This window comes from Rhinolophus hipposideros, assembly GCF_964194185.1.
Source record: "Rhinolophus hipposideros genome assembly, chromosome: 7".
In the NCBI taxonomy this organism is placed as follows: Eukaryota; Metazoa; Chordata; class Mammalia; order Chiroptera; family Rhinolophidae; genus Rhinolophus; species Rhinolophus hipposideros.
Window position 1 is genome coordinate 76,008,691 of NC_138053.1, and position 72,089 is coordinate 76,080,779.

The window sequence follows — 72,089 nt, forward strand, 5'->3', positions numbered from 1 at the left end:
GGTTTGGGAAGCAGATATAGGTGTTGCTTTGTAACAAAAAGATTTTTGTTTTGTTTAATTATACAATTTTTCAAAAGTTTCATTTGCCATGAAATAGGCATTCTCATGTATTACTTTTGGTAACAAAGTTGGTCAGGTCTTTCTGGAACATTATTTGTTGTGTGTACAAAGAATATTTTAAAAGTCCATTACCTTTTGACTCTGTATTTCTACATCTAGAAATTAATCCTAAAGAAAGGAGAAATGCAGATATTCATAGAAAAGAATACTTTCTATATCATTATTAATGCTTCAAACTATGAGGAACATAACTGTCCAATGAAACGGGATTGCTCAAACAAATTCTGCTACATCCATACTCTAGAATATCATGTCACCATTAGATGAAAGGGCTCAGCAGGTGGGTGTGTTAATATATGGACTACTATGTCGACATTAGGAATCATAATTATGGGGGTTATCTAGAAATATGGAAATAGTTACATGAAGTAATGATAACAGGACAAAATAGAACTCTTAATAATATACACATTAAAATGATATATGAAATAAATCAGGACTACATTACATTCAGAAGGGACATGGGCATACACATGATGTTTGAAGGGTTTGGATTTTGCTGGTGATTTCAAAGTTGTGTTCAGATGTTTTGTGCAACTCTTATTCAGTTGCTCATAAAAGAAAAACAAGGAGGAAGAGGAGAAAAAGGATAAAGAGGAGAAGAAAAGGAGAGGAAGCAGAAAGAAGGGGAGAAAGTAGAAATAGAAGTAGAAAGGGCAGAAGAGGAAAAGGAAGATGATTTAGAAAGTTCCTTGCAGTTACCATCTGTTCTCTCCATTCCTGACAAAACCCTCTACGAGCTACACAAAGACAATGTGATTTTAGTCCAGTAAAAAGGTCAATTTTTGCTGTTCTTTAAATACACAGAAAGTGTAGAAGAGACCTCCCCTACCTCTCCATCCCCCTCACAGACATTTGCCACGTCAGCACCAGGAGCTTTGGCATTTAGGCAGTGTGGCCACCTGGAAGGTTCACCAAGTTCTTGTGAACCAACTGGATGTTTCTGGGGGATGGGGTGCTTGCTCTGGCCAATTCTCAGTTGGTACTGTAGATGAGCAAGGCTGGGTGACAAATCTGGGCCTGGGTTTAGTCACACTTTTTGTGCTCTAGGTGAGACAGAGGACCTAGAAGCTACTGTTAGAAGTTTTCAAACAAGCAAGAAACTTTTATCAACTCAGTAAGCTGCCAACAAGATATCATCACACATCCACCGGAATGGATACAATTAAAGACTGACAATATCAAGTGTGAGTGACAATGTGGAGCAACTGAAACTCTCACATGTTGCTAGGTAAAGTGTAAAATGGTGCAACTACTTTGGAAAACTGTTTGGCCACTTTTAATGTAATTCCACTCCTAGGTATCTGTTTAAAAGAAATAAATGCATATGCGCACAAAAAGATTCATACAAGAATATTCCTGGTGACATATATAAACAAATTCTGATTATAGTTCAGATTTGTTCCATCTGTCTCCTATCCCTGCAATAACTGAATGCCCAGGACATAGCTTTCTCATGGTCGAGTCCAGGAGCACAAGAGAACAGAGGGAACTACAGTAGCCCAGGCTCACAAACTCCCTCCTGGAACTGACACATAGTCACTTCTATCCTTTCTGTTGGCCAAAGACATGTGGCAAAGCATTTACTGAGCATTACTAGAGTCAGTCAGCACTACAAGACTGACTCTTCTCATGCATTTGAATCTTCACAACAGTGCCATGAGGTAGTTAGAATTATTATCCCCTTTTATAGGTGAGGAAACTGAGGTTTAGGGAAGTTAAAGAATTTTTCCAATGTCACAAGGCTAGTAAATAGCAAGGATTTGAGTGCAGTGTCAGACATCAAAGTCTCTCACACTGAACCAGGAGTCAGATGATCCTAGATCCTAGATCCAGCTTGTGTGCTGCTTGCACAGCCATCACAAAAGCCTGTGGAGTCATGTGAGGCATAAGTGTTTAAGTGGCTTGAAAAAAATCACTTAACCCATCTGTCTTTTGATTTCTTCTTGTGTGAGGTGGGAGTTATATTGGATCGCTAAGCTCATTCCAGGTATAAATTGAAGGCCAAGATTCTGTGAACTAGGTGGAACACTTACCATCAACTTGACAACTATAAATAGAAATTTGCTAACCATTGAAAGCCAGCTCACATCACCTCTGATGTACAAGCAACCATATTCTTGGAGGTCACAATGAGATGGTGAAATCTCTTTGTGTAGAATAGATATCAATTTAATTCCCGTTTTTTAAATATTGAATTTTGCTTTTCGGTTGATACTAAAAGCACTAGAAAAAACGTAACTCACTCTAAAATTAGATAAATTCCCCTGTTAATGCAGGATTTTGCTTCAATTTTTAACTGCAAATTGCAGTTCCCATGGAAGCAGTGTTAGGCTGCTGGCATATGGGTCTTATCCTCTGTACTCTGCACCTTCTCCATGGGAAAAAAGCAATGAGGTTGATACCTGGGAAAGCTGCCTCTGGGTGTTCACTCAGGCAAATCCCACTCCAATAAGACCAAGAGTAAGGGCTGAAATTGCCTCATGTCCAGTATTACTTAAAATAACCTTCTAACATTTTCTGAAGATTTTTTAAACATGTACATCTCTGATCTCACAAATGGACTTGTAGACTTCGAAAACAGAGATGATTTCTACTTGTTTGCAACTCTATCTATGGTCACTTCGTACTATACTGTTTTGTAAAACAGGATGGATGGATGGATGGATGGATGGACGGACGGACAGATGAACACACTATACCTTTGTTAGGAATGCTCTTTCCATCCCACTCTACCTTTCTCACTAATTAACTCTACCCACACATTAGTTCTCAGATCAAGCATTGCTTCCTCAAAGAAGTCTTCCATGATCCCCAGTCAAGTTCATGTTCCTTCGTTGTCCTTTTACAATGCAGTGTGCCTTTCTTCAGAGCACTAATCTGTATGTACTTATGCATTCATCAGTATAATCAGATAGAGGTTTATGTTGATCTCCTCATTCTAGGATGTAAACTCCATAACAGCAGGGACCATGTCTTAGCGAGGGGGGGGGGGGATGAACAAATAAATGAATGCACAGGTGAATGTACGAATAGTGGGTTATGAGCTTAGAACCTGGTTACAGACATTTCTACCATAATCATAGAATTGCAGTATTTAAGAAAAGAAGTGACCTTGACGGTCAAATTATACTCACAAAATGAAAGATTCTTCGAGTGTTAAGGGACCTTTGATTCAAACTTTCACACAGTGTAGCACTCTCTGCATTGTCATGACATTTGGCTTGTATACAGAGTGTATAATTTGTGTAAAACTTTGTTTTTGAAGTAGGTATTTAAGTCCTTGGAAAATGTCATTTACCCTGGTACCCTGAAACCCTAAGATGTTTAATTGAGTGCACATCAGTGACAATTTTATTCTACGAGATTATTGTATTCATTCTTTTTAAATCAATTTATAGGTCTACATGGCTCAATGCAATGCAATCGGTGTGTGTAGGGTGTGCGTGTGCGTGTGCGTGTGTGTGCGTGTGCGTGTGTGTGTGCGTGTGCGTGTGTACATATTTTACACAGAATGATAAATTAACACATATTTTACATGGGATGATAAATTATTGATTAGAAACTGAGATTTAAAAGAATTAATCTTGTATTGAAAAAAAAAAAAAAGAAGAACCAAAACTAAAATTGATTCAAGACTTTTTGCCAACGGTTAGCAAACTGTGGTCCATGGGCCAAATATACAGACAGCAATTGAAAACCACATAAAGTATGTGGAAATCATATTTTCATCAGTAAAATCATTTAAAGTGGACCAAAGTATTTCACTATTTAAAGGGATTATAAAATAAATTCTTCTATAAAATGAAGTATATTTTAAACTTTAGGTTAACTCCTAATTTGTGTTTTTGGGTCCATATTTTTTATCTGAGCTTTTTGAAAATGAGACACACCTACAAAGGTACTTCCAGTACTGGACTATACAGGACTAAAGAAATTCCTCAGAAAAAAAAGATTGTGGAGCATTTTATCATAATAAAGTATAATAGATGGAGGTCGAACTGGTTCTTTCTAGTATGTTCCAGAAGCCGTATGGAGATGACCTTCAAATTCTTCCCTTATTTTGCTTCCTTCTCAGGTTAATGCAAGTTGATGTGGAAATTCTGTACTCATGCAGTCTCAGCTCCTCGCCAGACTCTGCCAGCTCACTACAATGGTTTTTGTCTGTATGTACATGTGGGAACAGCTTGTATGGCACCTGAAGGATTCATCTTTGAGCATTCTTAGAGAATTAGCTCACCAGCTACACCCCCAGCGACACCCCCAACTTGACAGTCACACAACTCATAATAGGGGTAAAAAATAGTGTGGCAGACACCATTAGGTGCCCCTCATTTCCTTGCTAGCAGAACCCTGAATGTCCAAGAAGCACTGTACCCAATTCCAGAAGTTGATTCATGGTTGGTCTATGAGCTGAGCATATCAATTTCCCTTTGCCAGTCACTGGGCTAGAAGAGGCAAGTGAATCGCTTCTGATCAATGAGATATGAAGAGAAGCTTGCTGGGGGAGGACCAGGAAGGATTTTCCTCTTTCTAGAAGGAGAGAAGGCTGGAAGAAGATTTCTTCTTCCTTCTTGTTTGGGACACTGTCAAGTGAGAACATGACTTGTAGAGTTATGACATCATCTTGGACTGTGAAAGTAGGTCTCTCCAACACACGGATTTTAGCAAAATGTAGAGAGCAAACATCAGGTCTTGAGTGACATTATGGTAGAGCCTCTGCAGCAATCCCGGGACCTTGTACGTCCAGGTAAGTGAACAATAAATGTCTTCATGGGTTTAAGCCACTGTTAAGCCACTTCTCAGCTACCTGTAACCAAACACATTCCTGATGCAAATCATAACATAGTCAATACCTTATCTCAGCATGGCACTTCACATTGTTCAAAATACTTTCACATCCATTGTATCATTTAATCCTGCCAACAATTCTGGGAAGAGAGAGTGCAACTACTATTACCCCTTATTTTACAAATATAAAAACTAAGATTTAAAAAAGAATCAGTCTTGTATATAAAAAACAAAAAGAACCAGGACTAAAACTCATTTAAGACTCTGCCAAAGGTTGGCAAACTATGGTCCGTGGGCGAAATAATACAGCTGGCAAACTAAGAATTTTTTTACCTCTTTAAATGGCTGGACAAAAATCAAAAGAACAATAATATTTGGTGACACATAAAAATTATGTGAAATTTAAATTTTAGTGTCCATAAGTAAAGTCTTATTGGAATACAACCATGCTTATTCATTGACATACGGTCTACAAGTCCTTTAGTGATACAATTGCCAAGCTGAGTCGTTGTGATAGGGCTTTATGGCCCACAAAGCCTATAATATTTACTACCTGGCCCGTTACAGAAAAAGAATGATGACCCCGTGTTAGTCCTATCATGCACACTCCAAAAGACTCATGTTTCAATAAAAACCATGTAGTGTGGTTAGAACACCATATTTTACATGCTAGTATAGTGATCTGAGGTTTGGTTTGCTGTCATTTTTTTCATCATCTGAATATAACCTACTGACAGCTTCATAATCCCCAGACTTCCAGATAGGAGTATGGAAACGTCTTGACTAACTGCTAATTAATCAGTCTGGCTTAAATTCTCCTCTCAGTAAACACCAGGACACATCTGTTTGAAACAATGTTTTGATGAAACAGTCCCTCCATCGTAAAGAAAAAGCTAATATCTCATGCATGCCATTCTGCAGCAGGTTTTCATCTGAGTGGCCATCAGATGAATGCAAATGAATCATCCGAATCTGGTGTAAAGTGTACAGAAGACTCCCTCTATAAAGATATTATGGGTAACCATGTCATGCAAACCAAGATTCCACAAACCATAAAAGGCAGCTATGAAACAAATACATCATTTTATTTTCTATTTGTTTTGTTTGTTTGTTTTGATATTTTTAACATCATATTTAATGAACAATTATATTTCACTGGATGAGAAAATATACATACAAACATTTAAAACAGTACCTAGCCCATATTTTGTGCTCAAAAATTAATTGGGTCTGAAATTCCATGAATCATGAGGAGAAATATTTTTAAACCATTTAATTGTTAAAATAGTTTTTTTTTTAAAGTATGCATCTTTAGCACATAAATGCTAAGAGTCGGCAGTCTACTAAAATTCATCTGAAAATAAATTTTTTTGTCATTTTTGTGGCTTTGGTTTAAACCACTTCATAGAACCCCTAAAGCACGCTTTAAAAGTTACAATGCCAGCTCTATTCCAGTCAACATGGTTATGCCAACATGATTTTGCCACAGTTTACAAATCTTTGCATTGTTATAAAGCAGAAGCAACATATTAGTTTGTAAGGATTCCTTTAAGAGTTTTAAATTAAAATTATACTCACCCCACTATCATCAAAGGGGCATGGGTTCTCCATGATAAAAGGTTCCTTTTAGGGCTTCAGAACTCCTGGCTCTTTGTCACCCACAGAACTCAACGTTTTGAGGTTATCTGCTCGCTCCGCTTCCTGGTTCCATGGTAATTACCAGGCCCCTGGGCTGACATCTCATGTGATAGAAGCAAACAAGCAAAAAAGTAAACACAAACAGCTGCGTTAATTCCAGCAATGTTCAAACCTTAACACTAGCTGAGGAAAAGTTGCTGAATCAAAAAGGAACAAACTCAAGGTAAACAGCTCTCCAAACATTCTAGAAAAGAACCTAAGGCTACGTCCAAAAGTCCCAACCATGCAACAAAAAAGGGGGGCGGGAATGTAAAATGTGCAGACTTTTATAATATAATAGTTGGAAATGTTCTTTCTTTCCTAGACAAAAGCTTTATTTTAATGACTGTAAATTGTCTGGAAGAATTAGTAAGAATTTAGTAATTGTGTTACCAGGGAAATAGAAGACTTGAAGATGGCATGAGAGAAAGAATCACTTATCACGGAAAATGCCTTTGCATTTTTTGAAAGGTGTGACACGTGCATGCATAATCTAGTCAAGTAATTGCATTAATTAATTAAGTTTTTAAGATTATATATTACACACCAAACACGTTATGAACAAACCAAAGCTACTAAAAGCACACAATGCAAGTTATGACTTCTAATGAAATTCTTCAGTTTTCCTCACTTAACAAATACCATTCATGTGTTAGATGCCAAGGATGCAAAAAGAAAAGCGGTCCCTGCCCTTGCAGAACATTTGGTATGCATCAAGCAAATCCCATACAATGAGTGCAAAGTACAGTAGGAACAGAGAATGGATGCCCAATAAACACTGGGCAAATGTATGTACATCCCAAATGTATGTTACAGCCTCCTAGCAGTCACCAGGAGACACCACGTATTCCAGGAACATTGTTCTTGTTCAGCATTGGGAGTTCTTCTAGAATCAGTTTATAAGCTGTATCAGTTATCTACTGCCATAACTGTGCTGTGGAACAACCACAAAAAGCCAGGACCGTACAACAAGAAGTATATATTGCTCATCTATCTCGAGTGTTCAGAAAGGCAACTCTGCTTATCTTTACTAGGCTCACCTACATGTCTGGAGTGGAAGAGTCAACTGACTGCCAGCTGATTTAAGCTGATCTTGGCTGTGACAATCAGACTGACGCTACTCTTATCCTTGGTGGGCTAGCCCAAGCATGTTTTCATGGTAATGGCAGTGGTTTGCGAGAGTAAGCAAAAGCATGTTAGCCTCTTGGGTCATAGGCTCAAAAGTGGCCCATCCTCACTACCACTGCTTTCCACTGGCCAAAAAAAGGCACAGTGCCAATTCATATTCAAGGGATGGGGGAACGGACACCATTTCTTTAGTAAAAAGATCTGCAAAATCATATGGCAAAGAACATGAATAGAAAGAAGAGAGAAGAACTGAGCCCATCATTGCAGTTTGCCAGCAAGCCATACCAGAAGAACAGTTTTAATTACTTTCTCACTTTCTCAAGAGGTGGGTTATAACCCACCTCTTTCACTAGAATTTACTTTAGATGATTTGGCCTTTGCCCCAGATTAAACCCATCCAGACAATTGTCACTACTGAATATAGGGATGCTGTCTCATACCTTTTTATATCCTTTGATAACTGCCAACACAGGACCTTAGGAAGGGACATGCCTAAATGATACTTGTTGAATGAATGAACAAATCCATTCACACATCATAAAAGTGTTTTGAGCAACAGTTGCATATTAGGATATGCAGATAGTCTCCTCAGGTGATGACCATTTTGATATATTTTGATATGTAAGTGTTCCTGTGCCTATATAAAAATTGACCCATTATATTGTCATAACCCTACTGTTCAACATTGTAAAGCAGATAAACTTTATTATAATACATTTACCTTTCAGCTACATTTACTTTCAGCTTTTGTGTGTGTGTTTTTTTTTTCGCTCAGATTTCTAAAATGCACTTCCCAATCTTTCATCCATTATTTCTCAAATAATGAAGTCATCTTCCAAATATGTTATTCCCTAACCTCATGTTGGGTATATTATTCACTGATCTTTCATTGGGTAAAGGATGACTCTGGAAAGGATACTAATGACCCACCTTACAGAATTGTTCTGGGGAAACGTACATGATGGATTCCTTGAAAAATGGCCTATAAATGTGCCTTTTGTAATATTAATTCCTTACATTTCTAGAGCCGACTTTCTTTCAAAGAACTCCGAGCACTTCACATATGGTCAGCCAGGTCCTCACAGAATGTAAATTATGCCCCAGGAGTAAGTGAATTGCTTAGAGGGAGGCGTTAACTCTTTGGGGTCACTAGGGTTCCACTTAAAGCACTGCAGGAGGGCAGTAATTTACTGAATAGTACCCCAGTGGCCAGAAAGTATACGTGTGGTATAAATTATTCCCAGGGAGTAATTTATGAACTCAGAAAATCTGGTTTATTATCTCATCTATTCACACAGTATCCCAGTGAAGGAGAGAGAGAGCACAAAGAGAAAAATAGGTGAGGCTGGGGACGTTAGAAGTTTCCCAAGCTCGCACAGCTTGTCAGGGGCAGAGGTTCAATTTGTGTTGCCTGATCATGGGCGTGACTTCCTCCTAATTAGTGGCTTCCGGATTTGGGGCTCTGGGCTTGAAGTTTCTGCTAATCTGGATGAGGACTATAGTGAAGTGAGTACACTGCAAAAGTAAAAGCCTCAGCTGTCTCCCCTAGTCTCAGCCTGCTGCTAATTTAAATGAGGGATAGTTGGGTAGTTGCTTGAAACTACTAAGGGACCACAGAATTCACACTTGCATTGACTACTTGATTCTATTAAACCCACAAATATTGACGAGGATTCATTAGTTGATTAATTGGTTTTCCCTCACTGAGAAATAGTAGAGAAGAGAGACTGTCATACGGTTTTGTTGTCAGAGTTGAAAATGGTCAAATAGTTCATCTATTTTAAAGAAGAGAAGAGTCTAGATTGAAGTTTGTATTGTGTAATTAATACATGGCAATGAAGTCCCTTGGAATATTCTTGCTTGAAGGTCAAATGCTGAGCCCGTGTCCGGGATTCAGCTCCCCTCTGTGGCAGTAGCTTTCCTATGGCCTGTGAATTTCAATTCTTTAGGAAGTTTCCAAAAGCTTTGCAACAGGTACTAAATGGTCTACAAACAAAACAAGATACAAGTATCTTGATTCCCCACTCAAATTCTCTCTCTCTCTCTCTCTCTCTTTCTCTCTCTCTCTCTCTCTCTCTCTCTCTCTCTCTCTCTCTCTCTCTCTCTCATGTCTTTGTGCCCTTGTGATGAGATCCTGTATATCTGCTGCCTAAAAACCAATCACAGAAATGTAATGGCCTTTAAAGGAGGGAAAAATAATCTATTTAGTGCTCTACCCTGCCTGGGAGCTCTGCTATGCTCTAAAACGCAGCGATCAACTTCTTTTCAAAATTCTGTTCCCCATTCAACCTGATATCAGCCTCTCCCACCAGTAAAGATTCCAGTTGATTTATCTGTATTTTGATACACTTCTTACCTCAACAAAATATATTAAATCACAATGTGAAAGATGATACAACACAACTCCCACATACTCCATTGCCACCACACACACACACACACACACACACACACACACCAGTAAAGTAATTTGATCCCACACTTTCTTGTACAGTAGGGATGTGTCACTCATTCAAAGAGTAACTTTGGATAAGGCACTTAACCACTCTCTGCCTCAGTTTTCTCTCCGGGTAAAATGAGGAGATTGGATTAGAAGCATCAAGTCTCTTTCAGGTCTGGAATTTCATAATTCTAGAACTGATATATCCTCTTTAAGTTACAATTTTAACCTAATCTGGAGTAGGCAAACTACAGCCAAATTCTGCCTATTGCCTACTTTTGTATGGTTTACAAGCTACAAGTGGGTTTTACATTTTTTACTATTTGGGGGGGGGAGGAATCAATGATGTGAAAATTATAGAAAATTCAAATTTCAGTGTTCCTAAATAAAGCTTTAAGGGAACACAGCCGTGCCCATTCCTTTACATATTATCAATACATTTATACTATACAATGCAAGGATAGAGTTGAGTGGCTGCGACAGAGACTGCATGGCGTGCAAAGCCTAAAATATTTACTATCTGTTCAGAAAATGTTTGCCCTTTACAGAAAAAGTTTGCCAACCCCAGATCTAAGCCATTCGAACCATCTGCATACTAACAAAGTCTAATGTAACCCTCTTACCTGATTGATGTCTTTTTTTCTGGAAAAGGTGAGTCTCATAAAGTTACTTTGAGAACCAAAAATCAACATTAATGGATAATTAAACAATCTGCTCCTTATAAAAGAAACTCCCGGAAATCATTGACAAATCTACCATGTCCATGTCAGAAGTGATATCTTATGAGGAAACAATTTACTCCCAAGAATTTGTTTCTTACTACTGCTTTGCAAAGAGGCCATTATAGTTCATTTTCCTCTCTTTCTTTTCTCTTTTTTTAAGTGCTCTGAAAGATAGCAAATTTATCTTTCCTTTATGACTAATAGTATCATTGGTGAAAATGACTGTTAAAGAAATAAATCCCTGCCCAATAAAGCAGTGACTTTGAAAAGGAAATTGCTCTGTTCAAGTGATGGATTCGGTTTCAGCCGTCATGACCCATGTTATGAGGGAGTCCAGGGGCCCAGGTCCTGGCTCTTGCAGGCAAAGCAGCTGCAGAGCCGCACTGGGAGCTCGCTGAGGGCACTGTGTGAATGGCCAAGGGCTGACCCACAGCCCCACCGCCCCTACAGACTGCAGCATTCAGCATAGAGCCTCCAGAGACTCACCTAGCCTGGAACGACCCCCAAGTCACTCTCTGCTTACCTAAACAAGGCCTTATTTGAGTTCCAAATATGGTAATACTTACTCAAGGCTCATAGCCCATGGCCTGTATTATTTTTTTATCATGTTATGTTTGTATTTTCTCTTCCCCAGACCTGTAAGATCCCTGAGCACAGACAGCACCCATCATTTACACAGCCATCAGTTAGAGATCCACAATAAATTCTTATGAAGATGATGATAATGGCGAAATGGGAAATTAGTAGGGTTTTGAACCTTTTCTCTCAAAAAGGAGATGAGATGCTTGAACAATACTTGCTTCTCTCTTTCTGATTCTCAGGCAGGGTTTTCCAGATGACAGGCTGAGATCCAGGGACAATGTGAGAAGTCTTAGCAGTGTGTTGTTGTTACTTTATAAGCACAATCTACCTATTCAGAGCAAAAATGGCGCTGCAAATTGTTCTCTTCTGGACTTTGCTGAAGAACACCTTCAAACCAAACAATCTTTGTTTTCTCAAGAAAAAAGAAGATGGAGCCATGGAATTATGGCGGACCCTACTTTCAGCATTTGGGACCTTTGAGATTGTGAGTATCAAGCCATCCTTTTGTCCCCAAAGCATCAAATGCTTGCTTCTTGTCAGTCACTGGAGGAAACTTTGTTTTCCTTGTCTATAAAGGTGAGCCTGAGGAGATGTTTTTCAATATCAATTATAGTTCATTTAAATGTTGGGCTTTGAAGTAGGAGATCTTGAAAATTTTTAGAACTTTTCACCTTTTCTGCAGTCATCTGAATGTTGTAATCATGCAAATAAATGTTCTTTCAAAACTAGAAGTATTTGCTTTAACTCTAAATTAAATTTTACATTTTCCTTTACATTACTATTTCAAGATAATTAATAGTATTTCAAAAGGAATTTAATATTTTGGAAGAGTCTTCGTCCTAGAACCTATCAAAATAGATGAGTCTCTTAGTTTTGCTCTCAAAAAAAAGAATCATAAAGTGATTATAACCATTGGGGGGAAAATCAAGCTAATTGATACCTCAACTCTGACTGCACTTAGAACAATCCGGGAAACATTTAAAAAATACCAACACCTGGACTCCACTACCCAAGAGATTCTTATTTAATTGCCCAAGGATAGGGCTTAGGCATGGGTATGTTTTGTAATCTTCCAAGGGTTTCACTGGCCATGTGAAGATCACATATGAGTCCCTCGTATATCCTCTATTTGAGCGTTTATCACTTTATCCTGTGATTACTTGTGCATGTCTTCCTCTCCTTACAGATGGTAAGCAAGCTTAGGAGAGCCAGGAGTTGATCTTATTCATCCTTGGATCTTGTAGTGGACAGAGGTTTGTTAAGCTCCAAATGCCTGCCATAGAGGCACAAATCCTGTGGCGGGAAGTCAAGGAAGAACCCTAGGAAGTTTCTTAAGTAAAGTTGGCCAGGCTCTATGCCCTATGACCCAACGACATGGACATGGCTGATTAGCCCAAGAATAAGCACCTGACCAAGGTCTGCTGAGCTACAGGGTGTCCAGTAACCCATAGGAGGCCTGACACAGAAGCTCAGTCCAACTCTAGCACCTGGTTAGTGCCCAACAGGGCCAATTAGATCCTTTCACTAATGAAGTTTAAATGTGAGATCAACAGAGAGCTGAGCAGTTGGTAGTAGGAGCAGAAGCCAAGAGACACCCAGAGAAAAAGAGTAAGAGAGAAGAGCTAAATCACTGTGGCGGTTAAGCCTGTGAGTAGGGCTCGCAGGCAGGTGCCTGCTGTTCAGGGGGCAGCTAGATAACCCAGTCACAGAGCTGCATCCTGAATGACCTTCCAGTTCCTGAACTTCAATCCAGTTTTCGTGATGTCTGGCTGGGTGGTTTTTCCGGAAGGCTTTTCGGAGACACGTGGCTCAGTGGTGGAGATTCCGGTCAGCCTTGGTCAGCCTTCCTTCCACAGTAAACTCCCATTACTAAGGGTAAACTCAGTGGTATCTGTTCTTTGTATCCCCCAAAGCCCAGGCAACACAATTCCCAGGGTCTAGCACTTTGCCTGGCACATAACAAGTGCTAAATCATTGCAGGTGCTTGGATATCATGACCATACCCGGTAAAAAGCCTTCTGAAAATGGAGAAATCATTCATGGTGAAGAACATCGCCTAAAGTCACCTTCAAATTCCAAAAACAATGCTAAAGTAGGATAGATAGATTAAGCTTATGCCACCCTCTTATTTCCAAAGCCATCTACATTTCTACCATAAATCTGTCAAAGGACATGTCACATTCCGCAGAACTACAGCGAGCATCCTCATTTCAGCTAAAGTATGTTGGGATGACTTGATTTTTCACTCTGCTAAATCTTAAATCACAGTCATGTTAATAAGAACAATTTTCCTCCCACACTAGCTTTACTGACAAACCTCCAAAGTAGCTGATCTTTGACTCTGAAGAAGTTTAATAATATGTGATGTTCCCCCGACATTGCCACACATTTCCCCTGTCTATTGTCTGTATCAGCTACTTAAAGAACACATACTCCCCAACAACCAGATGAGTCATAAAATAAGAGGTGCATGGATGTAAACTGAGCCTGTTTATGCTTTCCCTGGCCCCAGCTAATAAAATAAAAGAGGTCCCACTGAATTCAGGGCCAATGGCTTCTGGAAAGCAGGTTTCTGCTTAGCAAAGACGTACCTTATTTAGTACATTATTTTAAAGGTAGAGCTCATTTCATGACCTGTGTGAATGAAACATATTTATGGGGAGAGTCATGTGCAGGGTGTGTAAGGACTTGCCCTCCTCATGTCCTCTACAAAAGAAGGCTCTGGCTGTGTCTGGTGGTAACTAACCAACAAAGGGAATGCCCAAAAGGTCTCACAGAGATCAGGAATGGGAGCTGGGCCCCTGTTCACTGGCAACTCAGCACACAAGGGAGCGCTCTCTTAAGTTTTCCCAACTGCATTTTCGAAAAATCTAGATAAATGCAAGTTTAGTCCAACCTCCCCCCGACCTGTTCCTGATAAAAGTGATCTTACGCCTCTGGAATTGGGATTTTAAATGTATGTGCCTACCCCATGTCGGGTATTATATTACAACAGCATGAAAATGGAGCCTAGGACTGAGGAGCCGGCCAGCCTCAGAAGCCTTCTTCATTGCCTGCCATGTAATACATGATATGCAAGCCTCTGACTTCAGCCAGCAGATATTTGGAGACTGTGTTGGCCCAGCATGGGGACTAAACTAATGTGTGTTTAGGTCAGAAAGCGAATCAGAAAAGCCACTGGAGGGCACGTCACGCAGCGAGAGCCCTATAAATTCACCCCCACTCTCAGCGTCCCCTGGCAAACCCTCGGCTTCCCTCACTGGCTGCTCCACACCTCTCCTTCGTAGTGCTAGGAGAACTCCCGCCAGCCGCTCTTCTCCTGGCCACTGCCCTCTGCCCTGCAGAAAAGCGAGAGGGCTAGACACCGAGGAGAAAGGAAAGCCTCCGACAGCCTCGAGGCACGCCCAGTGTACCCTCCACCTGACAAAGCGCCCTCCTTCCGAGAGCAGGGCGACGGGACGAACCCAGGCGCGCACTCCGCGGTCAAGTTCATATTGCCCCCTTCGACTGGACTGCACCGAGCTCCGCACGTTTCTCCGGATCTACCCTGCGAGGAGGAGGCGCGAGCCGGGCAGCGTCTCCACGCGCTGAGCGCTCTCCCTGCACCCCGGGGAGGGGCGCCCCGCGTCACCCACTCGCACCCCCGTCCCCCGCCTCGGGAGCTCGGGCGCCTCCTCGCTGCTCTCCTTTCCTTCCTCCACTGCCGCCTCCCGACCCCTCCCCTCCCGGGGCCCCGCGCCTCCCCTCCCCCACCCCGGCCCCCCGGCCCGGGCTCTCAACGACCAGCCTGCGCTCCTGGCGCCCTCATGTCTTCACGCGACTCCCCGCGCTGGTTGACGTGGTGTCTCGTTCGGATTTCCAGGCAAGACCTCAGCTCCGGCGGCAGCATCAGCCCGGCCCCTCTCGAGCTCCCAGGAGCTGCGCCCGGAGAAGACGCAGAGCGCCGCTGCCGCCGCTGAGCCGCCTGCCGCGCCCCGGGCCCGCGCAGCCCCAGCCAAAAGCTCAGCGCGCGCCGCCGTGTCACCCCCCACACAAGGCAGCGCCGGCTGCTCTGACTTGGGCTTCTGCGGGTGCGGGGAACCGGCCGGGGAGCTGTCGGCATCCCTCGCCCTTTTCGCGGCGGCGGCGGCGGGTACCTTGGCCGCCGCCTCCCGCGCGCCGTCGCAGCCCGGAGCAGCCCCAGGATTGCGAACTTGTAGCGCCCCTGACCTGTGGGGCGGGGCTCCGCGCTCCTGCCCGCGGCCCGGATGGGTGTACTGGCTGGGACTTGGGGCTCCTGGAGTTAATGTCCAACTGGGGGTCTGCGGAGACCAGATCCGAGGTAAGTGGAAGAGCGGGCCGGGGTGGAGGAGGCGGGTGGTGCCTAAGTCGCCGGCGGGCACAGAGGGCTGCGTGTCGCTGGAGAAGCTGGGGGTGCGGCTGGACCCCAGAGCAGGCAGTGAAATTGTAAAGAGGAAAGACTAGAGGTCCCAGGAAGACAGGAGAGAGAGAGACGTTGAACGGGAGAGAGGCTGGTCTTGAGGAGGGAAAGGTTGCCTTTCCACGTGGGCAAAGATCTCTGGTGCCCCTGCTGTCTCTAGACCCCGTAATGTCCCAGGGGGTAGTTTCCCTCCCGGACTTAGTGGGGCGCTCTTCTATCAAGTCCTGGGACCGTAAGGGGCTGGGGTCATCTTTGAAGCCACCGCGACCACAGAGTATCCTCTCTGGACGTGCAGCTGCATAGAAATCATTACTGGGAGTTTTGGTCTGTTCCGAGGGAAAGCGCAGGCCCTGGAGGGACTAACGCAAAGGTGCTGAGAACCTAAAAATAGAGGGCCCCCCTCTCCCGGCGCGGTCTCGCAAAACTACATTCCTCGCCCTTTTCGGAACCCGGTTGCTTTGCACTATCCTAATGCCTGAAACTCCAACTAACCACCCCCGTCTAAGTTAGGAGAGGGGCGCCCTGGACAGTGCAGGACCCCGGTCTCCAGCTCGAAGTGATTATTTTAATGGCCTCTTTTCCCCTGTACTCTGCGCCACCTCCCCAATAACACCCCCTTCACTACCTTGCACCACCTCAGAGCTGATTTCGCCGCGGTTTGGTTTTCTGGCCCACCCGGTGAAAATGAACCCTCTTCCCGGCGGGGAACAGCCTTTCGCTGGAACCCCCAGCCTGCTGGCGCCTCCCTAGTTGCGGTTGTGGCGAACCAGCCCGCAGACCAGACGTGCGTACGCAGGGGGTGAGGGTGCTTTCCAACCCCGTGCTCCCCACATTTTGCTAATTGGCGGGGACAGACAAATCTTCGGGCCCCTGCCGCTGGTACTTTAGCGCGCGCTCTACTCCTCCTCAGCATTTTGAATCTACACTTAAATGTTACAAGGAAGATGCTGCTTTCAGCCTCCCGCACACACCTCTTCCCCTGAAGCCTGCAAGTGGGAGCTGCTGCGCTTCCTCCCGCCCGAGTCAGATCTCGCCCTCGCTGCTTCACCACGCCTTCGCTTTGGCGGGGTAGGGAGACAGCGTCGCCTTTTCCACAAGTGACAAGTGTCAGGTGTCTGGGAACCCCGCAGCATCCCCAGCCCACTCTCGCAAGGGGTTCGAGTGCCCCCCGACCTGAAACCTACCCTCGCCTCGGGCCCTTTAATAGACACCCACTTCCCTAGACTGTCCTCAGAAGGCGTCCCTCATTCTTTTTCCTTCCCTCAGTCTTGGACCCAACAGTTCAGGAATAAGTCCTCTGACATTCTAGGACACGAGGCACAGTTAAGAAAAGCAATACATCTTTCAGCAACTTCTGTCCCTATCCCAAAAGAAAACTCCGAGTTACAGGATGGCACCCGCCCCGCCCCCAACACACACACACACACACACACACACACACACACACACACACACACGCCCCTCCGTTTTCTCTCGCTGAGACCGGGATCTTGAAGGCAAAGCCCAAACAAAACTCCCAGCCTGCCAGACACAGGAAGGTGCGGGGGCACTGGCGGCGGGAGCTCTCACCCGAGATGAAGCTGTCACCGTGATGCGGGGAATCCGGGGAGGGGAAGTTCTAAATGCAGGTTGCAGAGAAACCAGCTCAGGTGAAGTGGGAAGAGAAAAACTAGGAAGAGAGGATGGAGGGTAGGAGCCTGAAAAGAGGGGATGCAGGTGAAGACATCCAAAAATTACGGGGATAATTTGGATTTGAGGAGGATTGTAGGAGGATTGTAGGAGGATTGTAGGAGGATTGCTAGTTCACTGGTTTTATACTTGAAATGATAACGCAGCCTCCCGGCTGCGTGAGCGCTACGAGACTCAGGCGGTTTCTGGTGCCCCCTGGTGATGGGAACTCAGAATCCGCGGCTTCTGCGAGCCCTCCCGCTCTCCTGCGCGTTTTTTTCAGCCCGGGGCCTGGGGACCACCAGGTGCGTGCAGGCGCCCACGAGGTCTCCCTTTTGCCCTGAGGGGGACCAGCCTGTGAGGTACAAGAAGGACGCCGACTTCTGAGCGACAACGTGGTTACCGCACGTGGCAGCTAGTTAAGAAATTAAAGGCGGCGGAAATACGTCGGGCAGATGTGCTTTGACAAAGCGATAAAAGATAAACTGGGAAGCCGCGGGGGGTGTGGGGATTGTGTGGGGTGCCCAGACGCGCTCTGAGAAAAACGTCCTTGTAGACCTCTGTGTGTGCCCAGCCCCTAGGCCCCCTCCTCTTTCTCCGCCCACGACTAGAGCCGCTCCGATTGGAGCAGGCCCCGGCGGGCTCAGAGGGAAGAAAGTGCGCTCCCTGTACCCGGGAGATGGGAGAGCTCTTTTGGGGCGTGTGCCTCACCGGGCGGAGGGCGAGAGCGGGAGCTGGGAGTCACTTCTCCCAGTGGTGCAGGGCGTCTTCCACCGTTTTCTCTTCTGCCAGCTTCGCCACACTTCTAATTGAAGATCTCCACGTCCAATTTTAAAAGCCCTCCGTCGGCCAAGCAGGGGGGAGAAAAAAGGGAAAACCCTCTTCATGAGGAAGGGAAATCTGGTGCCTCTGTCGCTTCCTGCTGGCGGGCACGGCGATTTGGAAGGGCGCATTAACTCGTGCCGCACTACTTCACAGGGCCGCCAGCCATTTCGCACACACCCCCCCGCCAGGTGGCACCCAGGCGACGAGGCAGGAGGCCTCGCGTCCTCGCAGTCATCTCTATTAACGCGCCTCGTTGCGCTCATCTTGCGCCGCCTGGATGCAGTATTGCCTGGGCCTGCGCGCCCGAACCCAGAGCCTTTGCTTTTTGCCGGGGTTGTAAACCAGCCAGCGCGGCAGGAGGCTCCCGGAGCTGCAGGTTGCCCGGAGTGCCTAGTCCCTACCGACTCATTCGCCGAGTCCAATAGCGGCGCGGCGAACCAACAGACGCCCTAGGGGCGGAAAATGCGTTCGTCTCCGCAGCAGTTGGAAGTAGCCGCCGAATTAAATGCTTCACCGGGTGGCCTGCACGCGAACCCGGGCGGCTGTTCTAGGTAGAGACGGGGGGAAGAAGGGCCGGCTGCCGTTGGAAGGGAGGCGGGCGAGCCTGGAAATAAGAGAGAAAAGCGCCCAGGTTTTTTTGCGTTACCTGGAAACTGTCGTAGTACGCTCTGCATGGAAAAAGTTCACGGAGATTTCCCTAAGAGTCCGTTTTATTTGTAGTAGAGGAGATAATGAACTGCATGAATTTCGTAGTTTCCACTTGAAAATTCCCTTGGAAACTGGAACACTGGCATTGGGAAGGTGCTGGGTAGCACCGCACGCTAAGGTCCCCCGGCCTCCTCCCCACCTCTTAGTTGGGTGGAGTTTGGCCCAGAAGTGACCGTACCGTTTTCTCGCCCGCCCCCGGCTGCACGGCCCTCCTGTGTAGGAGCGCGAGGACCGAGAAGCCAAACGGAGCCCCCGCGCTGAGAAGAGCGGCCCCCACCCCGCGCGTATTCGTGGCCTAGGGCTTCGGGTGCCGGGGCGCCGCTACGGCGTCCAGGACCCGGGTACAATCGTGCAGGAGTGACCGTGACCGGAGCGCGGGGAGCTCGAGACTCCTCTGGGAGGGGAAGGGATTTACCGTAGGAATCTCGCAAAACTGCAAAAATCCAGAGGTGTTCGGGATTAAAATTTCAGGACAAACGCAATCCCTACCTAACAGCAATACTCAAGCATTGATTAAACGCATGCTTTATGCTCCTCTGGGCCTTTTCAAAATACGTTATTTAATGCTCATAATCTTAAGAGGTGGAAGTAGTATTTTAAACCGAGTCGATGCTGCAGGGAGTTATGTAACTTAACGTAGATCTTCCCATACCGGCCCAAAGCCTCCAAGTCTCTACTAACTTCTGGTTCCGACGACAAAATAGGTGGGAAGAATGAGCGCGGGGCGGCGGGGGGAACAGGTAGGAAGAGGGGTGTCTCAGAGCCTTCCCTGAGAGCAGGATGCGGGACCCCCGGCCTGGCGTGCGCTTGATTTTATTCTAATACAAAAGATCAGTCGTTTGCTTGTGTTTGACAGCTGGTTTCCAGGAGCTTATGGGAGCTGCTGGGAGGGCAGGCAGAGGTCCCTGGCTGGGGCGGAGGACACAGCATGGGGGCTTCCCGATCGCCCCTCAGGGCATGGGGGTGGGGACTGGTCAGGAATCCTGGTGTCGTAGTGGGACTGGCGGGGGCAGCGGCCCCGGTCAAAAATCTGACCCCCGGGGTCGGATGGCGGAAGAGAAGGGCAATTGTGGCTGGACTCCGAGCGAGAGCCGCACCTGGGCGCGTGGGGGAGGGGAGCTGGTAGGAGACTTAGAAGGGGGCGGGGATGCCTAGGGAGCCGCTGGGCTGCGGCGGCCTGGAAGGAGGCGGTGACGAGTTTGAGGGGACGCCAGGTCCCGCGGGGATGCCGCGCCCGGGGCGGCCACCAGGCCTAACGTGCGTTCTCCGCTTCTCTCGCCCGCGGGCGCAGGTGCCGCCGCCGGACGGGACTCTAAGATGAAGTTATGTGATGTCGTGGCTGTCTGCCTGGTGCTGTTCCACACCGCGTCCGCCTTCCCGCTGCCCGCCGGTAAGAGGCCTCCCGAGGCGCCCGCCGAAGACCGCTCCCTCGGCCGCCGCCGCGCGCCCTTCGCGCTGAGCAGTGACTGTAAGAACCGTTCCCTCCCCGCGGGGGGGCCGCCGGCGGACCCCCACGTACCCCCACCCGCCGCCCGCACGCACCCCAAGCCAGCCTGGACGGCAGCACTGCCTCCCCGACCCGCGGGCACAGCCGCGCTGGCGCTGCAGCCCTTTCTGGTGCGTGGCTGCCCGCAGCTGCCCAAGGGCCCCGGACGCCTGGTCTGTGTACTACACGTGCTGGGTTGCCCCGCAGAGAAGGTATCAGATTTTTATGCTGTCGGTTTAGCATGCCAATGAACAGATATTTTTTCCCAACACCACCACAGGAAAACACAATTGTCCCCTTTCCTCTGCTTTCCCCATCATATATACACACACACCGTTTTTTCTTTCTTCCAAAGCCCTTTCTCTGGGTGTGCCCCGCTGTGCTGGTTTCGGAAAACAATTGCATTTCCATCCTAAACTGCCCTTGCAAGGGAAGAGGCTGAGGTTTAACTAAACCAAGCCAGAGTCAGAGAAAACACAGGAGGGCCTGGATTTCCAGAAGTATCTGGACAGTCAAACCTGTTCAGAAAAGTTCGGGTTCTAGAAAGACTTAGGGTAAATGGTGCTAGCTGGAACTGGGGGAGGGGGGAGAAGCTGTAGTTCATTCACGCCACACGTGACAATGTTAACTCTTAAGAAAAGACCAGGTTATTCATATGAGAAAATAAATCTGTGATTTTTGCCTCTCAAAAATGTTTTAGATACCACTTTAGTAGGGCATGTCAGCTATGATTTGATATAATGTACCCTCCACTCTTCAGAAGTTTATCTGTTGCATAAAGCAAGGTATGCTGCTTTACAAGTTAGAGGCCACTGGGGAGATCTGTAGGTAACAAAAGTAGAATATGTGACACAATTCCAAAATAAAGCAGTAAGTAGTGAGCAGTGGCCAGGATGTCACCCTGGCTACTCCCCCCTCCCAATACCCCTCCAGCTATTTTGCACTTGAAATGTACTGTGGTCCTATTCATGGCAGACGGACCCCGCAGGTCAGCTGTCTGCCAAGAGTCCCCCAAACTCTGTGGCCTTGGGCTAAGAACAACCTAGGAAATGTGATGTGTTTGTTTTATGCTTAATTACAACAATAAAAGCATATTTTGCCAGAAGTCCCCCACAAAAGAAAAAGTGCATTTTTTCTAAGGCAAATTAAGACTTCAAGAGTGACTTAGGTTTATTGAGAACATGGTTGATTCCTTGAAATTAAAGTGACTGTTCTTAGAGTTTCTGTCAATTAGTTGTACTGTATAAACCTATTTGATTTCAACCACGTATTTCCATCTTAGTCTCTATAAATGTTTCTCCAACTTACATTTAATTTGCCCCTTTAATTAAATTTAAAATGCCCCTTATACCATTGTCTTCAGAATAGTGCCCAAGAGAGCTAAGTGGCTTTGCATTCATACAACCTAGGCCTGAATAACAGGAACACAGTGGTAGATAATAGTTCTCTAACCAGCGCACGCAGGAGGGAAAAAGGCCTGCCTGATAATGACGCTGATTAATTCAAGGAGATTTAGTTAGCATTTTAGTATCCTGTCTACCTAGGCTTATTTAATGCTGGCGCCTGGTTTTGGCTCTGCTTTCTACTAACTGTGACTTTGGACAAGTGACTTACTTCAGAACTCAACAAACAATTTAAAACTGTACAGTAAAGGGAGACCTTTCCACTTCAAAATGCCAGTGGCTGAGATTTGCCCCCTGGCCGTCATGCCCTTGCCCTACCCATCCTTTGGGAAGAGATTCATAAGAAGAGACCCCTTCTCACTGGAATTACCTGGGAAACTTGAATGAATACTGATGCTGGGGCTTACCCTGAGAGATTCTGATTTAATTGGTTTGGGGTGTGACTGGGACATCTGGATATGTAGATATTCCCCAGGTGAGCCTAACGTGCAGTCAGGGTTGAATCACTATGACCTAATAATACCCTAAGAAAATCTGTGCCTCATATCAGGTACCACTAGTCACAAAGCAAGCAAAGTCGTATTAATCCTACTGACTGGTGTGTGTGTTGGGGGGGTGGGGGGCATGTTGTGGGGAAAGGGAGATTACTTCCCTTTTCCAAAACTGATGCTAAGTCATCAATGGACAAGATTCTGACTACTCTATTTACATTTGAACCAGCAGAACATACCCAATTCTGTTTTATCTATGGGAAGACCCAGTAGATCCCAGAGGAAACTTGAAAGAGAAACGTTCCCAAAGAGAAACTGAGCTGCATTCTAAGCCAGATTGACTTCTTTCCAGGTATGTTCAATTCGGTAGCAAGCTGTCAGTGCAGGGGAGGCAGAATAATGACAGTGTGCAGACTTTGAACACTTGACCATGTCAACACGCCCTTGTCGCAGTGCTGACATTTATATCCTGCACTGTACACCATGCAACTGGTTAAGGCTTATGTAGAAAAACATTAAGTCACTCATTCCCTTTGGAAACATAAAGTACCATAAATACTGGTTGCTCTTCTTTTCAAATGCTTGCAACTTAAGTGATTAAGCAAAGGGTCTTTCATGTCACCTTGATATCATTCTGTGCTCTTCAAAGGGGACTGGACTGTACCCCATCCACACACTCACCCTTGAGGTTGCATGTGTTCTGTTGGTTCCAATGTAAATGAAATAGCCAGAATTCTATTGCTAGGATGAACAAACCAAATAGAAATCATAATTGGCTCACTTGCTTCCCTAGAGGTTGGCTACAAAGCAAATGTGCTGTGGCTGCCTCCCATAGCAACTTCGAGTTTGTCTAAAGTCAAGGACTTGTGATTTTCTTTTGGGGGCATCCAACACCTTTCCCTTCAGCTCTCTTGGTTCTTTTATTTTGCTTTTTGCCAGTATCTTCTCCAAGGGGCGATTAGAGCAGGCATGAAGAATCTAAAAAGTGAAACTCACAGATGTCATAGCGTTTTAGAGCTGAAAGGAAACTCGTTATGGTCCTCAGGCCTGAAATGATAAGGCAGCTTTTCCAAGTGCCAGGACGCAGGTCTGCGGAAGCTGGCACCAGAGTTTCCCCAAACCACTGAAATACATGCAGAGCATTCAGTTTTGCTATCTTGGGGAAAAACACTTTATGTGGGAGGAAAGTCTTCAACTAATGACTAAAAACGTGTTGCACAAGGTTGTCAGAATTTATTAGTTCATCATAGTCACATGCCAGACTCAGCCGTGTGTGAAAGCTCCAAATGTACTTCACAAGGAAAAGTATAAAGTGCATGTGGCTTTAAAAATCTGTGACCTTATTACAGAATTGTGCACCTGAAATCTATGTAACTTTACTAACAATTGTCACCCCAATAAACTCTAATTTAAAAAAAAATCCGTGATCTAAAAGCACATATTCATTCAGCAAATAATTGATGTGTGCCGGCATGGCACTGTCCTAGGTGATAGGGAATCCTTGGTACACATAATAGAAGGAAGCCCATACCTTCATGGAACATATTATCTAGTAAATGGATGATGTGTGGTACAATTGGGTAAGCTAAAACTAAACATGGAAAACCTTGGGCTGGTGAAATGGGCTTTTTGTGTGACTGGAAGCCAACTAGAAGAAACATTGAACATCGTTAAACTGTAATTACAGGTTGTCCACAATTTGTTGTCATATAATGGGATTATACTCCATCAGTTTGGTAGCAAGTCACAAAATTGCCTGTAGAAACAATCTTATAAATCAAGCTATCAAGTTTCCAGGCTAGGCCGTAAAAATCTATGTAAACTATGATATGACTAAAATATAATTCACACCATTATTAGGCTAGAGTCTCTTCCTGTGGTTTCAGTTCCCTTAATCTGCAGAAGGAGGGCAAAAAGCAAGAAATCAGGGAGTTTCAACAAATAAGATGTCAAGTTCACACATTCAGATCAGATGCTTTGGATCCTAGCCTGGCCCTTTAATCAGCTGTTGTTACTTACCGTCTCTGAAACCTCAGTTTTCTCATCTATAAAACAGGGAGAATGTTCAGCCTGCCTCATGAGGTTGCTGGGAAGGTTCAGAGAATGCTTTGTAAAGCCCTTGGCCCAGAGATAAGTATTATAGTGGTTATTTGTCACCCAACGAGCGCCTTTTCTGCCGCCACAGCCTTTTACTTCAGCCTTTGCCAAGATGCTGCTCTAAATGGTGGAATTTCAAGCAGCACAACATAATACGGAGAGTGAAAGAAATGCAGGCTGGGTGAGGAGGCTATTTTGGGACCCGCAGTCATTTGGTGGGTCAGCACGTAGGCAGGTCAGCCTTGCCTGGGATTCTGCCCCAGGTCAGCTCTCCCTGGCTCTTCCCAGTTTTCCCTTCCCCATTTTCTGATCCCACATAGTTCCTATAGAATTTTTCCCACCAAATTCCCATGATCATGTAAGGGAGACCGTCTTTCCCCAGGAGAAGGGAGCCAGGTCAGACTAAGATTCTTATACGCAAGTGATAAGGGGGCCGTGAATTGGAGGCCACCTGTATTGATATAGAGTGTTTCCGTTTTAAATGATCCCAGCTGGGTCATTTAAATTAAATTAAGAAGTTTCATAAACCCCGCAAAAAACTTTTAGTGAACTTTAGTAGACTTTCAACCCATTGTTATCCAGCTAAGGAAGCTTCTAGTGCAACCAGCTGGTTAAATGTTAAGCTTCCAAATTTAATGTTATGGGATACAGAGTTCAGAATAAATACCGTGTTTCCCCAAAAATAAGACCTAGCCGGACAATCAGCTCTAATGCATCTTTTGGAGCAAAACTTAATATAAGACCCGATATTATATTATATTACATTATATTATATTATTATATATGACCCGGTCTTATTTTACTTATAGTAAAATTTTACTATATTAATTTTATTAATATATTAATTATATTAGTTATATTAATTAATTATATTAATTTTGCTCCAAAAGATGCATTAGAGCTGATTGTCCAGCTAGGCCTTATTTTCGGGGAAACACAGTAACCGCCATCTATCTATTGCTTCTTATTGTTTTAAGAACTGTATGAATGAGCAATACTGTAATACAGTAACTACCTAAGCTGGAAAGGGGCTCTGCCGTTTGGAAGCAAGAAATTGCATGTCAGACTTTTAGGAGGCACTGCTTCCTCAATTGAGAGCTGAGACCAACATCCCAGTCTGGCCCCAGTGTAGAGACCTATTTCAAACTGTTACTCTTTAGAGGAATCTATTTCAGACTTAATTTGAATTTGCCGGTCTTAGGACCTTAGGCTGATCAACAGCCGAAGAATTATGCTCAAAAGATGCTATTTTTGCTGATACAAAAATAAAAGCTATCTGGCAATTTCCCCTCCTAACATCCCTTTCATCTTTATTTATTTAGCACTTAATGATCCATAGCACCTTTATTCAATTCAAATACTTTTTCTTTAATTAATCACTTGAAATCAACCAAGAAGCAAGTATTAAATATCTTCCGTGTGCGAGGTGCTGTGTGGCATCTAAAAGGCAAAATTGTGAACTTGAATAGCTTATGATCTAGTTGTAAAGTATGGATGGGCAGATGGGTGGGTGGGTGGGCGGATCGTCAGACAGATAGCTATGTCTGCCAAAAGGTTTACGTTAGCTGTGGTCATGGTAAGAATTCCTAGCAATGAAGTCACTGGGGTTTGGAGATCATAGCAGGAAAGGATTCGGGGGAGAGGGAGGATTTGAGCCTGTACTTGAAAGACGGGTATTAGGAAAGGGCGGGAGAGGGAAAAGAGCACATTCCAAACCAAGGAGAAGCATGGGCGAATTTGTGGCCACCATATGGGGAAGGGGCAGGTGGTGGATACTGGAGGAGGCCAGACCATCGCCAAGAACTGGGAACAGGTGGCGGGAAGTGGTGTGAAATTTAGGATCTCTCTGTAGGTGATACCCAGTTTATGAGATGCTGTAAAATCCAGGAAAAGAAGGTGCTTGCTCTGTTTTTGATGGCAATGGGGTGCCACCAGAGTACCTCGAGCTGAGAGGTGGCCGCAAGTGGGATCTGGCTGCAAAGCCGTCGTGTTGCAGAAGTTATTCAAGTACCCAGGCTGCTCATGAGGGGGGTCCATAGCATAGGCGTAATTTTCAGTATTGAAGTATGGGCCCTTATTTTTAAAAAGCTTCGAGGCATCAGCACAATTAAATCAACCTGTTATTTCTCAAGTTAGTGAATAGCTACAAATAAAACTTAATATTAAAGTTAGTATCATAGCACCTCTTAGTTATCCCCTTGGTGACCTAGTTTTTAACAAATAGGTTTTATATCTCGTCCTCTACTCAAGTACGTTTGAGCTCTATCAGACAAAAGAAGATATTATTGTCCCCATTTTACAGATGAAAAAATGAGACCTAGAGAGTTGCTCAAGCAAGGTCACAAATCCAGTAAGTGGTGAAGCCAATATTCAAACCTCAAATTTCTAGTCCCAAAACCGAGCATTCTAGCTTAACGTAGACTGTGCTCCCACATCCGTAGATTAAGAAAACATAGCGAACACTGGCTTGCTGAAGATATTCCCTAAACCTGAAACACAGATTTCCAAGAAAATCTAATGAGCAATCTAACAGAAAGAAGCAGGGAGTATTAGATTTCCTTTAGGCCCTTTCTTTGATTTCTGTTTGGGCTGCAATGGGCCTAGACTTGTATTATTAACGGTGACTTCACAGTCCAGATCAGGGCATTTTAAAGAGAGATATGTGACTATCTCTCCATACTCCTATAATACTGATACCTTTTGCAATGAGAGGAGTCTCCCTAACTGCTTAGGACATAGCGAGGTCTTCTCGAATGCTTGATAGGCTACAGCATTTGGGAAGCCATTTGACAAGCACTGGGGAAGGTACTTGTTCTCTGATCACTCCCATTCTGCCCAGGGAAAGGGAGAGTTCACATGGGAAATCACGGGGGGACTGCACAGATGCCAGACCATTGCCACAGTGGGAATAGGAGTGGGTTTGCATAGAGAGAGCTTGGGTCACCACTGGGAAACAACTAGTTAGCTCAGTAGAGACAAAACCCACTGTTGAACGGCATTAATAACTGAGGTGGGAAGTCGTGCTTTTAAGTTGTCAAACTTTTTTTGCTTTGCAAACCTGCAACAATAATGTTAAAAACTGTTGCACACTTCTAAAAGTGACTTCTAAAAATTTTTATCATAAGTTTAATTAGTTGTAACAGATATAATTTCCAGCCCATTTGGGAACTATATATGTGCTTTAAATATGTTTTGGGTAAAATCTGGGAGCTACAAATTGAGCTTATTCAATTCACAGAAAACTATCAAACTAATCAGCCCAAATAAATTGACTTTTTGGTCAGAAAAGGCCCAATTTCGTTTTCAATTCAAATACGCATGTTAATCCACACACATCCACGAAAACCGTCACACTTCTAGATCCTAACTAGAAGATGAATAGATGGATGGGTGGATGGACAGACAGGCCGATAAAGCACCAAGTCTTGCCAGGAGTGCCAGGCCAGAATGAAATATAGAAACACCTGCTTCGATATTTCTTGGTTTATTCATACGGGACTTTCCCTCAGTAGGTGTCCATAGTAACAAGGAACACCTATGCATCCTTCCCCAAGACTGACCTCTTGTTAGTATTTTGCTTTTTTGTTTTTTCTGAACCATTTGAGAATTGGTTGCAAACATACCATTAAATAGTTCAGCAGGTACCTTCTAAGAACAAGGGCATCATCTCACATAACCACAATTCAGTTATCCATCTGAGGCAATTTAATTGATACACTATTGTTATCCAATTGATACTCCATATGCAAATTTTCCCAATTGTGGCAATAATGTCCTTTATAGTTTTTTCTTAATTGAGTATCACAAATTACATTCGATGGTCATGTCTATTTATTCTCCTTTAATCTAGAAATACGCCCAAGCCTTTTCCCCCCATAACATTGACATTTTTGAAAAGTCCAGGCTATCTTACCTGCTGTTTGGCAGACTGCCCTTCAATTTATGTGATTGTTTCCATGTGATTCAATTCAGGTGAACATCCTCTGAATACTAAGTTCATGATGATGTGTCCTCACATCAGGAACCACCGATATCAGTTTGTCCCCTGGACTGTGCTTCCCAGTAAAATGAGTGAAGTGGGTGAGAACTGCACTTCTCTCGGTCAGGCAGGTGGGTGACTGGGAAAGGAGAACCGGCTGCAGGAGAGTTCGTAGGCAGACCAGTTTTAGGAAGCAGCACTTGTGGAAACTGATTCTCTTAAAACTACCTATAAGCACTGTAGAAAGTCTTTATGTGTCGCCAGAAGGATACATGCCTCCGTCGGAAGACACTGATCTATGCCATAGGGGACACAAAAATAATGTTCATGGGCTTGATGTTTGTGTGGTTAATTTGGGGTCATTTCTAGGAACACAGACACAACACAGTAGATACTCCCAAGACAGGCCTGCTCCTTCTGCCCACAGACCACCATGCCAGGGGCTGCAGGCCCTCTCCTCTGTGGAACAGCTAGACTGACAAGGGACTAGAGTCTGCATCTCCTTTGGGGGTAATCTTGCTTTGCCGAGAGCTAGTGGAGTGGATCTTTACACTGCTACCCTCTACGTAGACGTCGTTGAAGAATTATCACAGACATGATAACCATATGGACTCACTTTAGGCACCGTTTGGTAAATGCTTTCAGGCACTGAGCTGAAAACTTTTTTTCCGTTATAGTAAAGGTTAACTATCCTCATTTTAAGGGGACATTGGGGGTCCATAGTGTTAAGTAATTTAGCCGGACTCCGGACCCAGGGCAGCCTGAGCCCAGCATGCACTCTGACTGGGCCACAGAATCGCTTCCTACCAGCTCAGGACACTGCTACATAACTGTTCTGGCTATGACAGAGAGTCAGCAAGAAGAAAAGTCAGGAATTGGGGTTTTGTAAAGCAGTGATTTTTGAATGATACTTATAGGGGATTACCTGAAGAGTCTGAGCTTCCAATATTCACTGGGTGGGGGTAGAAGGTTCCTTCCTCACCTCTTACCACAGGATCTATGAAACAGGCTCAAATGGTAGAGAACACTTTGCTTTCACCCCATTTGTTTTCCTTTCATCTTCTCTCAGTCCCTCCTCTTCTTGCCCAAGGCCCTCAGGCCCTTCTATCCACTGTTTAGCTGGCCCCTGGGAAGGGCTGAGGGAAGTCAAATCCCACAGCAATTTTGGAGCTTTTCAGGCTGTTGGCAGGGCTTTGTGTGAATAAGAAGCGAAGGTTCCTTTGCTTCCAGGTTCCATTGGGGTTTCCCTTGAAAACAGCCTGCCTCTGATAACACCACAAGAATTATTTTCCCAAGTGTCTTTTTGTGCACTTAATTTTATTGGGTAAGCTTCTCGCCCTCCCCCGTTAAATTTTTATAAGGGCAGTAGCAGATCTCATGATGTGCACTCTTTAGCATGGGGTGTTTATTGCCGACTGCCAGTGCTTTTAGCTCACACCGGGTGTGCTTGGATTAGCTAACAAATGGACACCCTGGTGGGTGTTCTCCCGACTTAAAAGCAGGAGGAAGAACATTTTCTCCCCAGGAGAACTATGCTCTATTACTGTAAAATTATTAATGTAACTATAATAGCAGTATGGAGCACATAGGTGGAATTAGAGCAGGGAAATTAGAACCTGAGTAACAAAATAAATACAGTTTGTCTCCCCCTGAGCAAGGCTTTTTTGGCTATTTGTATTCAATGAAGTAATTTCCATTATACTTACGATAAGTTTTCTTAGTTAAGTTGTAGGATAAAGTTTCAAGACATAGTATAACTAATAAGTGTGTGCGACATTGGTCACAATAGGTGCAGATAGCAAATAAATAAAATGACATTTTGGTGGGCAATATGGCTTTTAAAAGTATACCCACGGCCCTTTTTTCAATATTGTGAAATGATTTCCATTCTGGTTGGTCTTTTTCTTCTGCCTTGAGAGGATCCAGTTATGCTTCTTTTTAAATAACAAAACTCTGGTGTTTTCACAGTGCAAATACTGTGAAATAAACCCATGTCATGCCTTATTGTCAACAAACAAGTGGTCATAGAGAGACTGCACTGGTGGCTCTGGCAATGGCCACCTGACTTAGCAAACTGCTTCAGCTAGTCATTATTCTTAGGAAAGGAGATGCCATGGACCCCTCTTGAAGTTAGCCCAAGAGTAGCTTAGTACTCCTGCTAGATGAATACTCTGTCCAAAATAGGAAAGCAAGGATGGTCATTACATAGTGTGAGGTGCACAACATTCCAGTGCTCAGTGACCTATGGACTTCTTTCAAATTAGTTCAAATAAATGGCAAAATTAACTCTTTTAAATAGAAGCAGATGACAAAGCTGTGTAGAAGTTTTCAGAGAACTGGAACGTTCTCATAGATTAACACTACGTATTTCAGATGTTGCTGAAGGTCACAGAAGAGCAAGGGTCGACAGTTTCCAAGACAAGTTGTGAGGCTCTTGTGATCGATGTGGTAGCAGTTGCAGTGGGTCATGAGCTGGGTATGAGCTAAATAGGCTTCGAGGAGCAAAAACATAAATGAATACAATAGAGATTTTAAGAAAATGCCAAGTTGTGTTTGGTTTTTGGGTGATAGAGACTGAAGAATCACGGCACGTTGTCCTAGGATGCCCTCTCAGAAGTCATTGGCTCCATCTGTACCTTTACAGATAGAGCATGAGGTAGAAGGATGTCTCCCACTAGCCCCTGGCTGTTTTGAGACTCAAATACAGGGCTTTCTTCACATCCTTTCCCCTCTCTTATGTAGGGCTTAGGAAAACGACTTGATGAGTTGACAGACATTTGGTGGTGATTACTTCCAACGTAACTGAGACATTGAGTCAAAGGGTCAAAAACGGCGAAGAACTGCTAGAACCTAAACTACCCCTTGTGGGGTTTCATGGGGCCGCTGATGCTGGTGGCTGAGCAGAAGACTACCAGGGCATTAGGCAAGGCACCAGTCCTTGGCAGAGGTGACTGAAAGAGAATGTCTGGCAGCACATTCCCACCGAGACTTAGACCGTCCGCATCTTAGGGATTTAGCCCTAGGAAGGGCCCGTAGAGGGGCTAGTTGACCTCAGAAGGGTTCAGTGAGTAGGCCAAGGTCACGAGGCTGGGCAGGGACTGATCCTGGACTGGAATCCCGGGCCGTGTCCTCTCCAGCTCTGCAGCAACAGCCTCATCGTTTGGTGCCAGAGTCCGTTTGAGGAGCTTCCGGAGATGGGGCCTCTCTGTCTGAATCTGCCGCCGCCCTTGGCTGCCGGTTTTCCGGTTTTAACTGGGAAAATGCCAGATCTGCCTGAGACTGATATGTAAGAATCAGGACATGGGAGAGATGCCCCTGAACGCCATGGCTTTTCCCTTTTTGAGGACAATTTACTGCATTCTGTAAATTAGGCCCATGGCAGCCTAATGTCGGAATCTTCTCAGTGTACCTCAGTTCATACTGAATTTCCCCCATACGACCGTACTTCTCACTTCGTGTTCTGAATTTGGTAAGTGTGTGCATGTGTTCAGGTGAAATCGGCATATCTCATTCCTCTTGTTCTAGAGTAAATTCCCATATGCCTCGAGACATGAAAGCTGCATAGTAGTCGAGCTTTTCCTTAAAAACAAATAGGTGGCCTGCAGCTTCAAAACCAAACCAACCAAGTCTACATTTTCAAGCCAGGTGAGCTTGGGCAACTAGTGATCGTCCCTGAGCCTCAATTTCCAATCTGTAAAGGGGAGATAATATGCAATCCCTACTTTAGCGTTGCGGGCATGTTGTTGGATTTAAAGTTAATGTGTGAAAGTCGGCATACATCCCACTTTATATTGTTAATATTTTTAACTCTATCACAGAAGCTGTTATTTAAATATAGAATGATGAAATTTTGTAATTGTAGAATTATAAAGGTAAGCCTCCATCATGTAGTTCTTATAGTATTTCAATTGTAGTGGAAGAAAATAATATTTCTACCTTATTGAAAAGTAAAAATAATTTATTCTTTAAAAAATGACATTAGTTGGGAATTTTCTCAAGGGGTTATATCAATCTTAGGCTGATCTTTTCATGTAAATATGTGTGTGTGTGTGTGTGTGTGTGTGTGTATACATATATGTGTGTGTATAAGGTTGCTCCCAAAAACCTCCATACAGAGTGAGAGAGAGAGAGAGCGAGAGCTTCCATTTTTCATATACTTGGTCTACAGAGCAATTTGTACTTTACCTGGGGTACAGGGAGGCAAAGAATATCTGATTAAATGTCCCCCATCCCAGGAGGTTTTCCACTTGCCTCCTGTCTGCTGGCAACCTTTCAGGGGAGGCCCTCCATGTGAGGACGGGCTCCCCAGCACCTCACCATCCCCAGGCACAGCCCATCTCAGAACAGGGCACTCACTACCTGGAGTGAGGGCGTCTGGGCACTCGTTCCAGACGCACCTCTCACCTGTGTGGCCTTGGCTTAGGTAATAGCTCAGCTCTGTGGACCTCAGCATACTAACCCTTGCCCTGGCAATACACAGAAGCTGGATGCTTTCCAGTGAAGTGCAGAGGCTGGTCCTCCCCAGAGCAAGAAATACCTGCGCCTTCACTCTGTGGCCCCTGTGGCCCTGAGGCTAGCTCTGGCCTCTAAGATGGCTCCTTAAGAGAGGGCCACTGTGGGTCCGGGTCCAGCCCCCTCTTTCCTGGCACCCGAGAGCCACAGAGACCTTTCCTCTGTCCTGTCCTCAGAGCCCACTTCCTCTCTGGGTAAGGGGTTATCTCCTTACACACAACCTTGTGTTGCCTTCCTGTTGGGCCCACAGGTTAAAGACAGGCTGAAGGCCGGCTTAGCACCCCCAGCCTGGCGGGAGTGAGGAGGGGACAACCTGATACGAGTGTAAAAGGACCTCTTTGATTAAAATATAATTAACCTGTACTGTTTTTAAGAGAACTCTAACATTTAGTAGACTACCCTATCCAGTGAACGCCAGCCTAACCAAGATAATGTTTTGAATTATATACCTTTTAGTTCGGCTACTACAGGGAATACTCTGATGCCTTAAGATCGTTCCTATAAAATCTCAATTAACTTTACAAAATAGTCAATATCTCAGTCCTTTGTTCTTGAGGTGACGTATTTTTCTCCGCATAATCAAGGGAAGCAAAATCTCTGCGGTGAACCGTTTGTTCCTAGAGTCATGCCCCAGTACAAGGTTTCATTTGTTTAAACTACATTGTTTATACAAAGGGCATATCAAAGTTAAAATATTTTAAATAGAATAATGCCAAAGATATTTGGTTGCACCCTGAACGGTGACTTAAATGCATTTTGATTTTTCAAAAACTTTAGCTGTTAGTTGGACGTGTTTTCCAAGATCTCTCCTCCAAGTGGATCTGGGAAATGAGCAAATGTTTGACCTTTTAAAAAAAGGATGCTCCTCTTTTGTGGTTTGCAAGTATTTTGCTATCAAAGTTAATACTAATGAGGGCTACTTGTGTAGCTGACTTCCTGCCAAGCCCTTTAGAGGATGAAGAAGAAAGTGATGTGATGTTAAGTCTTAATTTAGGGAACTAATCCCAACCCAAACACCTTTCCCCTCAGCTTGGTGAATTCCTGGAAGATTGAGGCAGCTGTGGGATTCTTGGTTCATCACAGGGAGTTTACTTGCCTGGGCAGGGTTGGAGGCCTCTGAAGAATTTTTAAGGACAGGCTCAGTTAGGTGCATGGCTCCTGATGCCCCCCAAATGCCTACTGTTGATAAACTGAGACCTCTCGACGAATGAACGCCAATCAGCATCAAAACTCCTAGAATTGGGAATTTAGTTGGAAGAGACAGGAGTATTTGCTCTGTGGTTTGGAAAATAGGATGTTGCCCTTTTCTGGTTTCCAAAATGTATATCCACGTAAAGCTTTCAGCATAAATATGTTTTTGCTGTATTTTTCAAGGAGAAGAAAAGGGAGAAGGGGAATCTTTCAGCTCAATAAGAATTGCCTATGACCTGAACTCAGGGCTTAAATAAATGTCCACATTAACAACAAGGTATGAGGGAGATTTTCCCATCAGAAGGAGAAGTTCTCATTAGCTACACCCTTCAACATTTACTGACTGCTTCCCCAGCGCCAGGAAGCCTTTTAATTCAGGGTTAATCTGTTCACCACCTCATCCAAAAGCCTAAGTGGTTGGTGCATTCACACTGCCACATGCATCACCCTGAAAAGGAATTTAAAATAGAAGAAAAGGGACGAAACATTCTCATGAGGAAGTATAAGTATGTCCCAAACATTATTTAGGACTACTCATACTAAAAATGTATTCGCTATTTGTCTGAAATTCAAATTAACTAAGTGTTTTATATTTTATCTGGTAAGCAAAGCCAATGGGCTAAACTGTGTAGCCAAAATGTCTTAAAAAGGAGGGAAAATGTTTTTCAGGAACTTTGAAAGTATCTGGCAATAAATAAGAACATTATAAATGCCAATTCAAATCATTATTGTAACTCTAGTCCCATAAAATTATGTGTTATCATGTAATATAAATTAATGAGTCTCTAAACCAGTGTAAGTGGAACTTTTGTAACTCAAATGTTTTCCCATTAGTTTATGATAAAATTTTAGTTCTCATTTCTTATTAACCTTCACTTGATTCTTCATCGATTTTAAATTTCTATGTTCCTAGTTTTTTAAGTTAATGGTCTATTCAGAAATTCTTAAATGACTCCAGGGACCCCAATGTGTGAGTCTTTTTATAAAAACAAAGGTCTTTTTGGAATTTGAAGACTTTTTGTATTTTGATTAATCACCCCTAATAGATCAGTTTTAGGAGTTCAGATTTCTGTACAAGTATGGATTTTTGAAACTGAGCACACTTAATTTCTTCTTTATAGCTTATTATTGAAAGAAATCACAAATAGCATAAGCAGCTCAGTTTTCAAAATAAGTAATTCATTTCTTTAAATCAGAGTGATTTAAAGTTTTTGTTGTTGTTGTTGTTGTTGTTGAAGAAAAAAGAAAACTTCCTAAGGAAAGTCCAGTTAGAAAGCGGTTCAGAGGAAATGACAAATTCAGAATGCTCGCCCACTCTTCCAGTCCTCCTAGGGAAAACGTTACTACTCCCAGAGAGCATGAGCCTTTTCTGAACACTCAGGATGAAGCAGGCATTGAGAGCTAACGCTTTAAAGTTGCAGGAAGCTGGCCTGGGGAGGGAAAGTCAGCTTGGAGATGGTTATTCAACTCTCAGGAGGAAAACGACTGTGCCAGTCAGGGCACGCTTCCGGCTATGTGATGTGGGTTGTTTATCTTGGAGCCTTTCATTTCATAATGGTGTAGTTCACAGCTGAAGTTCAAGTGTCCCCTTGAAAAATTGACTCTTTCCCCCCCTCTTATGGTGACCTAAATTCATTAAAAAATGATTGAGGGCCTCCAGAGAACAGGTCCTATTTTAAGCACTTGGGATCCATTGGTGAGCAATCCAAGCAAAAGTCCCTGCCTCCTGGAGTTCATTCTATCAGAGAAGACAGACAATAAATCACAAATATAAATAAGTTATGCCAAGTGTTGGAAAGTTGGAACGTTGGAAGTATTATGGTGGGGAGGGAAATGCAGGGAAGGAGGGTCTAGATTTGGGCTTGGGGAGGAATTGCATTTTAAACAGGGAGGTGGTGGGGACATTTGAACCAAGACTTGAAGGGGACATGGGAAGTGAGCCACGGCGTGCTCTGAGGAACAATTTCCAGGCAGAGAGGAAACAGCCCTGAGTCCCTGCTTATGCCCGAGTCTGACCTGTGATTCTCAATCCCCCGTGATTTTGACACCAGGGGACATTTGGCAATGTCTGGAGGCACTTTAGTTTCATTACTGGAATAGGAAAGGGATACTACTGGCATCTCTTGAATAGAGACCAGGGATACAACTAAACATCCTACAATGTATAGGACGGCCCCCCACAACAAAGAATGATCCATCCCAAACTTTCAGTAGTGCTAAGGTTGAGAAACCATGTCTGAAGAACAGTGACGAGAAGAGACTTAGAAGATGAAATCAGAGGTAGCAAAGGCTGGGGGAGAGGCGGTGGTCAGGCCAGGTAGGGCCTGAGGCCCTTGTGGACTTTGCCTTTTCCTCCTAGAGAAATGCGGAGGGTTTGGAGCAGAGGTGGGATGTGAGCTGCATTAAAAGTTTTTAGAGTGTCTTTCCGGCTGTTGGGTAGAAAATAGACTGAAGGACAGTAAGGCAGGGGTAAGGGAGTACAGTGGCTGTTGAGGTTATCCAGGCAAGAGATAATGGGGCTCAGACCAGGGCGGAAGCAGCTTCCTGACTTCTGTGCAGCAGAACCATCCAAGGCCAAATTTTAGATATCAGGCAACGAGGTGCTCTGGGTATTTCACACAATCCCCACTCTATTCATTACTGTATGCCATATAGTTTACATATGTTATCAAGGTGGTTAAGTCGCCTTAGCTGTATTTTGGTTTATACAGTAGGATACCTGATAATCTGTTTTAACAATCAGTTCATGACAAAACAAATTGATGTGGGTTAGGCACAATGTAATCCTTCTCTGCTTTAACATGGTCTCTTGGCAAAAAACATTCATTCACTCTTGCTAACAACTCTTTTGTGGTATATTTCTTGTAACCACTATAACCCTAAACATACTAAATTAACTGAAAATGGGATGAGGTACCTGTCTAGTACTTAATAACAGGTGCTTGAATTGATTTCCTCTTTAGAAATGTATTAACTTGTTCTAATAGTTAGTGTTCTGTTACTTGATCAGCCAAAGCAAATGCTGAAATGCAGCAGAAAACACCAAGAGATACCTAATTCCCGCTTTTACCCAAAGGTCTCAAATATCTTAGCAGCATTGCCTCATCATGCCTCCCTGTGATGGTCTTAAAGTACATGTCTTATCCTGTTTGCAACCAAAGACAGTGAGAGTCATGTGACAGCCTGTGTGACAGCCTGCCGCAAAGGCTGGACCCTATCCTGGGGGACAGGCTATATCGATCCACAAATAGCATCTCATTCCACTTATTGCTGTGGCACGTTTCTATGTCATCTGACAGTACTACCATATTTTTAAATTCATGTTGTTCCAAGGAAGTGGTAAATTAGTCCTTTTGTTAGTGAGAAAAACGCTGTTTATCAGTCTCTTATTTTTTAAAATATAGTTGAGTTCACGAACTTTTCATTTGTTCTCTCAAAATGGTTCTTGTCCCACTCAGCGTGCAGAGGTGTTAAGTTGAGAGATTTCAGGGAAGAGAACTGGATATTCCCGAAGAAAGTAGCCAAGTTGGAAGAATAATCCTTTTTTCAGGATTTCCAAAGTATGGCCCATGGATCACCTACATCAGAATTGCTCCGGGGCTTGTTAAAAATACACATTCCTTGGCCCCTCCCCACACCTACCCCTGAGGGTGCTAATCTGCATCTCACAGAGCATCCCAGGTCATTTCATTCACGCTCGATCACAGTTACAAACCACTACTCTAAGCTATGTTATTAGACAAGAAAAATGCTCTTCAAGGATCAGCCTCCATACAGAGTTGTTAACAATGGCAGATGTTAGTCAAATGGAAATGCTCCTAAGAATTTATTTTCAACAAGGAAGTGTGTCACCCACCATGTTAGTCTCCTCTTTCAACTGAATAATGTTCCTTCTGCAGCCTTGGAGGGTGGATTTTAGCCTCTGTTCTTGGGGGACTACAGTGGTCACTTAGCTTGACAGGCTGTAGTTTCGCTGTGGGTCCAGTCGGAGGTCACTTCTGGAGGTGCTGTTATATGGACGACGGCTTAAAATGATCACTGTTGTTGTCTCACGTGGCCGTTTCTGTTTTCTTGTTGAACAGCAAATATGCCGGAGGATTATCCTGATCAGTTTGATGATGTCATGGATTTTATTCAAGCCACCATTAAAAGACTGAAAAGGTCACCGGACAAACAAATGGCAGTGTTTCCCAGAAGAGAGCGGAATCGGCAGGCTGCCGCTGCCCACCCGGAGAATTACAGGGGGAAAGGTCGGCGAGGCCAGAGGGGCAAAAATCGGGGTTGTGTCCTAACTGCCGTCCATTTGAATGTCACTGACTTGGGTTTGGGCTACGAAACCAAAGAGGAACTGATTTTTCGGTACTGCAGCGGCTCCTGTGACGCTGCCGAGACAATGTACGACAAAATATTAAAAAACTTATCGAAAAGTAAAAGGCTGGTGAGTGACAAAGTAGGGCAGGCCTGCTGCAGACCCATCGCCTTTGATGATGACCTGTCATTCTTAGATGATAACCTGGTTTACCATATTCTAAGAAAGCATTCCGCTAAGAGGTGTGGATGTATCTGACTCCGGCTCCAGAGACCGCTGTGTATTGCATTCCTGCTACAGTGCAAAGAAAGGGACCAAGGTTCCCAGGAAATGTTTGCCCAGAATGGAAGATGAGGACCAAGGAAACAGAGGAGGAGGAGGAGGAGGAGAAGGAGAAAGAAAAGGAGGAGAAGGAGAAGGAGGAAGGCAGCTGTTGTGGGAGCCTGGTAGAGGGAGAGCCAGCCACAGCAAACTGGACAGGAGAGAGAGAAAGCAGCCATCTGGATTATTCCAGATGGCGGCCGATGCCACCAGAAGCTCAGGGCTGGTGTCCCTGGTTGGGTGTTGCCACCGTTTCGTCTGATACAGTCCACCATCACCGGTCACGGGCGCAGTTGCGGATGCACTTGAAACCAAACCAGTGTATCTCCTGTGGTTTGTTTTCACATGTCTGGAGACACCAGGGAAACGTAAGCCCGGTGTCATTCCTTGTTATGACGTTTTACTGCTGAAAGCAAGAAAGGTTTATTTTTCTGTCACTCAGTGGAGACATACCCCGGAAAAGAGGGGGCGGGGATAAAAAGCAGAGACACGAGATAGTAACCTTTGAATTTGAAAGTTGAGGCCTGAGGTTTACTACAACCAGCATGTTGTGAATGGCTGGTGATTGATTTTTTGAACATGGTGTGTGGGGTGGGAAGAAGTTGGCTAGGAACCAAAAAAGGCTGTCCTCATGACTAAAAACCAACCTGAAGGTATTTCCTTCATGGCCTTGGAAACAGAAAACCAGTTGTGGTTTTCGGCAGCATTCTTGCAGGAGAGCGAGTGGAGAAGGCTACCCGCTCACCGGGGCAGGGAGACCACCGGCCTGTCGGTTTACAGAGAGACAGATGTTACATACACCGCAGCTCCGTTTATGCGTGGTCACCAGTGACCAGAGAAGCTACTCGATGCAATGCATCTATTTCAGATACAGAAATATAGAGAAGATATTTATTGAGATTTAAGTTATTGTTATTTATTACCGTTCACTAATGAGTTTCTCTTTCTTCCCTTATTTATTAAAGTTTCTTTTCAAAGGTGCCAAAGTATATGTGCTCGCAAAATGCAAAGAAAGGTGACAAAGGAAATTTTAATTGGGAACAAGGGTCCATGCTTTTCAAAGTATTAAAATGTTTTTCACTAGGCAAAAATCACTTACTTTACCTTTTTAAGAAAAGCCCTCATTAATCTCCCCACATTTCAACATCTTCCCTAGTTTTCTTTTTAACAAAAGAAATGTGTCTGAAGGAACGGTTCTGACAGGCCCCCTTTTCGGGAGCCATGTGCAGAGACTGTTGGCGCTTGGTTTTATTTCTTCGTTGCTCCATCTCAGAACAGAAATGCCATATGCTCCATTTTCTGTTGTTTTTAAGCTCTTGTTCCCCTCCACATATATCTATTTATGATATGCATAACCATATTTATGAAAGGTTAAGTTCTTTTAGTAGGTAGTCCTAGATTCAATGTTGACCTAAAAGTGAAAATCCTGTCAGGTAGCCAGGAGTCCGCCCTGAGTGGAGATTCTTCCTCCATCCTTCCACCCACTGTTCTTGAGAAACGGGTGCACTGTACAGCGAAGGAGTGCACTGCTGGCCTTCCAGAAGTGAGATCTGCTGGTTGCCATAAAAGCCCGTTGGCTGTCATCTCAGGGCAATAGTTGCTGTTCCTGTACACCTGATCCTTTCCTGGGAAGAAGGTGGCCCAGAAGGGTGGACAAGGAAGACATGTCTGGCCTGGCCACACACCAAGGGTCAAGCTCGCAGAGTGCACTACCTTTGTTTTTTTTTATTTTATTGGGGAACAGTGTGTTTCTCCAGGGCCCATCAGCTCTAAGTCGTTGTCCTTCAATCTAGTTGTGGAGGGCGCAGCTCAGCTCCAAGTCCAGTTGCCGTTTTCAAGCTCGTGCTCTAACCAACTGAGCCATCCAGCCGCCCCTCCAGAAGCTCAGCGGCAGCTCATTGTCTTCAGTCTAGCTCGCTGGCCCATGTGGGAATCGAACCAGCAACCCTGTTGTTCAGAGCTCGTGCTCAAACCAAGTGAGCCATCAGGCTGCCCCTGCACTACCTTTATAAAAGAACATCTTCAGAGGGGAGAGAACAGGATGGGAATAACCACCTCATATGTGCCCCAGACCGTGGATTTGCCTGGCAGCCGACACATGTACAATGCACTAAGCCCTATAATAGAGCTTGTCACATACTTCATAAAAGGGATTTTTGTCAAGGAGATCATCTATCACTATCTTCAAGGCTATTAACCCAAAAGTATGACAGGTTTAGCAATTAAATGACCTTACTGGCCTCCCTCAAATAATTATGTTAATTTCTCGAAGTAACCAAGAGGCGGCAGTCACCACACATCCCTTCCCTGCAGCCCCAAAATCCCAAGTTCTCCATCATTCTGCCCCTTTCTGTCCTTTCTGCTCCCCTTGCACAACTCAGAAATAGAAGAAAATGCCTCCGTCCCCGTCTCCTGGGGCCAGAATGGGACCTTGCTCAGCAAGGAGCAGCCTGCTTAGAGTAGTGACAGACCCAGCAGTCTGGTCATTCATAAAGCACAATTTGATGTCTCCCCAGGATCATCTGTCCCGTTCAGACAGTCCTGGCAGGTTTGATGGCTGGTGTCCCCAGATGTTAACTCAGTCAGCCCCTAGCTCCCTTTGGAGAGTCCCTGCCCAGAGAGGCTCTAGGATTCAGTGGGTGTTGACAACTTGTTCCCAGTGTCACCTACACACCATAAGCAGGTTTTAACAGAAGCAAATCACTCTACCAAATCCACAAAAGGGTAAAGTTTGTGATTTTTCTTAATCGTTACAATTACCACCTGATCCAGTAAGGAGATCACTTCTCTGGAAGTTCTGACTTCTCTGTCGGTCGTTTGTGTTATTCAACCAAAGTTCTCTACAGACTTTATTTTTGTACAATATCATTTTGTAACTTTTTACAAATAAAAACTAATTTCTATTGCTTTCTATACTTCCATACTTCCTTGAGTGGCCGGGGACCACGGCTGGGCCAGACAGCCATCCACAAGGATTTATTATCAGCCAGCCATAGGTTAGAAAGCCATCCCCTTCACCACCACACAGTCCACTGGTTGGTCAATAACCTTGCCCATCAACTCTCCACAACCAATCACCATCCAGGTGGGGAAAAACTTGCAAAATCTGAATAAATTCTGCATTTATTCACTCAACAAATACTTACATTATGCCTATACTATGCCAGGCACTCACTGTTCAAGTTACCAGCCATCCAAAAGTTGCCAAAACAAAAATCTCTCCCCTCATGGATTTGATATTTTATCTGAGTGGAGATAGACAATATTCAACAAAGTAAAAATATGTAGTGATCCAAGTGATGATAATTGCTATAAAGACGCCAACCAAGATATTATCACATAAAATAACAGAGAGCCTGCTTTAATTAGAGGTGACATTGAGGCAGGACTTAAGAAAGAGAGCCAAAAAATAAGGAGCATCCTGGCAACCCCTGAGGCAGGCAAATGCTTGGACGGAGCCACCACTTTGCACAACTCTGGGTGACGCCATTCACATCGGTTCTATGTGGCAATGGAGCAGAATCCCTGGAATTGTGCAAATGGGGGCCTTGAGCTTAGTATATTCTGGTGGCAAGAAAAACACACCAAAGAGAGGAAATGCCAGTGCCCTAGGTTGGGGGAGGAGAACATGCTTCCTCCTCGGATGACACACCCCGTGTTATATCACAGGCGGCCTTGTGACTATTAAAAGGTGGCCTTGTGTGGTGTTTTAAACCCAAATCAAAACCCTGATGCTCTTGACTCTTCGAAGTGGCCGCCAGCTGAGGCCTTCTAGCAGACAGCACTCAGAGTTGCCTAAAACGCTCTTCCTTCCTGATACTCAATGACTCCCCATGTTGAGGCTTGATGGGGTCTCAGGTACCCACTTGTGGGCTGGGGCATTGACAGTCCTTCTGCCAGGGCAGTGCTGAGACCAGCCGTACTTTGTTTATGCCAAATTCTGCTATGAAGTTAATGACTTGGAGAGGTAATGTAAGAGTTTGTAAAATGCTTGCTTATTTCCACTCCTGTTTTAGAGCCTTTTCCACAAAGTGTGTTCCCAGGATGAATAACCTGGTAAGATTATCCTCAAAAAAAAGGAGGATGGTGTGGTTCTCTGATCAAATAAGTTTGGCAAACGTTGAGTTAAATAACATCAACCAGTTTTTAAAAGTTAAAAAGAGAAGTGTGGAAAGTTATCAGAGCCTTTATTGGACTAATGAACATTGTGACAGTCCAGGAGGGGCATAGCATGCGAATTCCCCAGGTGCCTGGGACCATGAAACCACCTGTGGTTTTGTTTTCTTTCTCAAAACACCTGTTGACTGTCCCTTGAAACTACCTTGGGCCATGTTGCCTGCTCACATAAGCATCAGGATGAGTGGGAAAGGGGGCTAGAGATCTGTAAAAAAAAGCCGGAAAATACTGGGCAGCACCCACTGGAAGGACACCTCCATGAAAACATACACACTCTGGACATCGGGGGCATGGTGGTTTCTCGCTCAGCCTGATTAAACAGTGGTCAACTTGGGAAATTTTATTTCCAAAGGGAGACTGTGAGAATGCATTTCTCCCAAGAAAAGGAGAATGTGTTGAAAGCTGGGAACTTCTTAGCAATCAGAAAGGGAACTTTCACCACGCTTACTGAAAAGCCTCACCAGGTTCAAATTGTCTTGACTCACTGATGCTTCGGCTGGTCCCCAGTCCGGAGGCATTGAGTGCCCCTTGCAGTGGTCCCCAGAGGGAATGCTGCCTTCCTTGGGCTTCTGAATTCCTTGCTACTGGGAATAGTGTGAGAGCACTGAATCGGGACCCCAGACACCGGACGCTGACAGTCTCATGTGGCTACGCCCATGAGATAATCGCAGGCCGGTTTTCTCCCAATGATGAGTGATGTGAAGATTTCAAAGAAGTTTTCAAAGACTAAATCCACTCCCAAAGTAAGGGTGGAAAATCAGAGTTTCCTGACCCTGTCTCAAACCCAGGAAGCACCCCCGCTTTCACACGCAGGGTCCTGCTTGGGCCACAGCTGATAGGCTATCTGATCCCAGAATCACCAAGTGAGGGGTCCGGAGACCTCACACTGTCCACCTCTGCTTCTCAGAGCAGCGGCAGGGAGGGGATGTAGGTGTCGGCCGCAGGCCTCAGACTTTCTTCTATCAGGTAACGAAATGTCTGAGCCCAAAGTATCTTTTGGGGACACATCTTTGTTGACAGAAGAGTTAACCCGATCCCATGCAAGAGTTACCTCACCTTTGTCTTACCACACGATATCCTGGATGAAATTAAAACTGAATGCTGCCAAGTCAGCCCTGAAAATAACTAGATAGTGGGGGAAATAAAAGGAAAGCACCCATTTACTCACATGTGACAACTAAAGCATTGCCACATCCTGCCCAGTGGCAGGGGAGGGTAACCATGATGGGAATGCAGACTGGGGTCGAGGATGTGTGGTGACGGGTACATACAGAGAGCTAGAACACTCTTCGCCAAGCAGCAGTGGGGGGAAAAAACCTGAAAGGAAAATGAATCAGACGGCTACAGAGTAGGGTTGCCAGATCATTTGCATTTCAGATAAACATGCATAATTTCTTAGTATAACTGTCTCATGCAAGATTTGGGCCATGCACTATTTGGGGCAGACTTATACTAGAATGATTACTTGTTTATCTGAAATTCAACTGGGCATCCTGCATTTTAATTTGCTAAATCTGGCGAGAGAGGGTGACATTCGAGCTGGGTCTTGAGTATGAGCAGGAATCTGTCAGGTGGATGGGGGCAAAGGGTGGGGGTGGGACAGGCATTCCAGGCGGAAGGAACAGTGCGACCCAAAAAGACTGAAGGGCACTGCGTGTTCCAGGAGCCATGGGCAGGGCAGTGGGTTCAGGCACAGCAGACGCCTCGCCCAGGGGCCACAAGAGTTTTAGACATTCAAAAACACGTTTTAATTTTAATATTCTTAAAATCAGAAAAAAATGACTATAATGATAATGAATCTATAATAACAAATCCAGCCTGGGTTATATTCCTCTTTACATACCAACACAGTCATATAATTTTTACTACTTTTCATGGAGAAGGGGCCTGCAAAGGCAAAAGTGTCTAGGACCCACAAAAGTCATACTGCAACCCTAGTGTGCTGCTACTAACAAGCTGTCCGTGTTCGCTCCTTGCAGTTTTCTTCTAGTCTTCCCTTTCTCATTCAGTCACTAAAGCCAACCTCATCTTTAAAAATACCTTCTTCCCACCCTTCCTGTTAGATCGTCTTCCTAAGATATTTGCATTTACTTCCTCCTTAGGGAAACAAACCGAAGGGCAGGCCAGTATCATTCCAAGACTCGTTCACTGTCTTTGAAAAAGGACAACATGAACCCGGGGACCCAGAGCAGACCGACAGTCAAGGGGATGGGACGGCAGGAAGAACAGATCAGACAGAAGGCAGATGGTGAGAGAGGGAGGAGACCTTAGGATTTAGGAAGGCAGAGAACTAGCAGTCGGTGATGACGAGCAAGGATGAGGTTTATAAACATGTGGAGTGGATTCATTTAACTTGGGCAATTCTTTAAAGTGATGTATGTAGGGGATTTTAATCCACTTCTTGTTCCGTGCCTGGGCCTCATTCATTCAATTAATTATTGAGCATCTATCTCCTACCAGGGGAGGACATAAAGACATAAAGATAAAAGGATATTAAGACAAAGCTCTCATCTGAGGGGCTCCCAGATTAGAGGGACAGAAATAGAGAATTAAAATACACGTGAGGAGAGCGGTGATAAAAATTCACAGTATGTTGTGTGAGCTTCAAGAAGGGACAAAAAAATCCATCTGGGGCTGGAGGAGGCAAAGGTATCAGGGACTGCTTCCTGGAGGTGGCTGCCTGAACAGATGTTTAGAGAATGAGTAGGAATTTCCCAGACTGGACTTGGGAGAAGAGAGGCATTACAGGCAGAAGGGACTCTGAGAACTAAGCCAACAAGACGAGAAATATCCTGGTGTGCAGTTGGCTAGGGAAGGTGGAGATGGGGACAAGTCCAGAGCTTTGGAAAGCAGGACTAATGAGCTTCATTGGGAAGGAGAGGGAAGGAAGTAGTGAGGCAAGGGGTGGTGAAAAGCATGGGAGACAGGGAGCTCTTACTCTGCCAGGCTCCAGCTCATTGGCCATCCTTGGGAAAAGGATTGTTTTCGATCCTCACACCTGACCTCTCCCTTTCAGACCCTCTGCTGCCCCAAACTGATCTCTCGAGTCCCATTCTCTCAAGGCCTTCTCTGCACTGCTTTCATTCTCCACAAAAAGCCCTTCCCGGGAACATCTACTTTTCACAGGGGACTCAATAGAACTGAAAAGGCCTACAGAACAGCATTTCCCAAACTGCTTCATTGAACATTAGGGAGGCATTTATGGAGGAAGGGATTCCTAAAAATTGGGGAAATGCTCCACATTTTGTTCTCCTCTCACGGAGAGACAATACACGTTAGCACATTAAATAAGGCCCTAAGAAAGCCTACAGCTGAAACAGCTGTTTTATTTTGTTTAACTCAGCATTCTTATCTGACCAAGGAGCATCTGTTGACATCTAATAGAAGTGTTCTGCTGGACACAACTTGAGAAATGCTATTTTAGAACCAAAGGAATGAATCTCTAATGGAAAAATTGTGGACACCAGGGGGTAAGTTATTTCTGGGCAGGGGTATCTTTCCAAACCACCATAACTATAAGGCACCCTTGGCCTGAAGGACCTGACAAATGGCCACCACATCTTCTTACAGGCATCAATTGGACTGGTCCAGTGAGCAGCCAAACTCAGCCATGTTTTCATTTTTCCCTGAGCTTGAGCTGAGTTAACCAACTCTCCTCTACTGTCCTCCACCCACATTTTACCCTCACCCCACTTAGTTGACCCTGTCATATTTCACCATTGCTGGACTAGAAGACACTCCAAGTGTCTTCCATCTATGCCACACACACAGAAAAATCAGCCATTGTGGTCATGATTAGTGCTGGTCACTAAATAATTACAGACCTTCCTCTCCTGGCCACATGGTAAGATTATGTGTTTGGATCTCTTTGCGAATGACTGAGACCAGCGCCTGGACAAAGAGCATGACCAGACATGACATGTGTTACTTCTGAGCCTAACATTTAATTGCCACTATGAGACCCTTGAGAATCTCTTTCTTTTCCTGTAGGACAGCAACCAGCACCATTCATGATGGTGACGGCTCTGTCAAGTGGGAGCAACTATGATGAATAGAGCTACTCTGCCAGCCCGCAACAGGCATGGAATGGTGAAGGAGAAATAACCCTTTGTTATCTGAGCCACTGAGATCTAGCGGCTGTTTGTTACTACAGTATGTCTTAACCTATCCTGACAGATACAAACTTTTATTATTATTATTTGAAAAACAAAAAAACTTTTATTATGATAAGACTCTTATGGGCCATGAAGAGAAAGAGAGCAGTCAGCAGAGGTAGGGAGAGTACAAGCGTAAAGGCTCAAAGGAAGGGGGGAGTGGTAGGAAATAAAGTTGAAGAGGTAATCACTGGTCATTTATCGTCTTTCTTTGGGGCTATGGTAGGGATTTAGGATTTTATTCAGAAATAGTCAGGAAGCCATCAGAGGTTTTAAGAAGTGGGATGACAGGATATGGTTTGTGATTTTAAAGGATTGTTCTAGATGCTTTGTTGAGTAGAAACTGTAGAGGGGCAGGAAGAGAAGCAGGGAGACAAGGTAGACCACTGCCATGATCCGTAGTCACCATCTTGGACCAGGGTTAGCAATGGCAGCACTAACAGGATATGCTGAAGGACTGGGTATGAGGAGAGCAAGAGAGCAAGAGGCATGAAGATGCGATCAGAATGGCACCAAGTCTGAAGCCAAAGCAGTGGCATCTCTCCGAAGGCCAGTACATGTCTCAGGTAGGGGAGACTTGGAGTCTCACCCTGGACCTTTCCTGGTGGGAAGGTCACCGAGTAAGAGGAGAAACACTCCCTCCTGACATCCTAACTCTGGATAAGGCCAGAGCCAGTGCAGGGGCAGGAATCTAAGGGAGTCTGCCAGGCTCCAAGGTCTGGAATGCCATTAAAAGAGTGCATGCCAGGCCAGTTGGCTCATGTTCAGGATGAATCTGCCACTGCTCCCTCTGACAATGTTTAGCATGAAATAAAAAGTATGGCTTTCAAATGATACCACGAGGAAGATTCTTGAGCAAATATGGCCAAAGCCTCTCTGCAGAATGTTCTCTCAGAGGCTGGGATTCCATCTGCCTCCAGCCTTCATTTTCCGCCTGGTCCTTTCCAGCCCTGCACTGAGGTTCAACGCACAATTGCATTGCCCTCCTCACAGGACCCCAGCCTCCCAACCCTTCCCCTTCCACTCTGCTCACTGCTGCCAAAGTATTCTTCCTCATCTTACTCCCCTACTCAGAATCCCTCTGGACCTTTTTGCTGCCAGTCAAATCCCTCAGATTACCAATCAGAGCCTCCACAATCTGTTTCAAACAAATCTTTCCCTTAGTTTTGTTTTTGCCCCCCACATCTTTCTTTATAACTTACCCTCTATCTTTCTGGTCACTATGGATAACCTACAGAACCTCAACATATACATTGAGCTTTTCACACTTTCCACGGTCGAACCATGCCCAAGCCTTTCCCTCTGCTGGGAATAACGTCCCTCATTTCTTGAATGCTCCGAATCCTCGCCAGATGACATTCATCACTCACTTCACTGTGGCCCTACAGACAAACTCGTCATGTATAGATCAGGCTGATGGCCTGGGTCCCTTTTCTTGTGGATAATTATGCACTGGTCTTATGCATATGTTCTCTGCTAGGTTGAGGGCTCCTTGAGGGCAGGGGCCATGTCTGGCTCATCTTTGAATCCTGAAGAGCCCTGAGCTCGTGCTCTCACATGTAGTGGATGTTCAAAAAGCATCTGTAGTTGTCAGGACCTTGCGTTACAAGTAACAGAAACTCCCCTTAAGTTGCCTTAAACAATGAAAGGGAATTGATTGGCTTATGCAACTGAAAAATCCTGGGGTGGGTCTGGCTTCAGAAAAGGCTAGATCCTGGTGGTCACCTGACATCACGAGGAATGGCCCCCTCTCATGCTCTCCTGCTTCACTGCCTCCTGCCATGTGGGCCTCATTCTCTGACTCTCTTTCCCCACGTGACGCCAAAGATGTCCCATGGAAGCTGCAGGCTTTAGAACCCACTCTCTTGGGTACCCAGTAGAAATAGCGAGTTTGTTATTTGATGATTCCACCATGGATCTTGGAGGAGATTCTGATTGGCTAACTAGAGCCAGATGCCAATTTCTCAATCAATCATTATGGCCAGAGGGATGGATAATTCTGTCCTGGCCTGGGACATCTGCCCACCTCTGGTGCCAGCAGGTTGACCAACTCCACGAAACCATGTGGAATAAGAACACAGGAGGTGAGTTTCTGAAAAGGAAATTTGGGGGATGTGACCTAAAGATTGGATGAGGGATTCTGAGCAGGCAACAATGACAGATGTCCAAGACAGAATCATTTTCTGTGACGGCACATTCCAGCAAAAACAATTTGGCACCTCTTTTTTCAGATCAATTTTGACAACCATCTGCTCAAAGAAATTAATGTTCCCATTTTGGTTTACTGGTCAGGCCATAACAACAAGTTCATATAACAATTCAAACAGAACAGCAGGGAGTAGGGGGCACCAGTTAGGGCATAAATGAGAGAAATAAGAGGATTGGCAATTCAATTTTTTTACAAAAAAAAAAGAGGGAATATTGGATGGATGGGTGGATGGATGGATGGATGGATGGATGGATGGATGGATGGATGGATGGAGAGATTATAAACGAAGGAGTGTTTTATTTAATTATGCCATTTATCAGATTAAAATTCTGTTGTAGTGGACTCCATTAGAAGGACAGTTCAACCGAGATTCAATTAATAGAAAACCCTACTGCAGTGGCTTAAATAGGGGCTTACTTATCTCACACAATTGAGCATTTAAATATATATATAGTGTGCCACAGGAATAATTTTGGCAGTCAGGTCCACCAATTCATGTTAAAATTTATCTTTAGCTATATATCTCTATATGTATATCTCTATATCCATATCTATATCTATATATATGTATATATAGATATATCTATATTTATATCAATATCTATATCTATCATCTATCTATAGCTATCTATATCTATCTATCTAGATCGATCAATAGATAGATAGATATCGATAGATAGAGATAGATAGATAGATAGATACAGATAGACATAAATTTGCCATACTTGGAAGCCTAAAATTGCTTTCTTTTGTTCTGTCATTTCTCTACAGATTTATTGTTCTTTGTCGAAGATGCTAGATAAGCCAAAATTCTAAGCCACGACGTGGAGTTACTTTTCGTTCAGGTTTCTCCCTCGTGATGAATGCTGCACACATTAATAAACTTGTTTTTCTCTTGTTAAATTTTTTTGTTAAAAGACAAAAAAGACAAGTTAAGGCAAAGTTTTGCCTCCCCTACAATATCATTATCGTCTTCATTTTATAGATGGGGAAATTGTAGCACAGTGAGTCAGCCAAGCCCACATCGTAGGATCTGGTGGAGCCTACTTCGGAATACTCTGAATGCACAAATACAGGTGGCAGTTTGGGACATGGAGGAAGGATAGTTCTAGGACAGTTCCATAAACGAAGGGACCCTCAGCTAAGTCTTGGAAGAGGAGTAGGTATTTGCCAGTAGAAGTGGGGGAGGCACGGGCAGTCTCAGGAGAGCAGCAGAGAGATCTGAGCCAGTGAAGGCATGAAGCCTGGAGCAGCCTTATGGCCAGGAAGCAGCATGTGCTTTGCAAAGATGGATTGTAAGGTGCAGGGAGATGGCTCTGTTTACCACTGTATCCCCGGCACCACGTGGAAACAAAGTAGGTCCCCAATACACATGCATGGAGTAAAGAAGTTACAGGGGTGAAGCAAAGAGAAAGCTGGAGAGGGAGGCAGGTTCCAGATCCAGGAGAGCTGCACCTGCCTCAGTGAAGACGTTGGGCTTTATTTGTAGGTAACACGGAGCCTTCCGAGGGTAGCATCATGGTTATACGTGTGCTGCAGAAAGATCACTGCAGCATCAATGTGGAGGACGGCTGGGAGAGAGATGAGCAGAGGCAGGGAGACACGTCAGGAGGCTATTACAGTGGCCCAGGAGAAAGATGTGGGTAAAGGTCTGAACCATGGCACTAAAAGCTGGGGTGGGAAGGAGAGCAGAAGACCAGGACAATGAATGGAAAGACGAAATGATCTGCCGGATGTGGTAACAGGTTAGATTTGAGGGCAGAGGGAGAAAGTGGGCTTCTGACTTAGTCCCAGGTTTATGTTTGGATGACGGGACTGATGGGCCAGTGTTGGTGATGCATTCTCCATGTTGGATGTGATGCTTTCAGGTTGCCTGGGGATGTGAAAGTCTTCACAGATAGTAGACAGTTGAGCCCCAAGAGAGGGGAGAAGGAAAAGGGACAGAGAATTAAGGGTCACCAACACCCATGGGATGGCTGAGATCCCAGGGATGTGGGATCTTAACTAACAACTTAACTGACCTGAGCTACTCAGAATCTCATTTTCCGGACCAGAGACCACCTTCCTTTCTCCCCCGCCTCCACATGTGTAGCAACATTAGCACTTGCTTTCTTGTCCTTTATACATAGAAGATATTTCAAGAAATATGTACATGCCCTTTCTTTGCCATCCTGAATTTCTCATTCATTAACTTGAATTCAGCACTGTCAGTCTTTGGGGAATATGCGGTACGACTGCACCATGCTGGAGGAAAGAACACTTTGCCTTCTCCTTTGAAGAAAGACGTGGCCCTAAAATGGGGTTTGGTGGCAATAGGAGCAGGGCAGAGCTCTCACACATATAGATGTGGGCAGTGTCCTCCTAAGGAACAGGCCCCTTGGCTTGGGGACTTGGTGCCCTTGGGCCCTGGTGGTGGCAGAACTGACTCAGAAGCTTTCTCTGCCTCCTTCTGTTAGGCATTCGATTCCTCTGACTGGACTTGGTTTTGGTGTCTGCCGCAAGGAGGGAAGCAGCCTGCGAAGCCAGTGTGGGACTCCAGACCTTGTCATGGTGATTTCGCGCTGGAAATTAGTCCAGCATCTGCTTTCATTTAAATCTTAGGTGCTTGGAGAAGATGGGTCCGCCCCTGGACTTGCCCTTGATCTGTGGACAAAATGCAGTGACAGAGCCTATGGGCTGAAGCACAGCCCTTTGACCTGGTAAATTGCCCAGGGCCATGACTTCTGCCCAGCTGAGAAGCCACGGGGGAGCAGACAGTTGTCTGTAGCATGAGTTGGGCTCTTCTTTTTTTTTTAACTGGGTCTCACTACTTTGATCACCTGCAACCACTTTCCACAACCCTCCCTCCTCGCTCCTGAGTCTGCTATGAAATTTTAATTGAAATGTTGATAACGAAAAACCATTCTCAATCTATACCTTCTAGTTTAATCTTTAGGGATGGTGTTTTTAGACCTCTACTTCTAGATTGGGGAAAAAGGTACACCTAATATGACTGTGTTCATACTCAGTTAAATTCCTTAAAGCACCATTTCTGGATACATTTTTGTGTAGTCATAGCTTAGAAAAACAAAAGTTCTCAAATGGCTTTAAGAATGCAACCATTCTCAGATAGGCAATCAGATTAATAAACATTTTCTCCCTTTTTTTTTTTAAACTTTCCCCATCCAAATGCTGAGACAGGAAACATAATGCGCTGACGCTGCTGGGGGAGGGGTGCTGCTGGGACATTGCCTGTGCCCTGCTCTTCCCACGCCCAGGAGCAAGCACGCACACACACAGCGGGAGGGACCCATGACACATAGAGACACCCATGGAACCAGGAGGCAGCCAAGGAGACTACAGCTAACAGACAATCCACATCAGCCTGCAAACCTGCTCCCCTGTTACCCACAACCCCAGCGTTCATTTTGCCCTTCCCCCAACCCCCTACACTTCTTCTACCCATAGGATGGCCTTTTCTGATGTTTATCTCCTCAACCTGTTGCTGAAGGCTACCTTTGATGCTAGGATAAATACCGTTACAGGAGTGCCTTCCGTTTTCTCTGTATCTTATGAGCACTACCTCATATAATCCTAAACAAAGCTAAGAAGAGACAATCAGTAACTGCATTTTACAGCCACAAACCCAGGCTCACTGAGGTTCCTAGTAACCTGCTTCAGGTCGTCCAGTTGTACTAAGTAGCAGAGTTAGGACTGAAACCCAGTGGAGGCTGACTCTGCAGCACCTACACTCTCTTCCCATCACACCCTCTGACTTGAAACTGTTTCACGTGACAGATGGAAGGGTGGGTTACAGATGTGATTGCCACCACATGAGCAAGGACGAGAAGGAAGCAGAACTTCACTTTGTTCACAGCTGTGGCTCCCTGGCCAATGTATTTCTTACCAGAAATAGAGTTTCCCAAGTATTTATTTGTAAGAATTACAGAGTGATACAGTAGAACAAACATTCGCCCAAGAACCAGAAGCTCAGGGACCTAGTCAGGCTTCTGCTTTTGTACGTTGGGTTGCCCTTGGGCATTGGTATAAGTCACCTATATGCTCTCTTTTTGTTTTCTCATCTACAAAATGAGGATAAACAATGCTTGCCCTACTTTCTTCTCATGGCTGTTACGAGGATGAATGAGGCAGTAGAAATGAAAACTACAAAATGTTCTACAAATCATGTATAAATACATGTTTTTGTATATGTGTATTTAAGCCTGATAAAAGAACATTTTGGGGACATTGGATCCATTCCTTAGTTCTGCTCTTGGGTATAACATTCAATTTCTCTTGCCCTCAGTTTGCCCATCTGTAAAATGTGGCCATAGGTTCACTGAACCTTCAGCTTCTTTCTAGCGCTGACATTCGGCAAGTTGATGACTCTTCCTGACTGATACCATGCTTTCCAACCAACCCTTGGCCGCTAAGAAAACCCAGAGATGGGGTTCCCCCACACAGAGTCATCTGCCCTCTCAACCAAGAGGAGGCTGGAGATTAAACAACAAAGGATGATCAACTGCAAAAAAGTGGCAGAATTAAGTTCAGAGAGGAGTAGAGAATTTTATCCCCTCCACTGTGTTAATCAATGAACCAGCACGTACCACATGGTATCCTGGGAAGAAGACTCAGTTCGAGAAACAGTCCAGAGGGAGACAGACTGTAAACAAATATTTTCTAAAGCAATTATTTAATTGGAGTTGTGACATGAGCTATGAAGGAATAAGACCATTTATAGGGGATTATATAATGGCGGAGGGAGTCTCTCTCAGTAGGATTTCTCAAGGAAGTAGCATTTCAAATTAGCTCTTGAAGGAAGATCTGGAATTAGTAAGGCATAGGAGGAAGTTGAAAAAGGAGGAGAGAATGTTCTAGGCAGAAGAAACATCCAGTGCCAAGGTCTTTTAAAGAGGAGAGTTCTTAATGTATCTGAGTTGCTGAAAATAAGCTGGTTTAGCTGGAACGCTGGCAGTGAGAGGGAGAGTGGCATGACGTGAGGTTTGAGACACAGATGGACAGATCACGCAGGGGCTTATAGATCAAGATGAGGAACTTGGGCTTTCGGCTTTATCCTAAGAGCACAGAGATGCCCCTGGAAAGTTTTAAGCTAGAGGATATGTTCCAAGTGATTGTCCAGAAAGGTCACCTTGGAAGCAACAAGTCTATTAGAGGGCAGTAGGAGTGGGTGCTGTGAAAGCAGTCAACAGACTAATGTAGCGTCTAAGGCAAGAGAGGGCAGTACCTGGGACCAAGATGATGGCCATGGAGACAGAAACACATGGAAGGATTTGAGAGATACTTAAGAGGTGGAACCGTCAGGATGTGGCCATTGACTCGGTGTGAAAGGGGAGAAAGAGGGATGTAATTTATGCTCTATACTTTATAGCCTACTGGGGTTGCTGGTACCACGAGCCCCAATTTCCAGATGAACAAAGGAAGTCTCTCTCTGAGAGGCTGAGGAACTTATCCAGATTGAAGAGCTAGCAAGTGAACTCCCCAGAACTCTCAGCTCTGATGTCATAATTATTTCAGGTATGTAAAGGCTCTTGTCCCAAGTGATTCATCCTAAGGGCTATCATTACTTCCATCCATAGATGGAAAACTCAATGAAGATCTGATTTCACGCATACTGAATTCCAACCACACCACGGCGAAGGCCATAATATGAGGAGAAGGGACTAGTGTGAGCGAGTGACATCATGGGCCAAATAGAGTCGCTATTCAAACGTGCACTATGGACTCCTTACACAATCACCTAATTATAGCTCGTGAGGAAGCGCTGTACAATAACACACTGTACAGATGCCAATGGATAATTGTCTGTGGGCCAGACAGTCCTTTTCATCTGAGTTGATATTTGGAAGATTGTATGTAACAAGCTCAATGAGGTTTCTGTGGTGGGGCTTTTGGCTGAACAGGTCATAAGTCTTTCATGTCCAAAAGAAAGGCCAGTCCAGCTTGTGAGCTGAACAGTCTCTTCCAAACTCGCACAATTAAAAGTATGCCTGACTTCAGAGCCTTCTCTGCTCATGTCCCAAAGAAAGGGAACACGGAGGTCACAAAGTTCACGTCAATATGTGTATGTCCAACAGGCAACAAGACATTCACGTACCACTGCTCTTCTAATTGCACTGACCCAGGTGGTCTGGCCAACACAAACGTTGATTCATTTCCAGATATTCTGATTTTAATGACTCTGGTTAAATAACTCCCTTAAAGTCCCATAATCATAAAAGGCAGAGTTTGGAACCTGCGTCTGTCTGAGAACAGGGTCATGCTGCCTTGTCTTGCTGCAAAGGGTCAGTCTGAGCCTTGGGTCCCTCACCTGTACAAGGAGGATGGTCTTGGCCTCGTGGTACTGTTATGACAGTTAACACCTGCATAGTGGGTCACACGGGCGTGGCTCCTGGCCAGAACTCAACAAGTGGTCACAACCAGTTCCAATAGAGTACATGAAAAGTTCACAATGGAATGTAAGGGAATATAAGTTGTACAAATAGCATACTCTGATTTGCCGAGAATGTCTGAGGCTGACATTTCAGGATCACACACATATCTGAGTTATTATTTAACATAAAGCAACAACCAATTTCCAAGCTCTTAAGCGATTCAATATCTAAAATTGTACTGGTCGTGTCTGCCTCACTCTGCTCTCCCTGGATGACTCATTCTGTGTTCATGATTCCCCCAGTACTTCAAGGTCTTGCTATGCTTTGGATCCTTGAAAGCAGCATAACTGTGGAGAATGCACGTGATAATGTCAATGTTATTTCCAACCAGCCTGGATTTTGCCTTCCTTGGGTCGACAAACACTTACTGAACCTATTCAATTTACCCTGTGCCAGATATGGTGCTAGGTACTGGCTCTATAAGCAAGTGGAAGGTTTGCATTCTAGTGGGGAGAGAGGGCTGTAGGCCCAGTTAGGATACTAACTGGGTACTAAGAGCTATAAAAGCAGTATAGCAGTACCCCCTTATCTGAGTTTGGCCTTCTGTGGTTTCAGTTACCTGCAGTCAACTGCAGGCAAAATTATTAAATGGAAAATTCCAGAAATAAACAATGCATAACTTTTAAATTTCTCACTGTTCTGGGTGGCGTGATGCAATTTTGCACCATCCTAGTCTGTCCTCCATCCTGCTCGGGACGTGACTCATCCCTTTGTCCAGTGTATCCACACTGTATATGTTATTCTCCTGTTGGTCACTTAGTAGCCATCTCGGTGATCAGATCAACTGTCATGGTATTTCAGTGCTTGTGTTCAAGTAACTCTTACTTAATAATGGCTCCAAAGCACAAGAGTAGAATGCTGGCAATTCGGATATGCCAAAGAGAAGTCGTAACATGTTTCCTTTCAGTGAAAGGTATGTATATAGAAGGTTCAGTATACCTGTTGTTTCAGGCATCCACTAGGGGTCTTGGAACATATCCCTCATAGATAAAGGGGAACTACTGTAAATCCCAGCTGTGGGGAAAATGATGGAGGGAGCTACGACCTTTGCTTTGGCGGGAGGGGTTTCAAGAAGAGCCTGCCTTTCCTTCCATTCCATCATCTCAGGAAAACCCAGAGGGTGGTGCCAATAAGTTAGAGAAGCCAGTGCAGTGAAAAATGGGTTTATCTGGGTGATCCTGAAGAGGGAGAGCTGTTGACCAGTGGGAAAGAGCACTGAACGCCACATTGGTTTAGTCCCGCTGAGTTCCCTGTTGGATAGACACAGGGGAGAGTCAATGCTGGCCTCCTTGAAGCCTCTTCTCCTCACCTCACCCCACTCTCCTCGGTGTATCACTTTCACCCTATCCTTAGCTCCTGCCACCCAGAGATTTTTCTCCAGATGGGAGGACTGGCAATCAGCTCCCATCCCTTGTGTAATCAAATATCTCACCCTGAAGATATGCTCAGATTCCCTGGCCTGAATTCAGCCAGCCAGCCAGCCCAGTGCCCTACCAGTTTCTAATTAAAACGAACAAGTGTTTCTCTAGATGCAGAACGATTTCTTGGAGGAGAAGCGACAGGTTCCTCTAAAGTTGGCCTTCAGGTCTCATATAGATGGGCTGTTTGTGAAGGAAAGGCAAACAGGCTGGTTTTAGAAAGTACAAATAGATATCATTATTATTATTTATTGTTATTACTATTATTTTAGCTGTACTGCTACCTGATGCTGACTGCAAAGAACTTACATATGTCTCTGGAATGGCATTTTATGGCTGAAAAATATCACATTATCTTAATGTGTCAGAACAGCAAAAATAAAAAATTCCTGTCTCCCTTAGGTTATAAAAATTTATCTAATCATCCCCAGATTGATCACATTCAGCATCATACAATGGAAATGTAAACAGTTCTAGAAATAAAACAGCGTTTACAATGAAAAGATTTTTTTAAATCAACCCAAACTCAAAGCCATCTGTGACTGAACACACCCCCAGCTCCAGGAAGCCAGATTGCATGGTCCAGCCCAGGGGCCATGACTTCATGGCCTAAATGCAGGGGTGATAGTCAAAGTACTTAATCGCCATAATGGCTCAGGGTGAGGGAACACACAGTCAGCAAATGGATGTGAGACTTAGTGCTGGAGCAGGGAGCTACTGGAACAAGGGAGCTGCAGGTTCTTGATACCAGATGGAACCTCTTTATAGTCAGATTGTAGGGAAGTGGGGTTTGGGGGTGCTATTGGGGAATGTCCCCCCTGGAGCAAGAGGGACACTAAGGGAGCTCAAGAAAGCTATTTACCAATAGAACAGGAAGGTTTCACCAATTTAACAACTGGTTCAGGTGTACAGTGCACACCCACTAAATACTAGCCCTGCTCAAATGGAACACGTAAGAACCCACACGTGGGAACAAGCTGCCTGAGAGGTTGAGGCCCCGCCTGAAAGGGCTGCCATGCCTTGGTTCCAGCCAATTGCTGCTAGACCTTCTCCCATCCCTTGTGTAATCAAATATTTTCATGAGAAGCTAAAAAGTCTGTATTTCATTTTTGCAAGTAATGCACAATGAAAACATAAGACCATCTGAGCCAAACCAAACGGGTCAGCAAGGGACCATTTTACTACATCTGGCGGACGGTGATCAAAGGGGTCAGGGCCACTTGGATCCATGGCCTCCACAGGAACATGAACCCACCAAGTTGCTCCGAACCCAGATCTCTCCAACCCCAAGACCACTGCCCTGATTCAGGCCACCTCATGCCTCACCTGCACCTCCACAGCAGACCAACCTGGTCCTCCCACAGCATCCTGGGCATCCCTCTCCTCTAAGCCTACTACCTCCTATTACAATGACTCGTACGTCTCACTTGTTTATGGTTGTATCTGCAGGGCCTAGCATAGAGCTTGGCACCCAGTAGGGAAAGAAAGGAAGAAGGAAAGAAGTTTTGTTCAGCTCTTTTCAGTCCCTTTACTATTATATCAAAGAGTAGCACCTAATGGTGACGTGTGCTACCAGAACTCATAAAGCTTTATTTTGACTCAGAAGATGCCCGATTAACCAAAGAGGAAATGAACAACAATGCGATAGCTAAAGATTTCATATACATCTTAACATAATAAAGGCCATATATGACAAACCCACAGCTAACATCATACTCAATGGGGAAAAGCTAAAACCATTCCCCCTAAGATCAGGAACAAGACAAGGTTGCCCACTTTCTCCACTTCTATTCAACATAGTGCTGGAAGTTCTAGCCACAGCAATCAGACAAGAGAAAGAAATAAAAGGCATCCAAATTGGTAAGGAGGAAGTAAAATTATCATTATATGCAGATGATATGATACTATATATAGAGAACCCTAAAGACTCCACCAAGAAACTATTAGAACTGATAGATGAATTTAGTAAAGTAGCAGGATATAAAATTAATATTCGGAAATCAGTTGCATTTGTATATACCAATGATAAAATAGCAGAAGGAGAAATTAAAAAAACAATTCCATTTACAATTGCTCCAAAGACTATAAAATATCTGGGAATAAATCTAACCAAAGACGTAAAGGATCTGTACTCAGAAAATTATACAACACTGAAGAAAGAAATGAAAGAAGACATAAATAGATGGAAACACATTCCATGTTCATGGATAGGAAGAATTAATATAATTAAAATGTCCATACTGCCTAAGGCAATATACATATTCAACGCAATTCCTATCAAACTACCAACGACGTTTTTCACAGAAATAGAACATATAATCCTAAAATTTATATGGGACCATAAAAGACCCCGGATAGCCTCAGCAATCTTGAGAAATAAGAACAAAGTGGGAGGTATAACGATACCTGATTTCAAACTATACTACAAGGCTACAGTAATCAAAACAACATGGTACTGGCATAAAAATAGATACATAGATCAATGGAACAGAATAGAGAGTCCAGACGTAAATCCATGCCTATATGCCCATCTAATCTACGACAATGGAAGCAAGAATGTACGATGGGGTAAAGACAGTCTGTTCAATAAGTGGTGTTGGGAAACCTGGACGGACACATGCAAGAAAATGAAGCTGGACCACCTCCTTACACCATATACAAAAACAAATTCAAAATGGCTTAAAGACTTAAATGTAAGATCTGAAACCATAAAATATCTAGAAGAAAATATAGGAAGAAACTTCATGGACATTACCCGGAGTAAGATTTTCACTGATATATCCCCTCGCGCGAGCGAAGTAAGAGAAAAAATAAACATGTGGGATTACATCAAACTAAAAAGTTTTTTCACAGCAAAGGAAACCATCAATAAAACAAAAAGGGATCCTACTCTATGGGAAAAGATATTTGCCAATGATATATCTGATAAGGGATTAATATCACAAATCTATAAAAAACTTACTCAACTCAACTCCAAAAAAACAAACAACCCAATTAAAAAATGGGCAGAGGACTTGGGGAGACATTTCTCTAAAAAGGACATACAGAAGGCAAGAAGACATATGAAGAAATGCTCAACCTCACTAACCATCAGAGAAATGCAAATAAAAACCACAATGAGATACCACCTCACTCCAGTCAAAATGGCTATTATCAATAAATCAACAAACAACAAATGCTGGCGCGGATGTGGAGAAAAGGGAACGCTAGTGCACTGTTGGTGGGACTGCAGATTAGTGCAGCCACTATGGCAAACAGTGTGGAGGTATCTCAGGAATCTGAAAATGGAACTACCCTATGATCCAGTAATTCCACTCCTAGGCATCTACCCGGAGAAATCCAAAACTCCAATTCAAAAATCTGTATGCACTCCTATGTTTATTGCAGCACTTTACACAATAGCCAAGATATGGAAACAACCAAAATGCCCATCGGTAGATGACTGGATTAAGAAGCTGTGGTACATTTATACAATGGAGTATTACGCAGCCATAAAGAAGAAAGAAATCTTATCATTTGCAGCAACATGGATGGATCTAGAGAACATTATGTTAAGTGAAATAAGTCAGAAAGAGAAAGACAAGTACCATATGATCTCACTTATATATGGAATCTAAAGAAAAGACTATGTGAATGAACTAATCAGAGTCAGTTTTGGGGACGCAGAGAAAAAACCGAGAGTGGTTAGATGGGTGTGTGGGAGGGGGTTGGGGATAAGGGGAAAGGTGAAGGGATTTGGAAGCAGCTGGTAACCACAAGATGGCCTCAGGGTTTTTCTTTTGAAAATTAATTTGGGGAAGGTATTCTATAATGCTGTAAAGATTTTGTTGGGTATCCGATGGACATGCGTCCTATTTGGGAGACCACCTCAGGGATACTGTGGATACCTGATCATGGCATTGTACATCAGAAGCTAAACATTAATGAATGCCAACTATAATTTTATATATATAATGTGATGGTTCAGTGTGAGGTCGGAGGGATAGTGGATGGGGGGAGGGGGGTTCACAGTATGAGGGATATAAATGATGAACGTCTAAGTATTACCTTGTTTTGTACACCTGAAACTAATAAATTAATTAATTAATTAATTTAAAAAAAAAAAAAGATTTCATATACAAGAGAAAGCTCAAAATTGAAAGCTGCCACAAAGGCATCTGTAATAGTCATGGCCACCATGTTAACTCTTTCTTTTAAACTCAACTACTGAAGGATTTTTTTTTTGAATCATAAAAATATAGGAGCAATTCCTTAATAATTTTTTAGAAAATTGAATTTAAATTTTAGAAATGCTATACCCATTTCTCCTATGACATTTCATTCCTAAAAATTTATGCATTGTTTTCAGGTCTCAGGAGTTACTCTTTAAAAAAGGTAGTTCTTGTCTCCCAACAATATGAATATACTTAACACAATGGAACTACACACTTAAAAATAATTAAGATGGTGTATTTTATGTTATGTGTTTTTTTACCACAAAGAATTTTTAAAATAGATTGGTCCTCAGCCCCCTTTCTTCCTCGAAGGTCTTTATAATGGAGAAAGTTGGGACCAATACAAGATGGAGCTCATACTCTTGGCCCTGGCATTCCATGGTCCAGTCTTAGGAACAGCTGTACCCAGGGGTAAATAGATTGTTTGTCTCTGCTTGTTATGATCCATCCTGCCAAGAATGTTCATTCACTCCAGGCATTTATTGAGTACCTACTACTAAGGCTCTGGGGATATCATTGAAGCATGGTCCCTGCCCTTGACCTACTCTAAATCCAGATTCTAGCAAATGTACTGCCAATATATTTGGAGTTGGAGGTGAAGTAGGTGCCTGGGAAGGCTCAGCCTATGATTCATCAGTTCTTAGCAACATTCCCATGCCTGGTCATGAGGTCAGATGGCCCGGGAAGCCCAAGCCTGCTTGTAGCTAGAAATGCCCACCACTTTCATATTCACTTCCAGGTATCAAAACATCCAATGTCTCCTCAGTAACTTTCCCCTCACCATATCCTGCTCTGACTGCAAGAGGACCTGGGCTTCTCTCAGGTAGCAAAATAAAAGCTGAAGGCATCTGTATATGCCCAGTGGGCAGCAAATGTAAACATGTCCCACTGCTATGTTTTCCCCATGCCCTGAGCCTTCTGCTTTCTGTATCTCTGGAAATTTACTAAGAAGATTTCTTACCCTCATGCTGGCTCCTGGGCGAAGGCATTTATTCACATATCCCTAGCATTCCTAGTGGATTGGTGGGAATTAAATTAAAGGACATTAGACCCAAAAGGGAGTTCGGGTCAAGAAATCTCATTGTATACATGAGGAAACTGAGACTCCAAGGGATTAGTAAATTTTCCAAGCTCACAGCAAATTATTGGCCACATTACTGGACCAGAACTCAGTTCTCTTAATGCCCATCATAATCCATGCCAAGAATGAGATACCTGTGTTAAGAGAATGGAAGTAGACTATTTAGCTATAGCTGGTACAATTTCAGACTCTGATCACATAAAAGACTTACAAGTTTTACCTGGTCATTTTAAACTTTCTTTTGGTAACTCTATGGATGAAGTTAACAGTGACAACATCTATCTCCAATAGTCAGTACCAATATGATACTTTTGTACAGAAAGGCAGGAGGGTCTACCAGGAAAACCACTGCCTTGGCAATTGGACTGTGTACAAGTTCCAGGTCTAGTTCCATGAGAGCTTGGGCAGAGCCTGGGCAAAGAAATGGAGAACATCAGGACCAAATTCACGAGACCTTCTTATAGCCAAACACCACAGCCCAACTCCTCAGTGAGGCCTTCAACCATGTAGATTCTCCAAGTTTGGAGATTCTGCCAGTTTGAAGGGCAGGATCCCAACTTTAAGTTCAGTTCTCCAGCAATGGAATGATGGTGTCACTGTTGGCTCTAGAACACATCTGTGTCTCAGCATCTTTATGCAGGAAAGAATTTTTGTGAAATTCTAGTGAGGTGTGAAATGCAAAGATAAAGTGAAAGCTATTATTAAATTGTATCTAAGTGTAGTGTAAGATAGCACATGTTTTACCAAACATCCTACAGGACCTTCCTCTGAAGAACTGCAAGTACAGCATGCTTCATTTGACAGACAGGAAAATAGAGGACAGAGAGGTTGCAGTGGGGCCAAGAGTGAAACACTCTGTGAGTCTTTTCAGCTCAGGCAGCCATTTTCTCAACTCATCCATATTGCTGCCAAGGTCTTGAGAGCACCTGAGGCATTAGTTTTTCCAGATTTACTCAAGTTCAGAATCAGAAGGAACATGAATACTCTATATTGTCTTGAGAAGTGTTTCATGGAGCAGAGTCCATGACGTCCTGTTTCAGAATCACCTGGGACACTTGAGACAAATGCAGATTCCTGGGCCCTGCCCTAGGAACATATTGAATCTGAATGGCTGGGGGTGGAGCCCAAGATTTGGTATTTCTAGTTAGTTGTCCCCAGATAACTCTGAAGCAGTGTAATGTTTTAGAATCAGTTTTTCCCGTACTGGATCACCCTTCTATGTCGAGACTACACACCGGAAAACTGAATCCACAACGGGTCTTAACCCAGAGAGCCTTCCTCCGGGCAACATTCTTTCAGCAACTTGTAAGACACCACAAGCTGACAGAATGGGCAGTACAGAGAAGGATATCACTGATGGTATTTTGGATTTCAGAAGGGAGAAGAATCCAACTCCAGTTTCCCAAAGAATGATGGCTTCAATACATGGCTGAGCAAGAGGTTAGTAATGCAGCAATGGCCACAGTTATGTCCTAACCAGAGAGATGCTGCCCAAGGGCATGACTTACACTCCAGTCATGGGTTTGACTTTTGCGGGCTCTCTGGTCTGGCATTTTCTAAGACCAGAGCACTTTTCCGATATCTGAGGGCTAACAGGATATTTATGAACAATGCCCGTAAGATGCTATCATGGGGGTACAGAAACTCTTGATGCCAGGGTTTAGCTACACCTGCTAATTTAAGTCTAGTTAAGTCTCTGTCTGTCGGTTTCTTTAGAAACAAAACAGAAACTCTCTCACTGCCCTGCCTCTAAGAAGCATGGCCAGGAGAAAGAACCGGGGTTTGCAGAAGGCTGAGTGGTGCAGAAGAGAAATCTCAGCACACCCTCAGATGCCCCCGTGTGAATATATGCTCTGAGATTTTCAGACAGGCTGAAAATCGAAATGGATTCCACCTGCTGTGGCTCATACTCTGGGTCTTTCCAAGCAGCACACCGAAGGAACAGAACCAAAGGGAAGCCAGCTGCCCCTTCTAATCTGATACAAACAAGGCCTCCTGGTGTTTCAGCACTAGGCCTTTCCTTGCTCTGCTCCTTCAGCACACTGGAATTCAGCAGCCTGACGTCCCCCATTCGGTGCCCTTAACCCATGTTGGTCCACGGCCAACACTGTGGGAACCCAATGGGGCCTTTGTATGCTGCCACCAAGGCAAACAGCTGGTGTGCCCCTCCTTCCTGCTTTCTGTGAGTCCCTCTAAGGTGGTCCGGGGATAGTACTCATCTCCAAGTAGCCCTGAAATTGTTGATGGTTTTAAAAAAAAGAGGCGCGGGAAGAGGGGGTGCAGAGGGCAGGGGGAGATCAGGGAGACTAGACCGAGAGAGACATACACTCAAAATCCTCAAAATCTAAAGTCTTTAGTAAGGTCTCTAAATATTTGGATTCTCTAATCTGAATTTTAAGTAAAAGTCTCAGATTTAAGAAAAGACTCCAATATAACTAATTATGGCTGAGAAAGTTAGAAAGATAAAATGGAGAAATTGACTTCAGTTTCTGTGGACTGAATTTGAAAGACGTAACCCAGATCTACTTCTCAAAGCTACTCAAAGGCAGGGAGAAGGCAAACCAAGCTAGGAGAAGATTAGTCTAGAATTGCTGGGAAATTCATCTTAGTTAGGCCAAATTTATGTCATACTAGAGTGATTTATGTGTACTTTATGATATATTGGCCCTTTGCATAACCATAATAACTGTTACTGATTATTTACTGTTGTCTCAGCCATTGGTTAAGTCTTTTTCTTACATGAATCATCTCATTTAATCTTGACAACAACCCCATGAATTAAGTATTGATGTCTCAGTTTTGTAGATGGGGACTCATCTATAGGCTCATTTTATAGATGGGGACTCATCTGAGGCTCAAAGAAGTGAAATAACCTTGCCCAAGGTCACAATACATAGCAGAGCTGGGATTCTAGGTTAGGTTTGCCTCATTCCGATCTGTGACCCCAAAGAATAGTAGAGCTACAGGAACCCTGGTCTGCTATCAAAGATCCTCATCTGGAAGACATGGGACTCAGAGTAGATGGTCTCTAATATCTTTTCCAAGTCTACCCGTGTCTAATTACAGCTTCACTCTTTCACATTATTCTAGTGGCCTTTGCTGCTTGCTCTGGATTTTATAACACACGGTTGGTCATAACTATAACTTATGGCGCGCTTAGTCCTTGATCTCCATGGCTTCCCAATTACAACACTGTTCTTCTGGGTAAAATACAGTCTACTTGACAAGTGTCTATTTTGCCACGGGCCACCTTATGATGCAGTGACCAAGGCACACTGAGGCAAAGGTGAGGGACAGCTTGTCAGACATCCCCAGGGATAAAAGCAGTAACATTTTCTTGTGCTAGTCTGTCCTCTCATTATTTACAGTCCTGTGATCCTCAATAAAGGAGAAAAGGTGAAAGCTGACTACACATAAATTAAAAGTATAATGTTGATTGCTGTTGACTGTTTATAATGACAAAGATCTTGGAAGATGCAAGTAAATCCAAGCGCAGCTAGAAAGGACCACACATCTGGCCCAGAGCAGATTCACGCATCTCACCTCCAGGCACATCGTCAGGCAAAAGAGAAAGATATCACGAGACATCCCTTTGGGGTTGAGCCAGACTTGGAGCTGGATGAAATAGACTGTGACCATTAGGGCAGATCAACAGGAGAAAGGCTCCGGGGAGGGGTCATAGTCTAGTCTCCAATTTGTAGGTGGGGCCATAACTGGCTGGGCATTGAGCAGGTAGGAGCTGGATTTGAAACGTAGAGTTACAACTTTTTGAGGTGCAAAATAAATCTGCAACATGTTCTTCAAGGCTTTCTTGTTTCAGATCAAATACACATACGCCACAATACAGCATTTGCAAGGAATATCCTGAACCAGAATCTCTGAAAAGCCTGCCTACTCCTGCTAGGGTGCCTCTGAAAGAGAAGCAGTAATAAGAACATCTGCGTAGCGTTTTGTTGTTCGCACAGTGCTTTCACACTTTGATCCTCATAACATCCCCAAGAGTCACTGAATCTCCAAAGAGCTTATGTAATTTGCCCAATCTGGGATTTGAACCCAGGTCTCCTAACTCCACAGATTTTCTCTATGCTCTGTATCTCTGAATAATAAGATTTTTTTCCCTCCAAAGGAAAAATACCTCACTATTTTTAAAACAAAATAAGAGGAAGAGAAAAGTCTCTGTACTTTGGAGGCAAGATGGCAGCTGGCCATTTGTCACAGTTGACTTGCTTTATTTCATAAACAAGAGGCAGTAGAGTCAAAGGGAAAAACTGCATGGCACCCAGTGAAGTGAACACAATACTTTCTAATGCTGGGGAGAAACAAGAGCAAAGAAGGAAAGAGCAGTATCAAAATAGCCTATGAGAAATGCAAAAGACAACTTTCCCATTTTTCTAAATTTGGATAGGTTTCGATGCTGTCATCACTAGCACCACGAGGGTCACTGAGTCGAACATGGCCAACAGTGACACCCACAGGAGGTAGATCAGGGTCCCAATACGCTCCAAGAGAAGCTGAATCAACCCGCACCCGAGCCCACCTGATAACCTTAGCCAAATCTTGAATAACTTCCCCATTAGATGGCAACACACACAGAATCTCTCAAACGCACAGAATCAAATTCTCTCCTTGGGCAGAATGTCCTATCTACCATCACAATGATTCTTAATTATGGTGCTGATATGGATGTAAGCTTGTTTTCTAAGAATATGCCTTTCATGTACATTCCATGAGACACTAGTAATAAATAACCACAAGAGCCAACAACTGTATTAGCATTTCATAGTTTCCAAAGCTCGCTCTCTCCCTCTCTCTCTCTCTCTTTCTCTCTCTGATTTGCATGACAACCCTCTGGATGTAGGCTGGGTGATTAATATTGTCCCCATTCTACTGATGCGGAAACTGAGGCTCACTGTTCATATGACTTCCCTAAACTCACAGAATTACTAAATTAGCAGAGGAGAAACAGGATCCCAAAACTTCTGACTTCATATTTCATGCTACTTCTAAGATACCAGCCATATCAATAAATTAAGCTCCTTGATTAGTGTCGTAAATATTCTTCCATCATATGTTTATGTTTTGCCATGGTTGATCAACTTCAGAGATCTGAGAAGCAACACCAGACATCTGGTCACATCAGCTCTGTCAGGCAGATTTGAGAAGAGAGTCCAGTTGTCAGTCACCCACACTTCAAAGTGACTTGTAAATAGCAAAATCATCATCAGTTATTCAGCCATAGATGTCTCAGAATTAAAAATGCTATGAAGAAAACTTACTTACAGGCATACAACCTCTTGGATATTTTAGGAGGCTACCATGCTGGACATCTGTCTGTCCGGCAGATGGGTTTATGATAAGACCAAGTGTGGAAGCCATAGCAGCTCAGGGAACCACTTCTAACCAAGTCAACTGAGGGGAAAAAATGAAAGGGGGAGAAACTCTGACTGAAAGAAACTGAAAGAAAGGATATTACAATTATTTCCTTTAGCTATAATCTCTGGGCTTGTCCCTTGTGGTTCCTGACCATCTTCCCATCCTATAAAATAAAATCTGTCCCCTCACCTCCATCCTATCAAGAAAAGCCAAGTGACTTCACTGTCTTAAGACAAATTCTTAATGAGTCCACCCTAGATATTCAAAATGTGAGCTGCATTAACTATTGCTGTGTAACAAATTACCCCAAACCTCAGCGGCTTAAAACAACACCAACATAAGTCAAGTCCATACTAACAGTTGAGGCGTACGGTGGAGGTGAGGGTGGGGGTAAGGGAGGACAACAGGGTCTAAACTTTCATGTTGGACCTTGAAAAGTCTTCTGGTGAATGTTTTTTCTTTTCCTGAGCCCTTAATGCATTGTGATATGCAGTCATGAAAAACCCCCCTCTGGATCCACGTGTTCCTCATATCTTATTGCTAGGTGTATTTATTTCCTAGGGCTGCCTTAACAAATTACCACCAACTGAGTGGCTTAAAACAACAGCAATTTAGTCTCTCATAGTTCTGGAGCGTAGAAGTCTGAAATCAAGGTGTTGGCAGGGCTATGTTCCTTCTGAAGGATCGAGGGTAAGATCCTTCCTTGCCTCCTTCTGGCCTTTGGCAGTTGTCGAGAATCCTTGGAGTTCTTTGACTGAAATGCTACATCACTCCAATACCTGCCTCAATCTTCACATGCTCTTTTTCCCTCTGTGTGTGTCTCTCTTTGGGTCTTCACATGACCATTTGATTTAGGGCTCACCCTAACCCACTATGACTTCCTTTTAACTTAACTAATTGCATTTGCAAAGACCCAAATGAGATCACATAATGAGGTTTTGAGTGGGCATGAATTTGGGGGAGTCACTACTCTACCCAGTATACTAGGAATATTTCTCAGAATCATCTTTATCCTCTCCAGTTGGGCATTCACTGATAAGGTAACTACCAAGATTACAATGAGTCTATTATCACAGTGAATATGAATCACTTTTTGACCCCCCCCATAATTCCATTTTGGTAGCCAATTCTAAGAGAATAATCCTACATACATAAAGAAACTTAAGGCATAGAGCTTAAGGCAAAGCAGCCTGTTTATAATAGCAAATTTGAAAACAATTTCTATTTCCAATAGTATGAGAATAAGTACAGAAGATACATCTATATAATGGATTACTAAGTAGCCTCTAAAATTATATATAAGGTTTGTAATAATGTAAAAAATTTATGTGTTTATTTAACAAGTGAAAAATAAACCATATTTTAATAGATATATTCGGTTGGTGCAAAAGTAATTGCAGTTTAAAAGGTTAAAAATAATTGCAGAAACCGCAATTACTTTTCCACCACCCTAATAATTGTTTTAAAAAGAAAATACATCTCAAAATTGTACATAAAAGAAAAAACATTGGAAATTATTTCAATAAAATATTAGCAGTTTGTTTTTGAATGATCAAATGATTTTTTTTTTCTCTTTTAGGTTGTTCCAATTATACATTTCTGCATAACAAACAACCCCACAAATGACTTCTCAAAATGCCAATAATCATTTATTTGTCTCATTAATCTGCAATTTGGGCAGGGTTCAGTAGGGGAGGCTCATCTCTGCTTCATGCAACAACAGCTGATATGAATCAACTGGGTCTGAATCAACTGCTTTCCAGGGTGGCTTAGTAACATATTGGTGTCACCTGTCAGCTGGGCATTCAGTTGGGGTTGCTGCCCAGGGCCTCAGTTCTTCTCCAAGCAGGCCTCTCTATGGGGCTTCTTGGGCTTCCTAACAGCAAGGCAGCTGGATTTCCAGACAAGCGTTCCAAGAGAATGGAAGTAGAACCTGCAAGTCTCTTAATGTCTGGACCTGGTAACTAGCACAGTATCATTTCTGCCATATTCTGTTGGTCATGTTATCACAGAGCTGGCTCAGATTTAAGGGGAGGGGATCTTTTTGATGGGAGGAATGCCAAAGAATTTGTAGCCATCTCTAATCTACCATTACAAGTCAACATTTTCCAAATTTTCTTTAAGGAGTATTATTACAAGTGGGTCCATGTGAAATACCTTTAAAATGCTTTTAGTTAAAAATTTGAGAACCCCAAATATAAACTGTCTGATAATCTATAAAACTACTTAAAATAGCAAATTTCTCTTCTCTTTGCCCTCAAAGCTTCTTCCCACCTATATACCTCTAGACACACACACATGCACATACATGAAATCTCCCATCTTTATGCACTTTGCCCCTGGTCTGGTCTTCTCTCAATTCTTTGGTGAGGATTCGAGCACTGGTCATGGTGGTTTGTGGTATGCCACACAGACACTTTTCAAAATGTTTCTGTTAACAACCCTCCATTTCCTGATCTCCTCATACACAAGAAGACTGATGAATGAAGCTCACAACCTCCAAAGGGTGACTGACTAGGCTGTACTTGTATATCCCAGCAGGCACCTGCGCACCCTCTCTCCTACCACATCTCGGTGGTTATTAAACACTGAAGTGCTCAGTTGCTTGAAATAGTCATATTGATTCTTAAAAGCTTTTCTCAAGTCTCATCATATTCACGCTTAAATCACAGAAAGAAGTGCTTATGTGATCTTCATGTAATCAGGAAGCTGATCTCTTTAGTTTTTGATTGGACAGAAGGCTAATAGCCTTTCAAAGAATAAATATTAAGGTCTGACTACAAAGCAGTAAGATTTAACTGCCTAAGATTAAATGGGAACCAGTGTATTAGAGGTTTTAGTTTGTTCTGTTTGGTATTTTGTGTTTATGTGTGACTGTGTGTGAGAGTTACGTCCTGGTTTTCAAGTCTGAATGGCCCAATTTTATACAGTCCTCTTGGGAGATGACAGAGCTGCTAGCAACACCCAATAGCCCAGAATTTTAACTAATGCTGTGGATCCTCTCTACAAAAGAATGTACATGAGCACACATGAAGCATGCTGTATACTTTGAGGGGGTTCAGAGACACCCTTCAAGGTTAAGAAACCCCATGCTGGAGATTACTCAGGTCTTTGGTGACTCAGGACAGGTGAGTGCCTGAGGATGTCATGGAGACTTAGGGTTTATTGGGCCATGACAGGAACAAGGACAACTGTTTACAATCCTTCTTCTTCCTTGAGCCATTACAACAGTTACTTGTGAATAAGTCCCAACAGAGAAAGGCAAAGCAGCCTGGATACAGACCAAGCTTTGGTATTAATGATCCCCCTTCCCATCTGTGAGGCAGAAACACTTCTCACACTTCACACTCTTCCCATCTCTTCCTCACCTTTCCCTGTTTCCCTCCTTTCCTTTACCAAATATTTCATGAGTACCTTTTAAACCGAATACACGATTGAATAAAATATCGCTCCTCTCATTCATCAAACAAATTCATTGAATATTCCTAGAATGCAATATGCTTTAGTTTTTACAGTCTGTGTCCCAGTGGAGGAAACACACGCACAGGCCCAGAAGCCACGCACATGGACACACAACACAACGTAAAAGAAGGCTGTAGTGGAGAGATATATATGCACCTATGGGGGCAGAGAAGGGCAACCAATTGTCTGCCAGCTGCGTCAGGGAAGGTTAATTGATCCCCATATTCAAAAACAAATAGGCAGACAAGGAAGGAAGAAGGGACATGTGCAAAGGCATTCAGGCACCAAAGAACATGGTACTTTCCAGGTTCAGTGTGCCTGGACCTCAGAAGTATGTGCAAGATCAGTGGGAGTTAAAGCAAGAAGGACAGAGGGAGGCCAAATCCTGAGTGTCCTAAGTGCCACACACATGTACACACGCACAAAACGGGTTAGAACCACTGACACGTAACCTTTGAGAGGCTCTAAGCAGAGTAATGAAATGGTAGTTTTTGGTTTTAGAAAGCTAACTCTGACGGCAGAATAAATATGGATTAGATGAGGACCAAATGAAAAACAAGGAGATTACCTGGGACGGAGGCTCCTGAGAGGTCCTGGGAAGGATAAAAGGGGGCCTAAATTCTAGCAAGGGCAGTAGGGAAGGAAACGAAGGTCAAGGATGAGATTCAGAAGAGAGCATGGATAGAAATTGGCAAGTGATG

At 44.0% G+C, this 72,089-nt stretch overlaps 1 protein-coding gene across 2 annotated transcripts; it reads left to right on the top strand.

Moving 5' to 3' along the window:
* Positions 1-15,688: 15,688 nt before the first annotated feature.
* GDNF (glial cell derived neurotrophic factor) lies at positions 15,689-38,807 on the top strand (the record flags this gene model as incomplete). Of its 2 annotated transcripts, none has more annotated exons than XM_081054273.1 (3): positions 15,689-15,781; positions 20,373-20,549; positions 38,323-38,807. In XM_081054273.1, exons 2-3 carry the CDS (start codon positions 20,399-20,401, stop codon positions 38,805-38,807), a joined length of 636 nt encoding a protein of 211 aa, XP_080910399.1. In that variant the 5' UTR covers positions 15,689-15,781; positions 20,373-20,398. The 2 variants fall into 2 exon arrangements, with proteins under 2 accessions (XP_080910399.1, XP_080910400.1); XM_081054274.1 differs by having other exon boundaries at positions 20,373-20,471.
* Between the last annotated feature and the right edge of the window lie 33,282 nt (positions 38,808-72,089).